This window comes from Hoplias malabaricus, chromosome 5, assembly GCF_029633855.1.
Source record: "Hoplias malabaricus isolate fHopMal1 chromosome 5, fHopMal1.hap1, whole genome shotgun sequence".
Classification (NCBI taxonomy): Eukaryota; Metazoa; Chordata; class Actinopteri; order Characiformes; family Erythrinidae; genus Hoplias; species Hoplias malabaricus.
In genome coordinates, this window is record NC_089804.1 from 12,558,087 (window position 1) to 12,609,915 (window position 51,829).

The 51,829-nt window shown below is 40.3% G+C and overlaps 3 protein-coding genes and 1 pseudogene across 3 annotated transcripts; all 4 read right to left on the reverse strand.

Moving 5' to 3' along the window:
• Window positions 1–1,655: 1,655 nt before the first annotated feature.
• On the reverse strand, window positions 1,656–20,786 carry ndnf (neuron-derived neurotrophic factor). The gene is made up of 4 exons (XM_066672077.1): window positions 20,426–20,786; window positions 10,205–10,396; window positions 7,181–7,305; window positions 1,656–3,820 (listed from the first exon to the last, which is right to left on the reverse strand). Exons 1-4 carry the CDS (start codon window positions 20,437–20,439, stop codon window positions 2,406–2,408), a joined length of 1,746 nt encoding a protein of 581 aa, XP_066528174.1. The 5' UTR covers window positions 20,440–20,786; the 3' UTR covers window positions 1,656–2,405.
• A 13,115-nt stretch (window positions 20,787–33,901) lies between these two features.
• LOC136697248 (chemokine XC receptor 1-like) lies at window positions 33,902–34,921 on the reverse strand. Its single transcript, XM_066672289.1, has one exon. It carries the CDS (start codon window positions 34,919–34,921, stop codon window positions 33,902–33,904), a length of 1,020 nt encoding a protein of 339 aa, XP_066528386.1.
• Window positions 34,922–37,338: 2,417 nt separating this feature from the next.
• LOC136697249 (chemokine XC receptor 1-like) lies at window positions 37,339–38,324 on the reverse strand (annotated as a pseudogene).
• Window positions 38,325–41,610: 3,286 nt separating this feature from the next.
• LOC136697764 (chemokine XC receptor 1-like) lies at window positions 41,611–43,453 on the reverse strand. The gene is made up of 2 exons (XM_066673012.1): window positions 43,326–43,453; window positions 41,611–43,110 (listed from the first exon to the last, which is right to left on the reverse strand). The coding sequence occupies exons 1-2, from the start codon at window positions 43,327–43,329 to the stop codon at window positions 42,092–42,094; spliced, it is 1,023 nt and encodes a 340-aa protein (XP_066529109.1). The 5' UTR covers window positions 43,330–43,453; the 3' UTR covers window positions 41,611–42,091.
• Between the last annotated feature and the right edge of the window lie 8,376 nt (window positions 43,454–51,829).

Below are 51,829 nucleotides of genomic sequence, written 5' to 3' on the forward strand. Positions count from 1 at the left end.
TTCTTTTTTCTCTGTTATCTGAGCCAACATTTTCATTGCATTTAACAGTATCCCAGATCCTGGTTGTTAACATGTGGGATTGAATGTCACTATTAATTTGAGAGCATGTATTTCCTTACACACGTGGATCTAATAGCTAATGCTAGGTCACCGTGAATCAGGTTGTTTGTTGTGTGAGGGACTGAGAATTAACTGAAGCCATGCTTGTAGCTTGTTTGAGGTTTACGTAGATATGTAGGGAAAGTTGTGTAGAAGTGTCAACAAGCCGGGTCTTGACAGTTACAGCCATCATGAGTTCAGCAATGACATCTGGACTTGGTCTTGTTTCAGCCTGGTCGAGTCTGATTACTTGCAGATATTGTGGATGAAGGATAGCAGTAAAACTTGGTGCATCAAGTCTAAGGCTGGGTCTTGTTATTAAAATTAACTGATTTTGATATCAAATACTTTCACTCAGATATTGTTTCCTGAATGATACATGTGAGCCTGACCCCTATAATCATGGGTTTGTGTGGTCAGAGGATCCAAGAAGCCTTAATTCACCTTTCTTTTGCTGGGTAGGATGGCCAAAACTGTTGCCCCAAACACTCAGCAAGACACTGACAAAACGTCAGTTAACACTGTAGCCCAAATACAAGCAACGTAAGTGACAAAGCAGAGCCGTGCAACCCATGTCAGTATTTCTACACCACAAGGACTGTGCATCAAGTCAGAACGTAAAACAACTGACCAGTCAGAAAACTTCTTGAAGCGTCACCCAGAAGGAGGGGGGTGTATCCTACAAATTCTGTTTATCACAGTGGCAAAGCAGCACAAAACATCAGAGAAACAAAAAAATTGGCTGCAGATCAAAAATGCCAGTATTGATCATTAACAGGAGCATTCTTGTTTATGTGATGTTCCCCATTTACGTCACTTGCAGTTAGGACATAACAGAACTGAGTAGTTAGTGTTGTTCTCCCAAAGTACTGAGCTGTCAATTTTTCAATTAATACTTATTTTGTCATTTAAAAGCAATATTTACTAGAAAAATTTTCATTAAAAAGAAAAAAAAACCTTATTTCCTCACCATTTGCTGCTCTCCAGTCTGTTTGCATTTCTCTATTCATGACCGAAAAGCTGCATTTTGGAGGGTGGTACTGACTTATATTCAGAAGAGCGCTAACTGCGCAAAGATCTAAAGTTCTACAAAACTAAACAACTCAAGAATCAAATGAGATTTTGTGGTAGTCCAAACAGTGAATAAAAACTTAGACATGTTAAACTTCAAGCACATACAAACATTAGTCATTTTTCCTCTTCATATATACAGGTTCCACATTAAAAAACACAGAGCTTCTCAATGTAAACAAACCAGAGAACAGCATTTCCCCACAATCATAGACGCCCCCTTTAAGTAATGGAAGTGAGGCAGTTAATCGCATGCTGTGAAAATGCGTATGGGACCACTTTTGAGGTTGTAGCTATGCTTGTGGATGGATGTAATGTTTAAATGTACCTTTCACATCTTTGTAAAATTGTATACCATAATCCAAATACAGCATACCGGTCATGGGTTACAGGACATGGCTGCTGATCCTTACCCACAGGCCACTTTATAAGCAAGTGATTATCCCTGCTGAGAAACACAACACCAGGAGCCACACCAGGGGGATTACTGGCCTCTATATTTAGGGTTTTATGTACATGAATATTGGCATAAGCACTTTGTACAAGTGACAGGCAGAGTAGACACAGAAAAAGAGCACATTTACAGAATCCCAGAGTGATTCACTCACAGAATGAGATAATACACAGACAAAAAGACAGGGGGTAGGGGGCTGAGATATACCTCAACAACTGCCCAACTTCATCAGAGAATTTTACAACATTTCTTTTACCATATTAGAAATAATTATAGCCAATAACAAAGAAAAAAATGTAACAGTTCAAATAACAAAACAAAAGACATTAAGAGGTATAAAATAATTTAAGAACTTTTTCTAAGCATGTCATGAGTACTCAGTCGGAGAGCAGATGGGTGAGACAGGAGCTATCTCTGTAAAGGGATCAGCGATGGGGGGAACGCTGCAGGGACTGACAAATTAACGCAGTTCTTCCAACAGAAACTAGTCCAATGACAGCTCCCGTTGCCTCTTCAGCAGGGGGCAGTGGTCTCGACCCATTAGCGGGACTCGTTATGAGAAATATACAGGATGCTATCTCTCTCTAAGAAGCAGTTCAGTCTCTGCCACACAGAGCTGACCATGTGCACCAAAGTAGTCAGTCTGCAATCAAAACAAACTTAGTAGAATATCACTTCCAGTTAAATAAACTTATTTTTTCTCTCATTATATATATAATATATTTACTTCTGTGCAGAGTCTGTTGTGTGTTTTATATTTTGCTTAATTATTTCATTTGTTTTAGCAGTACTTCCTCGTTTTCACCAGTTTGCTCTGGTACTTGACTGAATGGCCGCTGTGGCCCACAGCGTAAACATCCAGCAAGTAGCTCTTGCCTGGTTCAAGCCCACCAACAGTCTCTGTGGTGACAGCCTTCTGAGGGTTGGCGCTGTGGAAGTACTTGCAGAGCACCTTTTCGGACTTGCGGCGATTTTGGGGCCCAGCGCACTGGTTCTGTTCCCGGCGCCTCTGCTCTTCTCCGTAACTTTCATCAACTTGCCGCCGATACACGCAATACTTGTTCCTCTCTTGCGTGCCCAACCATGCCACGGTGACAGAGGTGCACGTGCGAAGCTTGTCAAAGGCCTTGATGCGCGTGTCCTCAGGCAAAGAAGGGAAAGGCTGTTTGGCGCCTTGGCGAGTGCTTGCCAGAACCTTAAGAGTAGAGGCACCTTTGCGGGATCCCCGGAGACGAATCAGGTACTTTGCCTTGGGTTTCCCACGGAGCTGGAACTGCCTTACACCCTCGACATTCTGTGAGAGGAGAAGCTTGCCATCACGACGTACTTGCAGCTGCACGGCATCCAGGCAGGCATGGATGTAGAGGGTCACCCGCTGATGAGAAGAAACTGGGGCAAAGCGCAAAAATTTGCTGCCCTTTCTCTTGATGAAGATGTCCGCCACTTTGCCATCCTTCAGCTCCACTGTCTTCTGCTCAGCCTCCTGCTTGGTGCGGGCGAAGGTGCCCACGTAGGCAGTGCTGGTGTTGGTAGCCGTGTTGACTGCGAACACATCAAAGTAATACTGTGTGTCCGGCTTTAGGTCCGAGATGGTGAAGATGTTCTTGTTTCCAATGCAAATCTTTCGGATGTCCTGGGAAACCCTGGGCTTGGGGACATAGGAGCGAGCCAGCTTTCCACCCAACGCTCGGTTGGTGGCCAGAGAGCGATCTTTGAGGAAGTCGTTCTCTGATGGGACAAAGCCAAAGTGGGCAAAGTCGAAGGGGCTAAAGTCCCGACCTGGCTTGGGTGCAGCCATGAAGATGTCATCCATTCCCATTTTAGCCTCTGCAGCACACAGGCTCTTAAAGTTGTGCTCCTTGTTGATGACCACGCAGTACTGCACAGGCTGACCCATTAAAGATCCTGTTGGGGTGGGCTTCCAGGCCAGGGTGACAGTGGTACGGCCGAGGGCTGTCACATCCACCCGTGGGTCATAGGGAAGCTCAGGGTAGGGTTGGTCAGATTCGGGAGTGGTGGTAGCATAGATTTTGAAGTTGCTGTCCTTCTCAGTGGATAGGATCTCCATCTGGTAGAGGCCGGATGGTGAACTAGTGGACACAAAGGACTCCACATCGTTCCCTTTGTAGGTGAAAAGCTCAGTGCCTTCATTGGCTGTCACTTGTTGCTTTTGCTGCTCCAAAGGCTCAGGTTCACCTGTAAACATAGACAAACACACACACAAATCAGGTTTTTTAATAATATCAGAATTGTATCAGTATCGGTAGATATTTACCCTTTTAAAAAATAATAAGTGTAGGACAGATTTTCTTATCAATATCTGATGCTTTGATGACAGAACTACACAGAAATTCTTAATGCTATTCCAGTAAATTGTAGTCCCACATTTATACATTTTCTAAATGTCCATATATCTACACCAGCAGATATGTGCATTAATAATTTTGAATATCTGCACTGACCCCACAATTCCCATATTGCTACATCACCGGAATGATAGTGAACCAGCATTTTGCACACAAACCCACATAAGGTTAAAATGGCTAAGAAGTGTAAACAATAATCATAGACTGCCATTTTTGACCCCACATTCTTTGTTTTTTGTCTTCTGCTTGTTTGTTTTCCTTCCCTCCTTCTTCAGACCCCAATTAGCATCAGTGCTAAACAACCTACAGCTTAGCATTCTCTGCATATTAGGACGCTGGTCCTGGTGAGGTCACTGTGACTGTGCTGGGCCATAGTGAACGATTAGCCACTGGAGACACTACCCGAAGTGTTTTCTCTCCAAACATAGCTCAAAATCACAGCCCAATGTTCACTTTGCCTACCCCACAAAACTCCTGCTCCACACAGAGGGGCCTTGTAACCTCCCTGGCCCTCAGTCCCCAATCGGGCCTTTCCTTTCAGCCCGGCGAGAAAGCATAATATTATGTTTGTCAACCAGAGAGAGGCCTCACCGCCGTACTAAATTAACACACGTCTTACTCAAAGACACCGCTCCCTCCGGAGGCATTCACAAATACGGCAAAAGATGCATGGATTATGTATGGACACCCAGTGCTTGTGTAGATTCATGTATATTTCTGTATGTTTACAGTATACAGTACACTGTGTGGAAAAAGTGTACAGATTTATATCACTATGTACACATGAATTCTTTCCAAAGCTGAGACACAGGCTGAGCCTTCCTGCTTAATCCTAGTTATGAGCTTCTTGCTCATGTCCATTTACGATAATATTTTATCAGTTTGTTAGTATCTAGAATTTTTGCAGTGCGCATTGTGTCTGTCAAAGAATCATAAATATTGTGAAAAGTAATGTGATATTTTTCAAGGACTTTAAAGAAAAGGTCTTGCCGATGTGAACATAGCCTTTTAAGTCTCGGGGCCTCGTGTGGGTGAGGATGATGATGAATGCCTCTTCCTCTGGACCGCTGACAGCAGTTGAGTCAGATGATCAAACAAACCAAGAGGGAATTATTACAGTTTGTGTAAAATCAGGACTCCTATGTAGGGGGATAAGGGGCCTGCTGTTTGTCAGTCTGACCAGTGGGAGCATTAAGGCCTGGGACACATTACTGTGCACCCAGACCCCCATCCTCTCTCTCTCTCTCTCTCTCTCTCTCTCGAAAATGGGATTTTATCTTTTACTGATGTTTTAAAGTAAATATTGTATATGATGCTTGAGTGATTGATAATAAAGGTTAGTTCATATTTCAATCTCTCTCTCTCACACACACACACACACACACACACAAAGCCACAGAGTCTCATGGCATTATGGAACGCCATAATTATTAAACGAACAGATATTGAGAGAATCGCCTGATCAATTACTGTTAAGGTTATGCAAATTGTTATGCCTTAAGAAGTTTGTGAGCGTTGCTGTTTGTCTAAGTTTGGCTGGTTTTCTGAACTAGACCTCTAAATCTGTCAGGTCCTAAAATATATAATTTTCTACATTTAAACATATACATACAGAATTGATAAAACCAGTACATAGAAGCATGCTACATCTCATGTGGTGGGCTGTGATGGTAGTAGTTTGAATGCTCTGCATCTCAAAGAGAGCAAAAATGTTGGAACCAAAAACTGGAGATAACTGAGCAAATGCACAAGCAGCAGTGATGGCCTTTCACAAGAGTGATAGGGGAAAAGGAATGGATGGAAGGTCATGACCCCTTTTCGTTTGATTTATGCTTTGATTGGACTATGCCTCACTTTCTCCGCATCTTGCTCTTTACCTCACTGCCTTCCAGACTTTGGACGTCAGATGCGGCTCATCAGCACGTCAAGTGTGGTCATAGTGGAATCACACACACACACACACACACAAACACTAACAACCAACTACTCTGGAAAAGGCCAGCCCATGCAAGACTCATTCCCACCACCTCTCAGACAACAAATATTTACCTAGAATCTGGGTTATTCACTTTGCATGTGTCTTCTCATTCGTCTAATCTTTCCTCTGTTTTTGTAAATCAATCTACAGCTATTTTTACACAACCGGCTCCAAGGCCGCAACTTGAGTAGATTCTCTTGGACCACTTTACTTGGTTGAAAAAACACATCACAGACTTGTTGGTGACTGTAGATTCAACTTATAAAAAGGGTCAGTGTAATGGACACAGATTTAAAGGATACTACAGGATTTTCCAGACTAATCTGCCACAGAAAAACAATGTCAAAAACTCTGGGGTTTTCCTTTAAAACCAGTCATAAATGAAAGGTCACAGGAATAAAGGAGAATCACTATTTACTATACACACTTTACAATAGTCTAACACTTGCCCTGTCACTTCTTAATCAGTCTGCTACACCCTTCATGTGCAGTACATCACTGGTGTAAATGTATCTAGGACACACTGCTCTTTATTAAAACTCATGAGGACATAACGTCTGATTCTAATCGTGTCTAATCCTCAGGAGAGGAATGGAGGGAGATACGCAGGTATGTATTAAGTCTTAAGCTTTATTGATTGATGAAACTAGAACCCCCCCCCCCTCCCCCACTGCCTTCCATTAAGCAGTTTTTCTTTTTAATGGCTAAGATTAATATCTGGGATCATATTAAACACACATTATCAACTAAGCCGTGAGGAATTATATGCAAATGTGAATTCAGGAATAAAGCTTAGGCTGTGGATGGGAACAATCTTGTTGTATGGGGCATTAAAGGGGAAGTGCACCAGTTGTATATATTTCCTTCATAATTTAGTGGTTTAAACCCCAGGGGTCACAAGGTCTACAACACAAATTCAGCCATTTTAGTTACTATTCAAAACTGCAAAAAACATTTTGATGATTCTGTTTAAATCCTAAGAACACCACATTTAAATTAGATTTTTTAATGGCATCAAAAATTAATCAGGAAACAAAGACCAGACAAACATTCGGAAAACCTGACTCTGATCCATCAACGCAGAATATAAGCAATATGTAAATTTGATTTATAAATGAACCAGAGGAGAGGGATTGTGTAACTCATGAATGAGACTTTATTCTGAATTTATCTACACTGGTTCAACAAAAAATAAATTAAAAAACAATTTACCTGATCCCTCTCCGCTGGCATCCTCTGGCAGCTCCTGCAGCGTTAGCCTCCACTCGAGAGGAGCATCACATGGCGTCACTGTCACGGACAGCGGCGTGTTGTCCTCCTCCACCACAAAATAGTACCTGCAAAAAAGTAGTAAATACATAAATAAAATAAAACAAACAAGCACTTTAGTATCATGTCTGCTGAGAGATGTTCTTCCAGTAAAATTTATTTCATTCATTATCTGTAACCCTTATCCAGTTCAGGGTCGCAGTGGGCCCAGAGCCTACCTGGATTCATTGGGCGTAAGGGGGAATACACCCTGGAGGGGGCGCCAGTCCTTCACAGGGCAACACACACACATTCAAACCTACAGACACTTTTGAGTCACCAATTCACCTACCAATGTGTGTTTTTAGACTGTGGGAGGAAACCAGAGCACCCGGAGCAAACCCACGCAGACACAGGGAGAACACACCACACTCCTCACAGACATTCACCCGGAGGAAACCAATGCAGACACAGGGAAAACACACTACACTCCTCACAGACTTTCACCCAGAGGAAACCCACGCAGACACAGGGAGAACACTCCTCACAGACATTCACCAGGAGGAAACCCACGCAGAACACACCACACTCCTAACACACAGTCACCCGGAGCAGGAATTGAACCCACAACCTCCAGGTCCCTGGAGCTGTGTGACTGCGACACCACCTGCTGCGCCACCGTGCCGCCCCTAAAATATCATCATCATCATCATCATTTTCTTCTCTGCTTCTCCATTTCAGGGTCGCGGTCCCCTAAAATATATTTGACTTTATTAAATATTACAAATAATAACAAATATTACTGTGTTTAAAAATGTCTTTAAGCTAATTAACAAATATGAAGTTTCATTGTGTGCATTATAAATCACATTCAATACTTTTCTGTTATGTTGTTTAATACATAAAGTCTCCAAAAACAGCGTTTTAGACTTTATTACCACTAAATAAATGTATATTAGAAGGAAAAAACTTTCTTGTCTATAAATGAATTTAATATTTAAAGTAATATTGAATTGATTTTTCAAACTTCCAGCATAATTCAATGGTTAATATGTAAACAGTAATATTGAGAGTGGTTTTAATTATTTACATACTCTGCTAGAACCTTACATTTGGAAAAGGTACTTCTCCTTGTACAGGGAGGCTACCCCAGTGCACACAGCCAATGTGGACCCACTAAATTAACTCAACATTTTCTCATTCCTCATCATAGACAGCTCACATAAGTTCACATAAATCACATGTGGGGTTTTTTAGAAACACTGTTTAATGAGGATTCACCTGCTGAATAGAGACTATGGTGTTTTACCAGAATTAAACACATGACAAAGCTGTGTATAGCACTCAATCACTACAGCTGCTGAAGTTTTATTATGTTGGCAGTCACACTCAGCACAGACTTGATATATCTCCAGATATAATGTCATACACTGGGTAAAACAGACTATTGCTGAAGATCTGTTTAAAAGAAAAGGTTATGCTGCATACTCAGAAGTGTAGGAGCACAGGTGTCTGTGGATAGTCAATAAAAGCGAACGTTTAGAAATTGTGACCACCATTTTTTGGAAAATTCAGCAAAATTACAATCTGACACTGAATTAAAGCTAGATTTAGTAGAAGATAAAGCTGAACTGGACTTCTCCATATCATAATCCAATCCAAAATTATATGCAGTTCACTCTGTATTGCTTCATTAAGAGTTTGTTCATTAAGAAACAAACATGTGGAACACTTTATTAAACAGGTTAACAAAAAAAAAAAAAAAAAAAAAAAAAAAAAACAGGTGAAAAAGTCAACCAAACCAAACAGACAGAACCACACCCACCCCCTCACTCAAACACACACACACACAGTGAAATACTAGAAAGAACAATGTGAGAGAGAGTGTGGGAATCGGGGTGTGAGGCCATATGTGGTCTGTATGTTTAAACTTATTAATTCAGAAAATATTTCACTGACCCGGTTCTAAATAACCTGGTCCCCTTTACCCTACATGAGTGTGTGTGTGTGTATGAGAAGAAGTAGAAGTATTGCATCTGCTTCTTAGACTACTTCTTCATCAAAAGAGATTCTACTTCAAATACACATACAAACACAAAAATACAGACACGCACACATTTCCCAGCATCTCATCCATAATGCATGGCTCCTTATGCCCTCATCAGCTCTAATAGATTCCATACTCTCCATTAGCACACTCCAAACCTACCCAGACCTCTACACACTAAGTGAACCTCTGCTTTCTATGTTGTGAAGCACACGATTTAGACATATATATAAAGCTTTGTGATGACGGAAGGCCATAAATAAATGCGTTGTCTCTAAAACAGTATAGGAGAAGAAAAGTTCCCTTGGCTTTAATGTACTTTGAACCAAAGTTCCACTCATTTTTCTAAATTTCTGCATAATTCAAGTGGTTAAGATGTACACAAAGTAATTGAGAGTGGTTTGGTGTGTAATGCTCCATTCTGGAGAAATGTACAGAATTGTTTAATGCCTCACAGAAGCTGCAAGACGACACAAATGTAAATGTACTGCCTGAGGCCTGAGATATAGTTATACCATAATCTTTTAATGAAGCTATATAAATAAACCACAGTCTTATGATGAAGTTATAGATGTTTCTTGGCAATTTATGACACAGAGGTGAATAAAGGATAAATAGCCATGGCCTAATGATTAGAGAAGCAGGTTTGAGACCAGAATGTAGCTGGTTCAATTCTCACAACCATCAGGAAAATTGGGGGTTGGGGGGAGTAAAGGAATAGTGCCGTCCTCCTCTCTCAGTCCACAGCTGAAAGAGCAAGGCACCTTACCCCTAACTGCTAACCGGATGCTGGGAATGGCTGCTCGCCACTCCTGGAGTGTGCTCACTGCCCCTAGTGCCTGTGTGTGTGTGTGTGTGTGTGTGTGTATGTTCACTGCCATGGATGGATGAAATGAGGTTGTAGGTTGTGCAAATGATAAATAAATGCATGTTTCGCATACCTCTTGGGGGTGTCCCTGAACAGGTATCCACTGATCTCTGCTCCATCAGGAATGACAGAGGAGTCATGGAACTGGGCCTTATCCCGGATCTGCATCTGAAACAGGCCTTCATCACGAGTGGGCAACTTCTGTCCCACCACAGTCATCCCCAACATCACCAGCACACCACACCAGCCAAACACCAGCCTCATCCTGAGAGAGAGAGAGAGAGAGAGAGAGAGAGTGTTGAAAGCACAGATTGTAAGAAAGGTAAATGTGTGTACAGCCTTGTTTAGGAGAAGGAAAATCGATTACCTTACTGCCTTGTTTTTGTCATGTTTACATTAACACAACTGTAAACTAAGAAATGCAAAAATTAAGGAATCACCATCTCACACACACACACACACACACACACACACACACACTAGCTATCACAGATATGAACACAGTGCTCTGCTTAACTACATTTCTTTCATCCAATTACACACTCTTAGCAAGAAAAATATTTCATTAAGAACTTTAATGTTACCTAACAATGTTGACAGCTAGCACTGGGCCTGAAATTGTACATAGGACAAGGGTGTGCACACACACACACACACACACACACACACACACACACACACACACACACAGATGTGAAGCACATGTGGCTGTTTGTATTTGTTCTGGAACGGTTCAGTCGCTCTAACTACTTCATTTGTCATGTCAGTTCCTTTTCTTTCTCCTGGCCAGTCCAGAGCCTGTTCGGCACACTTTAGTGTCTGGGGTGTGCTTAGACAGTGCAGAGATCTTATCACTGCTGTAATATAACATGTGCTTTTAGGCTCGGAAAATGTTTGTCACATTCACCGTTTAATAATTGTTCCAAAACTTCACAGTTTAATGGAAACCTCCAAAACCTTTTCAGTGTAATCCCATCTGCTGCATCGGCACCACACAGTCTTCATGTTTCCCACTTAGAGAAGAACAGAAAACACAGTGACTTTAAAAAATCACTTCTAACAAATGTCAACGGCAGTGAGTTTTGGGCCGTGTCACGTTCTGGCCCTAGGTGGAAAGACCAACTTTACCCACTACTCATGTCTTCCATAATTACATGATTCCTCTAGAGAACGTGAAGAGACATAAAGCCAGCCAGTGTTCCCAATAGCATCAGAGCTCAACACACTTGGAGGAGAATGCTAACTGCCTGACCCTTATGTTAGTTAAGAGATTTCATCACTGAATATTACTGAGCTGAATAATGGGAAAAAGAGAGTGCAAGGACATTTACGATGCCTCAGAGGCATCCCTATGGACTGACCTGACAGTTTCCCATTGATAGGGCCAGAGATCAGTCACATAACACACAGCATATTGTAATAATATAAGATATTTATGCCACATAAAGGATTAATGATGAGGCATCTTTTTGATAAACAGCAAAGCTTTGCAACATCAGATGGCTGATCTTAAATCAGTTATTAAGGACCTAGCGTGGCTGATTCTTCGAATACACGTGGTCTGAAGTGAGACTGGCCCTTCTAAGCAGCCCCCTGTTGACCCGTGACTACATTATTCCCACCAGCCCATCAGTCTCTGGCCATTACCCAGCATGCAGCGGTGCACTATGTCACGCCTGTTTCACTCCTGGAGTGGAGGTCAGATCATATCCTGTCTATTGATTGGGCCTCATTGATCGAAGCTGATGGGAAGGCCCAATCCCTGCTGATATAATCAGGCTAATGATGGCAGATTAGTCCGATACTTAACTGCCATTTTACTGCAGGAGAGGGAGAGGGAGAGAGAGAGAGAGAGAGAGAGAGAGAGAGAGAGAGAGAGAGAGAGAGTGTGCAGGTGTCCTTTTAATGACCCCTCTTCCACCCTCCTTCCCCCTTCTCTTTTTTTCTCTCCCTTTTCTAGTCCTTCTTCACTGATGCTTTGTCTTGCTCAGTGTAGCTCATTTTATCATTCTCTGTCCTTCTGTTGTTGTTATGCCACCTACATCCTATTTCACATTAAATGTTTGCAGGCATTGTTTATCCACTTTGTATCTTCATTTTGAAACTAAACTGCAACAAATGTTCTATTGTCTGATTACAATCCTTTGAGATCAATACATACCCTAACATCCAGCACCCCACACTGGTTTCTGGTTGAAGCCACATCCACATTGGATTTGTGAGAAAAAAAGGCAGCACAGTATTTTTAAAAATATTGCTTAGAAACTAGTACTGAAGTCAAAACAGTCGGGTATTGATATCAGAATTAAAACTGCAATAGAATTAGTATCTGGACTTGGCACTGAAGTCGAGTGTTGGTAGAGTTATCTAAACTAAAAAGTACAAAAGGGAATGTAGCCCCAGTGTTGATGCTCAGTCTGCTGTTCCTCTGACAGTATCACACTCTCACACTGCAGGGTTTGGCCCTGGGAGCCGTAAAAACTGAGGTATCTCTGAAGTTCTAGTTCTAAAACATAAAATCCACATAGACACAAGACCATGAAAACACAGTGTTCCGGCAGGTTCCATGGACGCAGTGATTTCCCACAGCGGACAGCACTCCCCTGCTAAAATAAAACTTCAAAACAGCCCCATCTGGAACAAATAACACTTAATGTTTAATTACAGCTGGGGCGAATGTCTGATCATAATTTGAGAGTGGATAATTTGAAGGCAGCACTGGCCACAATCGTGTCAACTTTGTTTTGCTGCTGTTTTTTATTTATTTGGTTATTTGCATGTTCTATTGTATATTTATCTTAAATTTTCCTACGACAGGAACTTTCTTCAGAACTTGTGGGGCTTGTAAAAAAAAAATTATGTGCGCATCTGAGTGCACATTATGATGTTGGTTGGAGGATTGAGAGGGGATCATTCTAAACAGCTTAAACTCTTTGAGCATAATGGACCGCAGTTGTTTTGGTGACCATATTCAAACTGCCCTTAATCACCGACATAAAAGCCAAATGGGGGGAAAAAAAGTCAATTTCTGTGCTATTTTACTCATTTCTGCACATTTGTTCAAACCATAACTCTCCTTTAAATCCTCTCTGTGATCTTGACACTCATCAAAGAAAACAAATGCATGGATCAATGCATACAATTACTCTGCACCAGCTGCTTCAGACCCAGGCGAGCACTGGGACAAAATGACTGATTGGTTTTGGTTCCAAACGATGTGACTTTCCTCCCATTTAGACACATTCTTCTAAAAATAGACTTCACCATAAGAATACAATTAAAAGTATTTTTCCCTTTAAAGCATCTATGTGCATGAGGTTTACACAAACAGAGCAATGAGCTAACAACCAGTCATCAATCAGAGCAATGAATTGTGTTCAGGAGTGAAAAAAAACACAGCAGTAAAGTGTGAAAAGTGTTAATCATTGGTAGTGAAGGAAATCAATCAACTTAGATCAATAACGGCTTTAATTAGTCAGTCAGAGGATCGCCTGAGCGAGTCTAAATGGTGATAATATGCAGTAAACCATGTCTACTTAGCAGAATCCATTCAGTCAGAGCAATGAGGGCCAGGTCACTGTAGCCTATTGTATTAGACATTTTCACAGTAAACACACACACTCTACCACACACAGATGACTAGCACATGTATGTTAAATGCACAGAAGCAGCACCGACGGTGTGGAAACACACAACCACTCCAGAGCGCCTTCCACATGTCAATCACTCCACAGTAGTCCTGCCCACAAACAGCAGAAAGTGGTCATTATTAAACTGTGTGAGACTTTTCTTACTGACTGTTCTGACAGTACACAGCTCAGAATATGCGCAATGCGTGCCATTTGAATTACATTAGTTCCATATATATTATGTATATTTAAATACCTATATGTAATTATAACACGTCCTTCCTGTAAAAATGTAAGTAATAACAGTCCCAATTATATGACACAGTACTATTTATTCATTTATTTTATTTCCATCCAATATTCCTATTATGTTCACATCAGTCTGTTTTCAGGAGGGACTGAAAAGATTAAATTAAATTAGCTATAAGCCAATCCACCTGAATAAGGAAATGGAAAGTCAAAGGAAACAAAATGGGAGTCTCAAAAAATGATTAAAGAATTATGAAAAAAAAAATGGGACTGCTAACAGCTGTACAAGGCCTGGCAGATCACCACAACTGTCTCCATCAGATAAAAAACGTTCATCTTTGACACAAAGGAGCAATTCAATCTCGACTCTCATTTCAGATCTGAACAAATTCTCATCCTTCCTTTGAAAGAACACAACAAAACACTGTGAGTCTGAAAGGATGTGGATCAATCAGGAAGCCCTTACTGAGAAAAGGAAAAACCACACGAAATCAATAACGTCTGGACACCAAACATGGGCATCTGAGACGTAGAATAAGGTTATATGAACGGATAAATCTAAATCTGATTTGGAAAGAAAACAACTTTTCTGAATGAACGTTGGAGGTGCATGTGAATATCGCAGGAAAAGTAAAAATAAAGTAAAGTAAAAACTGCTATTGTATTTAATATTGTGTTTAGTCACTATCACTTTCCTGTAGTTTTCTGTATTGTTCTTGACTTGTACTTGAAAGCCGCGACCGTAAATTCAATGAATAAAGCTGCCGTCTCTCATTTTTATGCAGTACTCTGTACATGGAAGTGTCTGTGTAAAAACTGTAACCTCAGGGAACAAAGTGGGGAAAGGCTTTTACTTTTTAAAAAAAAAAAACATATTAGCATGAAGCTTTTGTTGCGCACACTTTACACAGTCTGAATCATTGGGTCTGAATCATATAGGTCCCCTTGGAGTCATTTTGTTCCTTTTATAAGCAGTTATACAGCTGTGCAAATGGAGACAAATATCTGATAACAAAAAACCACAATGCAATTACACTTATTAAACATTAAAATTGTTCTTCTATTGGCCGGGTCTCTCCAGGGCTATGTGGCATGACCCTTTTCTGTCCAGATGGAGGACATTAAACAGCAAGAAGGGGCAATTTACAATAAAATCAACACTACTACAGCTGCATTTTTAAACTGAACTCTGAGGCTGACAGTGGTAAAGTTTACAGAGGCTGGAGACTGACTTAAATACAAAACACTTAATGTGACATTGTTCCTCAAAGCCCATCAGTCAAAATTTTAAAGCTGGTGAAGGTAAGCAAATATTCATTTGACTTGGGCACACTTTTTTGCACACACCTGTATGAACAGAGAATTGAACTGTGGGCTCACATATCCATCCTTGAACAGGTAAAAAAAAGGATTTCCACACGGAAAACCTTGCGATATCTCAAGAGCAAATTGTGAGAATTATTCTTTATACTGTCCACTTGCGGAGGACATGGTGGACTGTTACAGCACTCAAATGGCAAATGGAGTCTGTATTCACACGGAGGCTCTAGAGTCCAAGATTAGCTCTCAGCATGGATGTACAAGGCTCCATCACACTCTCTTCAGAAAGAGATGCTTCACAGCTTGAGAGCCCTGGACTTCAGCTCTATTTAACCGCCAAACCAAAGCGGCCCTTCTTTGCCTGGGCAGCCAAATGACACACACACACACACATTAGCAAGGGCTAGTGCTAAGCTCCAGAAACAGCACTGGAAGGTGTGGCTGCCAGGCTCTCACTCTTTGGGAAGCTCAGAGAACCATGTTTGCTGAACTCTAAAATTAGAAAATGTTTGGCAAAGTTAGTCGCCTGACCATTTACACAGAGAATGCCATTAGCGTTTACGTCTTAAACAACACAGGTGCTATAAACCATGTCTGGTCATAGTGTGAGAGCTGTAGAGCATCTTCATCAAGGGTCACCAATCTTACCCTCACAGAGCCAGTTTGGCTTCAAGTGTTCATTCCAACTGAGAATGAGCCCACCTCGTATAACTAAGCAATTACTGAGGGCTGGGCCCATCTGATGAAACAAGTAGAACCAGCTGTGCTTATGCTTGATTGAAATGAAAATGTGTGGTCATTCCAGTTGTTTTTGGATATATTTCTGACCCCTGATCTATGCCTATACTTGTCTGGTTTCAAAACCTGAAAATCTGAAAGGCTACCAATCTGCATAGGTAAGTGTTTTCACTGCATCAGATTTAATGCATCAGCTTAATGTCAAATAACAAAACTCTCAAGTGTGCCGTTCTCCAAGACTGTTTTTTTAAAATATGCTCTCTGAAAAAAAAGTAGGTAGAGGTACATGTTTGGTCACTAAATGCACCTTTAAAATAGGGTGACCAGACGTCCTCTTTTACCCGGACATATCTTCTTTTTTAGACTTAAAAAAATGTCCGGGCCGAATTTCACAAGAGTCCGGGATTTTGTTTTTCTAGAGCTTACATAGAACTTGAAGAAGCGCTTCGTTCACAAACTAGTCCCGCCCTCCCCTACTCCGATTGGTTCGCTTGAGTGAGAAGGGGGCGTGGTGAAGTAGCCTAAAATCTTCGGATTGGACGGTCTGACTGTAGAGCTACCGTTATTGGTCGATAACCTTCTCTGTAAACATTTAATTGGTCAGTCTGCACGTCAGTAGTCCTTGTTTACGTCAGAGGCAAAGCTCATGTACCTACCCTCATCTCGAGCAGCTATGCCGAAATGTAAATGTAAGTTCTCGGATGAATTAAAAAAGGAATTCCCATGTTTTGTGTAGCAAATAAAGGTGTAAAGGACCTAAAAGCACACATAGGTTCAGCTAAGCATACAACGAGGGGCAAGAGTTCATCATCATTATTTTTAAGATTTTTATAGAGCTGTGTAAAATAAATGAACATAATATAAGCCCAGGAGATGATGAAATGGGAAGTATGAAATCAATACAATATTAAAATCTTTATTTATAATTCAAAAAGTACAATTATGTTCCCCAACTAAAGGTACAGAATATGTACCTTTGAAAGAACCACCACAGTGACAGTTTTTCTGACAGTGTACCTATCAGCCAAGGCCGATCCTAGAGGATCAGCCCTACAGGTATATTAATACAAGGTTACAGTAAAATTAATAAAATACAGATAGTACAGTAGTCCATTGTCACCTAAACATTCATGGCTTATAAAAGTACAATAATAAAACCATCAAAAATTTAAGCAAATATATTCCACTACCAATAGCTTGTTATAAGCATGCATCTTTACTTCCTGTAGTACGTTAAAATCTCCCTCAATGAACACATAAATCTTTCTAAATATGAACAGTAGAGAGCTTTATAGAGCAAAGTTTCTAACTTTCCAAAACAAGTTTTCATAATGTAGTCAGTTTTCTACCTTGCTGCAGCCTTACTTAGCATTGCACCCCAAATATTCCAGGGCCGCCTGTCAAGGCCAGAAGGGCATTTTTAACCATTACCCTACAAGCATGTCTCTTGTGGTTTGGCGGGATAAGAGGGCGATCTCTCTGAGGTTCACTTCTTAAGTGCTGTCAAACCAAAGAAGAAGATCACAAAGATCAGTCAACGAACCAGCCAACATGGGAAAGTCGGCTGCTTCACCACAATGCACAACACACACACACACACACACAGATGTACACACTCACACATCACCATATCAAGTCTGAGGCATGGTGGGAAAGCAGTCAATCACAGCCTTTTCTGTGTTACTGGCCCCGCTAGCACAGAGGAGCCGTTCAGAAAGCGTGTGAGGAGTGTGTGAGCCGAAAAACTCTGAGCTGTTTGTGTGTGTGCCCCCGAAGGGACCCGCTGGGAAAGAACATTCCAGAGGGAATATTCAACCGCATTTAGGGCTCAACAGGTATGGAAATGAGGCATCTGTGGGTTATAAAAAAAGACTAGTGAAAGAAAGCAAGTGGGAAATCCTTGTTTCTGTACATACAGGACATGACATGGAGTCCTGACCGTCAAGGGCACCCAACGCGACCCCAGCACTGTATAACCCACAGCGGCCTGTCACAGTCGCCGGACACACAGGCGGACCACTGCAACAGTGGCGGAATTCTTTCAGCGCCTCCGTTTTCATATGCAAATGGGGGGTTTAGATACGCTATGTGACACAGACCTTCCCCATTTTCACACTTTTGTTCCACTTTTCATTCTCTCTTCTGAAGAGAAAGGGTACGGGGAAGCAGTATGGCTTGGCCTTGCTGTTAAATACAGTTATTCAAATTCTCTTTTGCACTGTCTGCCTTTTAATAAGAAAGAAGGAGGAAAATATCGCTCCTGCTAAGTTGACAGATCAGGTAGCCAACAGTAGCCTACAACTCATGATTCTCACTTCTGCTATCCCCATGGCTGACATTTGGCTAATAACAAATGACACATTAGCCATTCTTCACAAGGTATTTCCGCTGCAATTCAAAGAGAAACTCGCAGAAATGTGCTCCAATTGAGCCAAATTCTCCACAGATGGGATTTAAACCACGGCTTCACACAGAGAATGAGTTCTTTTTATTTGCACAAAGAGAAAAAAGGGGGGCTATAATCAAGATAAAAGCCTTTCCACCACAAGCCACTTCTTTTCTGCTAACTAGACTGAGTCAGACCATTCTGGTGAATGGCATCTCAGCAAAATCCCAGCACTCAGGCAGCACCTACAGCATTGAAGTAGCACACAGTGTTGACATAGCACCTGCACAGTTGAATAAACACAAACACACTTTGATTTTAAGACCATAGCATTCAAATAAATGCCACAGGATTATTATTGGGGTATCGAATTTGTGTTTGCATAATGAAAGTTTTATGAAAGTTCTTGTCTGAAGTGGGAAACAATAATTCTGTCCTTGTCCTAAATCGCTGCTTTTCTGTCATTTTGCTGTTCTCAAAATCTGACCACGAGCCTGACCTATCGGAAACTAACCACTGTGATCAGTCTGCTGGGGTCAGCACTCCACAGGGTTATGTCAGAGGTTTTTAAAATGATATATTCGTCCTTATTTCGCCTAAATTATATGATATATTCATAAAGACAAATGAGTGAAATGAGTTTGGAGGAAAAAGGTATGTATTTAGGCGGTCATTTCTGAGTGTTTTTACTATCCTGGTCTAATCTGACAGCATCCAATAATATTGTATGTAATAAGCAGTACCAGTGAGTGGCTCATACAATGTTCGGTTAAGTCCAGCTGGACCAAAATGACCACATAGAGCGTTAATACAGCCCTGAGGGAGAATTTGTTTAGATTAGCATAGTTAGGGACGACATTAGCATTGCCCCAGTGTCCAAGTTTGTTAAATATGTGAAAACCTTTTTGTGTGGTCTGTATGTGGAGCGACGCCTGTTTAAAAGCTACAACATTGCTTATTAAACACGTGTAAACACGATGTGAGAGAAAGTTTATTCCGTTTGAAGGAGAAAACGGCTGTGCTGTGATGAACTGGTCGCGCGCTCGAGCGCGAGGCAGCCTCACGCTGAAACGCGGCCAGGCTCGAGAGGTTCAATGGGAAGAGCGTGCGAGCTCCAACGTGTTTCAGACCTTTTAACTTTTCCCCAAGTTGTAAACCGCAAAAGAAAGAAGCAGAGGAAGAAGGGGGAAAAAACCTTCCCTCGCACTCTGGCACGAGTTTCAAAGAGAGTCGTTTCTGCTGAGAATGAGAGAGAGAGAGAGAGAGAGAGAGAGAGTCTGTTTTCTTCCCTCATCCCTTCTTCACTGCCCACGTTTTTTAAAATCACTTTACGAGCTTTTAAACCACAGGGCTGCGGAAATGCAAAAGCAGGTGGAGGTTATTTCCGAGCCTCTAACTAGGGAAACTGAGAGAAATCATTTTATCACACTCCTCACAACTTTAAAGTTAGAAACATTGTGGGTCCATTACGTTCTCGGAGCCTTCGCGAAAAGAACTTTCAGTCTGACAATACACACAGAGATGAAAATGAAAAAAACGTTTTGTTTTGTCCACGTGCGCCCTTACATTGGGTCTTTAGGGGTCCTTCAGACAGTGCAGTGGGTTTATACTGAACACTCAGTGATTCTTCTGAGTGCATAAATAGTGTTTTGCCTGGTTAAATGATGGGAAAGCTGGTCCTTTAAAAAAGTCCCCAAAAACGGGTTCCTTAAATCCAAAAACCTATACAAAACCCCTTTGATGTTTTGGACCTCATATTTTCAATGAAAGTATAGAAAAAAAGTACAAACATCTATTTTGAATAAACGTATGACAATTACGTGTTATTGCAGACATAGTTTCGGAGAGATGTGCATCCACTGTGTAACTGTGCCCGTGTTCATCAGAGCAACTTCTGAGGCGCTCCTCCTCCTCACATTAAATGTACTAACTCTTTAAAACCAGTGCAACTTGAGCAAACTAAATCCTTTACCTCGTTCGGCTCATGAGCGTCTCCGTTCTGTCCCAGAAAAAAAAAAGAAGAGCGCAGGGTTCAAAGTGCCTCCTCGGTGAAAAGTTCGGTGTGGTTGTGTCTCTCGGCTGCGCTCGGTTCTCGGGAGTCAAAACAGAAAAGAAAATCAAAGGAGAGCGGTCTGAAGAGGCGCAGTCCGTTTAAACAGCGGCGGAGTTTGGCCCCTTCCTCGCGGCGGTGCGTCTTTCTGTGTTTTGTCTCGTGGACTCGAGCTCGCGGTTAATATCCTGCGCTGGAGCAGAGCGCGCGCATGTGTGTATCAGTGTGTGTGTGTTTGTGGGTGTTTGAGTCTCCGCTCTGTCGCGCGCTGCTCACTCCCAAAAGCGCGTGAAGGGCAGCGTGCGTGCAGCTATAGCGCGCGCTCCTCTCTCCTACCCCCTGCTATTGAAGCACGCGGAACACGCCCCGCCCACTTCAACTGTACCAAACAAAACAACAAAAAAAGTTCTACAACTTTTTACAACGGATTGAAAGCGGAGATCAAGAACTAACCATCGCCGCAGGTAGTTTTTTTAATGGAAATAGTTCTAGAACAATTAATATAGGTTAGCAACAACGTTCTAGAACTCTTCTTGAATGGATACAAGTTCAAGGAATGTTTATGAATGAAAGATTCGGCGTCTAAAGAGAACTCTGTGAATTCATGCGTTCACAAAATCAAAAACAGCTTTTTTTGGCGAATGGTAAAAACGTAAGGAACAAAGAGCGACGCTATTTTGTTTAATAAAAAGCGTGAGAGGAAAAAACTAAAAATATTTATAAATAAAATTGTGTTTTACAACACATTCTTGACAAGAAAGAAAAATATATTATAGAACTATATTTACAAGAGAAACCAGAAAATTGTGAATTATTTTTAGTTATGAATTAAATAAAAATATTAAATATTTCTTGACTGGGATAAAATAAAGAATTCCAGTAGGGAGTTAGAGAACCCTGTGATGACTGATGAAAAATTTTACCAGTGCCTAATAAGTTTTAGTTTCTGAGAGATGTTTGATGACCCAGGAATTCCAGTGCCAAGGGAAATGTGAACTTGAGGAGATTTTAATTCCTGCCTCAATCATTGTACAATAACGGTAACGACAGTTCTGTGCATCCACTGTTAACTTGATGCTGGTTGAACATAGTTGAGGTCACTAGATTGTCTTCATTCTTGAACTTGAAATGTCGTGATAAGCTGCAGTCTAGAGGAACCATACCCTTAATTAGTCAGTGTTGCTATGTACACTTTATTAAAGGGTGTTATTTTAGGAAGGGGGATCCCCACCACAAAGTGCTCCTGCAAGGCAGTGTTTACTCTGAGGGAAGAGCTGAGGGAAAATTTCCCTCTAGCCGCAGGTAGCTAGCGCTCTTCAAAGGCTGAGAGTCTCAGGCCGAGTACAGCTGTCTGTTGCCTTGCTCTCCAGTGAGTCAGTGTCTTAGGAAACAGCTTTACACAGAGAAGAGTTTGAGACATGTTTTGAGTGTAGAGGAAAAAACATTTCTGGTCAGTGATACCAAATGTTTTGATACTCACGATAAGTCTGAGAGGTTGCTTTGGGGAATGAAAATATCCATTGCTAACATTGGTGTACAAATTAAATTGAGTCCATGACGTTCTCTCTCTCTCTTTCTCTCTCTCTCTCTCTCTCTCTCTGAACCCAAACTCAAGCCAAGCCAATCTCTTAGACGAGACCATCACTTAATTTACAAGGGCTCCATTAGATAGGGTTCAATTTGGAAATTAAAGGAAAAATTAAAACATGAAAAACGTTGTGCAGGTTCACTGCTGGCAAACTGTTTTAATATTGTCTACGGGGCATCAACAAAAGCTAATAGAGATTCAGATAGGTGCCTACATTTACCTTTAAGAGTAAAAAATTAACGAATACAACTTTCCCTCAGAACAGTCTGCCAGCCATGACACGTTCAGAAGTTTGATTTCACAATTTACCAACGGAGCTACAAGGATAACAGAAAACAAGTAGAGCGGCAGAGTACCAACATTAACTGTGATGTTCTCTTAAGTTGTTGGTTATCACATCAATGAAGAGAATCGATAACACGTCTCTGGGTTTCAGAGAAATCTTAATATTTAAGGCTTTTGTGCTGTTCCAGAGCCACACAGCTATATTTGATGAGCTAGCTGAGATGTTTGAAATTGCTGAACCATTCTTTTAAAAATGGCGGAGGGAGGTTCTTTGAGCAACAGTCCACTGATTTTGACTCAAGCTTGGGGCAATAAAGCAGTTCTAGACCAGAAGCAACTTGAAGAAACTGTGTTGAGTTGGACAGTAAATAAGCTGTGGAAAATCTTTTCAGGAAAACGTTTAAGTGGAAATAAACTGCCATTTTTAATTTTGAGCTAATTAGAGAGAGAGAGAGAGAGAGAGAGAGAGAGAGAGAGAGAGAGAGAGATTCCCACGTCTTCGTGGCTTTGTCTTCCTCTCTTTTGTCTGTTTTCTTTATATTTGTTCCTCTGCTTTAACCCACAGCTGTGAGAGGCTGTTCCTCTGCTACACTGGGGGCTTGTGTTGGTCGTTAGTGTTTCCTCTTGTTCACCGTGTTTACCTCAGGTCACCCTCTGTAGGTAAATATCAGCTTCAGGTCTCACACAGAAGTGTGAAGTCTTCGCCAACAGACACACCGCATTGTGTGTATCCCTGTCGTAACCCAGGGAAAGTCAATGTTTATCGACGATAAGAGCTTTCAGACCAAATCCTGCTCTGGACGGGAGGTATTTATGCCTGTATTTATGACAGGCGGATGCCTATAGCGTCTAACAGATTTTATAGTAGCAGGTCATGGGCCGTGAATTATATTCCCCGGAGAACTGAAAGAGGGTCAAGTGCGAATCCTTTAGTATTGACTTTTTATTTCCCCCAGAGTAGGTGGTGGGATTTGGTTTTTAAGTTTTTGTTTGTTGGTGTATTCTCCGTCCTGTTGCGCTTCATTATTTGGAGTACACACAGCGCCATCTAGTGGCAGAGCGAGCTTTTTGTTCAACCAACACCTGCAGAAACCGTATCCATTTATGAGTACATGTTCAAGCCTAGAGCTATATATAAATATATATAAAATCACAGACATACACATACATTAACGATAATGTTAACAGTTTTAATCCAGTGCACTTTTAATAAAATGTACAAAAAATGGTTCTTCAGCATTTGCTAGCTCTTCTGTCTGTTTGCACACTGGAAAAAAACTGCAGTGTTTTTACACATCAGTGGTTCTGTACATTGGAATGAAACTACGGGGCTCTGTCAGAACTGAGCAGGACGAAAACAGCATCTGGAGGCATCTAGATGGTGGAGAGACCTCCAAACTTTGAAAAACAAGGAAAAAGATGAAGATGTTGCTCCATAGGTGGGTAATACTGACTTATTTTTGCTTTTTCAGATGTTTCACTCAAAGTGGAACTGACTCCAACCGCTAACTGCTTTAATATGAACTCATACTGAAACTGCTACAAAAACAAACAGCTGGAGTTACAGTGAATAAAACTTACAGACAAGTTCAACTTCAAATACGAACAAGCAACAGTCAGCTTCTTAATCAGTCAAAATATCGTTTCACTTTAAAAGATGTGGAGTTTCTGGGTAAAAGAAACCAGAATGGGAGTTTGTTTTGCTGCAAGAATCATCTACTTTACATTGAAGTTAACATAATGTATCTTTATTATCTACAATTTATCAATATTTATATCTACATACGGGCGGCACGGTGTTGCAGCAGGTAGTGTCGCAGTCACACAGCTCCAGGGACCTGGAGGTTGTGGGTTCGATTCCCGCTCCGGTTTCCTCCCACAGTCCAAAAACACACGTTGGTAGGTGGATTGGTGACTCCAAAGTGTCCGTAGGTGTGAGTGAATGTGTGTGTGTGTGTTGCCCTGTGAAGGACTGGCGCCCCCTCCAGGGTGTGTTCCTGCCTTGTGCCCAATGATTCCAGGTAGACTCTGGACCCACCAAGACCCTGAACTGAATAAGCGGTTATAGATAATGAATGAATATCTACATACACTAGACCTCTAAATAGAGCAATAACAGACATCTCAGGACTGGAATTTGGTTTAAACCTCTGTTCATTATTACACATAACTAAATGTGAAATGAGGTCAGGGATGACACAAGCAAGTCTAACTGATATTGTTTAACAATTCAACATAGTGTGGGGAAATATAATGATTATTGTGTTTAGTTTACACAGCGCTAAACTGTCTATAAACATACACGTGTGTTTGCCTGAGCTATTACTTTCTTATTTTGCTACACTGTAACATAAGTGTGTAGTTATTGTGCAGTGACTTTAAGAGGAATCAGACTGTTTAAGTCCTGTATTGGAGACCTGTTATGAACTTATTTTAACTCATGGCCCTTCTGTTTTCAGGCAGAGTTGGGTCCAGCGTAAAGCTGATGTTGTGTGGAGGATTGTTGCCTAATTGGAGCACAGTGGAGCTAAGGCGTGTGGACTGTTATCTTATCATAGTGTAATGGAATGTGGAAGAAGCTCCTCACAGCACTTGAGTGGTAACAGACACAGCGGAGATCGCTTCTGAAAGAGAGTGTTACCAGACCCAAACACTTAAACACACACGCACACAAAAAATGCACATATCTTCATACATACACACACAAGCATTTAGTCTCTCTCTCTCTTTTAGATTCAAACAGCTTTATTTGCATGACTTTTATTAGAACAATATTGCCAAAGCATTACAACGAGAAACAATAGCAAGAAAAATAGAAAGGAAATGTAAAAGCAGAAAATAATAACAAAATAAGTGACAACAGTAGTGAAAAGAATTGTTTGACAACATTTAAAACAGCATATGAAAAAAAAAATTAAATATATATATATATATATATATATATATATTATTATTATTATTATTATTATTTATTTATTTTTTTGGGTTTATAACGTATATGTTGTAGGGTGGCACAGTGGAGCAGCAGGTAGTGCCGCAGTCACACAGCTCCTGGGGCCTGGAGGTTGTGGGGTCGATTCCCGCTCCGGGTGACTGTCTGTGAGGAGTGTGGTGTGTTCTCCCTGTGTTCGCGTGGGTTTCCTCCGGGTGCTCCAGTTTCCTCCCACAGTCCAAAAACACACGTTGGTAGGTGGATTGGCGACTCGAAAGTGTCCGTAGGTGTGAGTGTGTGAGTGAATGTGTGAGTGTGTGTGTCTGTGTTGCCCTGTGAAGGACTGGTGCCCCCTCCAGGGTGTATTCCTACCTTGCACCCAATGATTCCAGGTAGGCTCTGGACCCACCGCGACCCTGAACTGGATAAGGATTACAGATAATGACTGAATGAATGTATATATTGTAAGTAATCAAGGTTGGGATATGGTGAGGTGGGTGTTACCCACTGTCTCTCAGGTGGTGACAGTCTCTCTCTCTCTCTGATACACACAAACATATGTACAATCTTGTAACTGTGAAGTGTGGGGACATTACAGGATCTTCCATTATTACTGTGAGCTTAACCCTAAAGTCCAACCCTACTCAAAATTAAAACATGTCTTTAACATGTAATGATTTACCCTGTGGGGACCAGCTGAGTCCCCACAATGTGAGTGTGTAAACAGGTGTGCTGTGATATATTCCTGGTACACAGACACACACACCATCCTGCTCTGTCCTAATCATCAGCTCTTTAACTGTGTGGACAGTTACAGGATGCTCTGCAGCTAAGTGTCCTGTCCTGGTAATCATTAACTCACTGAACCCCATCACCACAGCAACCATGGCTTCTGCATTTAGGCTGCACCATGTTTATGGTTTCCTCTTCCTGCTCTTACTGATTTAATGACCTTGGACCTTCAGCCTCCTTGAACTATCCATTGGACTTAACGCAGCAGTGGTAAGGGATTTACTATTTGAACCTCCACAAATGTGAAAAGTGGACTCTAAAAGCTTATGTCATGAAGAAATGACAGTTTGATGTTGGACACCATTCCTGATCCAGTTCACTGCTCATTTATGTTGGTGGTGTCCAGTATCAGCGACACCACCTGGAAATATCCAGACTACAGCAGCTCTGTGGTCTGTGATGAAGGACTAGAAAATGGTTAACACAAACATCTGGAACAGCACTAAAATAAAATAAACTGGACTGGACTGAAGTGTTTCCAATAAAGTGGCCAGTGAGTTCATATTGGCAGATAACCTTCATATGGATGTTTATGAAGCAGTGATGAATAACATGTGTTTGCAGATGGTTTCCATAATGTGTTTTTTGTTTATGCTGAATGAACCAAGGCCCTTGAGCATGGAGAAAGCCTTCTAACTCACATACACAAACACACACACACAAAGAAAGAGAGATAACATCAGTGCTCTGTGTGTTGACATGAGCGGTTAGCTACTCCCAGAATTAGCCACTCACACAGAGGCTCCCTCTCTCAGGAGGAAGAAGAGAAGACACGGCAGAAGCCTCAGCGGAGCTCAGATGAAAGGCCGGAGCTGAATGGTATGCCAGAGTCTGACTTCATTTCATTATCCAATAAGAGCAGAGTTTAGTAAAGTGCAATTTCAGCTCATTATCCAATCAGACTGCTGCACGCCAGAGATGAGCAAAGACTGCAGGCTACAACATCAACATACACATATCTCACAGCAGTCTAATTCCATTAACAACACACATACACACAACTGTGTGTGTGTGTGTGTGTGTGTGTGAGAGAGAGAGAGAGAGAGAGAGAGAGAGAGAGGGAAGTATTCTTGTATTCTTGTTACAAAGAGCATCAAATTAAGTCGTATCTGTAGACAATAAAAAAAGAAAAATGAAGGATGGAAAAAAAACTAATAAGAATGGAAAACAAATACAAAAAGGGAAAATGAAGCTATAGATGAGAAATAGAGGAAAGGAAAATAAACAGACAAAAGAAAACTGATAAGGATCATAGGAAGATTTACTTTGAGAGAGTTTCCCGTGTGTGTCATTGACTGAATTTACAGTGTGTGTGTGTGTGTGTGTGTGTGTGTGTGTGTCAATAAAATGAAAACTCACCCACAAGAATAAACTCTTGTCAGATGCGGTCAACAATACAATCAGTGTGTCTCTAATCAGAGGCATTTTTCTTCATTGTGTAAAAGAAAGTCACAATAAGAAACACAGAGCAGACTGGATCTGATAAAAAACAGAAATGTGCTGGAGCCAAAAGAAGACTTTCAGCTACGTTTGGTATCATCTATTAATCTTTTCCCTGATCTTACCATTCTGTTTATTTCACATTCATTACATGTGCAAAAAATAACATAAAACACTGATAACGCAGTAAGAAAATTCAAATATGTGCATAGGGTCAGAACTGTTGTTAACATTCATTCATTCATTCATTGTCTGTAACCCTTATCCAATTCAGGGTCGCGGTGGGTCCAGAGCCTACCTAGAATCATTGGGCACAAGGCGGGAATACACCCTGGAGGGGGCGCCAGTCCTTCACAGGGCAACACACACATTCACTCACACCTACGGATACCTTTGAGTTGCCAATCCACCTACCAACGTGTGTTTTTGGACTGTTGGAGGGAACCGGAGCACCTGGAGGAAACCCACACAGACACGGGGAGAACACACCACACTCCTAACACACAGTCACCCAGAGCGGGACTCGAACCCACAACCTCCAGGCCCCTGGAGCTGTGTGACTGCGACACCACCTGCTGCACCACCCTAAACAGCATTAAACAGCATTAAGAGTATTCATGCCAACCTTCTGAAATTCCCAAGGAAGTTTTTATGGAAATATTAGTGTATGTGGGATATCCAACCAAATCCTCAAAACAATCTTCCATTATATAGAGTAAAGACTTTCCACACGAATAAAGGCTGTTATTGCTGTACATTGGTAACAAACACACAGATAATACCCAATATTTCTGTCATAACTGTGGAGAACGGTAAGATACATCAAGTATCACAGGCTTATGCTGTGGTTGTCAAGGGAAGAGTTGAATCACTGTAACACAGTTTCTCCCTAAAGTTCAACCGTCCAAGAAACAGCCCTAAAGCCTCAGGTTTGTATGTAAACCAAATTATACACAGTGTCACAGTTTGGTGTGTACATAGCAATTGCAAAAGTAATGTACGCAGGAGCAGTTAGTCTTTCTAACATAGTCCAGAGAATTGACTAACTTTGTAAAGGCAAAGGTCTTCATAACAGAATAGTGACTTTACTAAGAGGAAACATGTAAACTAAGCCTAGGTTGCCCTCTAGTGGTTTAAAAGGAAACAGACTGTATCAGCCTCAGGGGCGTGTCTTTCAGCAATAATCAGATAATTCACCAACATCTAATTATATGTCATTTAAAAATGCTAAAACATTATTAGCACTGTATTAATTGTTGAGGAGTCTGTGTATTTTCTGTTTACTGGGAGTTGTATATTTATACTTGCTGAAAAATAATGTATTAATTAAATAGTTTTTAAAAAGACATCCTCAGCTTAGTGAAGTTATATTCGTTGCCTTATTTAAGGTAGAACAACGTCAGCCTTGTAAATTGTTCAGTTGTGGGAAAATACATTTAAACCAAATAGAGAATCAGATATTTCTTTGACATTATGTCCCATCAGGCAAATAACGTTGTACACATTTGTTTTGAAAATACCCCCCAGTCATCATCTACACTCCTAAAAAGTAATCTCTCTTCATGAATGACATATTTAAACGTTATTTCCAAAAAACAAAAGGCCCCCAAAATGGTTTAGATGTCAATCTACAATTTCATGTTCATTCAGTATGTGTGAGGTCTATGAATATGTCATTAGTCACCACCTCTATCTCCTCTTACCCATCTGCTGCTCTCCTGCACAACAGAAGCCCTGTCCCAGATTGGTTATGTAGTTTTATTGTATAAAAAAACATGGCTGTCCACCTGTTTGAGACTGACTCACCCCTCATGAACCTTCTAGTACAGCACATGTCAACCACAGGCTTCCCACAGCCCCACAGTCCTTATCCCACAGTCCAGAAACTAGTTGGTAAGATTGGCAGAGTGAAATTCCATCATATTTGCGGAAATAATTGCGTAAATTTTGGACTGGTGCACAGGTAGGTTCTGGAGCTACCATATCCCTGAACAATAGGGAGGGGGGTGGACGACAACTGACGTGCAGACTGACCAATTAAATGTTTACAGAGGATATCGACCAATAACGGTAGCTCTACAGTCAGACCGTCCAATCAGAAGATTTTAGGCTACTTCACGACGCCCACTTCTCACTCAAGCGAACCAATCGGAGTAGGGGAGGGCGGGACTAGTGAATGAAACGCTTCCCGAAATTCTATGTAAGTTCTAGAAAAACAAAATCCCAGAGGTTTGTGAAATTCAGGCCGGACATTTTTTTAAGTCTAAAAATGAAGACATGTCCGGGTAAAAGAGGACGTCTGGTCACCCTATGCAAGTTACTTAGCTACGACTCATAACTCTTTCAGCTCCCTCTACTGTGTAAATTAAGTCTCTTGCATGGCCACTCTCTCACTCATGCTCGCTCTTTTTCTCCTTCTTGCTCTCTCTGTCTTAGTGTCCATACACTTTCTTGTATCTAAGAAACCACCCATTATGCCTTTCTCGCGAGAGCCCTTCTCCCCATGATTCAAAACTTGCTAAGTCCAGTAAACCAGCAGAGGACCCGGCGTAACGGCCACAGACTCCATTCTTCCTGTTACAGCTCTGTGGAACAGCAAAATCATTTAGAAGCTGTAATTCCAAGGTTGAAATAGTTAATGGCCTAATTTAAAGTTTGAAATGACTTAACACCATGATTGTAGACTGACTAAAAATAAAAGTCACCAGCAGAGGGAGACACAGCACTCACTCAACATAACGACGTCACAAATATTTTCTCTTTAGATCTACTTTATTTTAAAAAAACTTTCTTCTTTTCATTGCTCTGAACTATTCATAATATATTTAATAATTGTTTTCAGAGTATGGTTCCAAAGTCTCTATACATGGTGAGAGCAGAAGAATAAAGTAAATGTATTTAGTGATGAGGAGCCGACTCTCAAAAAATCTATTCGACTCCATACAAGCAGTCAAAACTCTTAGAGTCGATTCTCTCTCAGCAGTGTTCGTTGAACTGGAGTCATTAACACATTTGTATCATATCACAACGATAAGAACCGACTCTAAACAGAAAATAAACCCCGCTTAAAAGTTTAATTTGGAGTCTATGTAGCTGGTTAAGGGAGCTCTGTGAACACTGAGAGCAACGGATAGAGTCAAAGTGTGTGTGTTTGTGTGTGTTTCGCCTGAGAAAATAAAGCCACAGAAAATAAGCGAGAGAAAAGGCTTAATAAAAATGACAGGGTAATTTACCGCAGGGGTGAAGGGGATATAAGGTGAGTTCACCCATACAAGCTGTAACTGCCGCTGATTACAACAATCTGGGACTGAAGATTGGAGGTGTGGGAGATATAACTGACTATTTTTTATTGTTTAAAATAAATAAAACGCCAAATGATAAAGAAACTCTTCTTATATTTAGTTTGTCAGGCTTCTGTCTAATTGTCTACTTATCCTCCTAATTTTTATTTATTTATTTATTTTTAATTCTAATGATATGTGTAGTAGATTATTATTATGACTGCTTGGAAAAAGATTCTTTACTTGGAGCAGTGATATATACAGAGACATCTCTTTGGCTTGAGAACAGATTATTCTGATCTACATAGTGTATGAGGTTACACTTTCTCTAAGAATGTAGGACAGCAGTGAATTTGGAGTTTCAGGCCAGTGATGTTGTATATCCCTCATCCCTCTCACCTGCACATCAATAATGAAGATAAACAAAGGTTCGAATTGTGATGACCAAAGATTTCTTGAATTTCAGTGGTTCCATTTTAGAACTTCTCCTTGTAAGATAATAAAGTGATACACTGGTGTTTTGCAACATTATGAAATGTTTAAAGGCAGTGACCTGATTATAAATTGTGTGCATGCATGCGTTTGTGTGTGTGTGTGTGTGTGTGTGCACTAAAACAACCATACATAATTCAAAATGAGAAGCTTAAGTTACTCACTGTATTATTCAGAGAGGGGGGAGCTTTTTCCTTTGCTTATAGCAACAGAGGAACTATATCTAAAGTAAATCTGATCCATGAACCTTCTTCAGTTTAACAATGAAAAAGTTCATAAAATTAACAATAGCAACCTGTTTCACCTCCCCTCCAAGCTTGTCATCAAGGGAAGGCTTTTACCAACAAGAGTGTGTTCTCATAGTCCAAAATTCACAGAAGTGTATATAGTAAAATATTAGATGTTATGAAATTGTTATGTATGATTATATACAGTAAAGTGTTACCAAGTCAATTGGTGTGGAATTGTTAATTGAAAGAAACCAGGGGACACATTTTCTACAGCTGTATACACTACAGCTATATTCCACTGTGTACCATGACTCTGCAAAATGTATACTTTCAAATGTGAGAAAATAAAACAATTTTGTGATCCTGGTTAATCAAGTTGACTTGTCAAATAAATCTTGCCACTCTATTTTTCTTCTCAAGTTTATATCCTACACAATTTACATTTTTACATAGGTCATCATTTTCAAGCTACAACTACCAAATTTGGCCAATAGAACATTTTGGTAACAATCTCACCAAAGTAGTAGTTATCTGAAAATTGTGATTCCAGAGAAATGCACTGGAAACTGTAATCTACCTACATGCCCCTACAGGTCACATTTTTTAAACAACAACCAACAAATGTGGCTCAAACCTAGAACCAACATCTAAGCAGCAACCCATAGTATCAGCACAGACACAACTCATCATCCAGCACCTAAACCTTAGCAATCACCTACAACACCTTAGCAACTGACAAGCAGCACCTTATCAAGAACCCAAGAACTTTTTAGAAGTCATCAGTACATGAGCAATTTTTCCAGGGATATATTACTGCATACACAGCAAATGGATATCCTTTAGAAACTGCTGATACATCTCTGCTCATTTCTGCTGAATATAATGCGGCTGTGGATTTTGTTTTTGTAGAAACGCTAGTGATTGCTGTTACTGTAAATGCAGTTCTCTGTGGTTGGGGATATTGGTGAATATTTCAAAGCTACAAAATTATTAATGAGTCATATGATTCATTCAGAATGTTTCAGATAACACTGGAGAAGTATAAAGCCAGCATCTCATTGTTATCATTTATTAAGGAATATGACGACCCTGTCTTTCTTTGTTCCTCAGTGCTCCAAATGGAAACTGCAGCACCTCCAGTCTGCAGGCGGTCCGGGACGAGGTCTTTATCAGTATTTTTGATGAAGTTCTCTCTGAAATGGTAGAGGTGAGTGATACATAAATCAATCAAAACTGGATCTGTTTTTTTCTGATTTTAAGACCGAGCTAGTCCCTTTTTAGTACAGAACTAAACCAAGCCTGTTCAGAGTCACTGGCAGAATCGCAGTAGGGCAATATAAAAATTTATTCAAATGGCTGGTGTAGATATATCAGTCAAGTGGCATGGACTTCATTCTTGTTCATAGTTTGTTCTGTGATTCTATTTCAGGATGAAAGAGGAAGCAGTGTTCACACTCGCAATGAGAGACACTGGCTGGGTTCCATCAAGATTCCATTTAGCACAATTTATATGCAGTCATGGGGATATTTTAGCATGAGTCATATTGTGTAAAATAAAAACTGAGGAATAGAGAGAATTCAACTTCATATTTGGCCACTAGATTTTGAAATGTAGGCCAAATTTCAAAGTTTTCATGTGCAGTGTTAGACTTAACTTAAGCCCAGTATATGAAACAACAGTTCTGTGAATTAAAAATGTTGAATTTTTTTAATAGTCTAGGATTACTATGCATTTAATCTCCTATTTATTTACCAGGGGACTACAGGTCTTGGGGTTGTGAGTTCATTCTCTGCCCCGAGTCACTGTCTGTGAGGAGCTTGGTGCGTTCTCGCAGTGTCTGCGTGGGTTTCCTCTGGGTACATCAGTTTCATCCCACAGTCCAAAATCACAGGCTGGTAGGTGGATTGGTTGTGGGAAACTGCCCGTCGGTGAGAGTGTGTTAGTGACTATGTGATACCCGGAGTTGACCTGGTACCTGTCCAAAATGTGTTCCTAAGTGTCTCCTAGAGATTCAGGGTGGGTTTTTGGAACCAGAGCGACCCCGAAGCAGCCACAGAAAATGTAATGAGTTTTATTTAAATTGTGCACTGACAGGTTCAAATCTACAGTTTGTGGTCTAAAAAATAGCAAAGCAAATAAATATATGAAACACCTTTTTATCACACAACATTGATAATAATATATCTGAGAAAACAGACATTTCTAAAGTGCAACTGATACAGAGTAATACACACAAACCTTTTTGTGTTCATTGAATTCAAAACAAACCAGCGTGATAATGGCAGTTTAAATTCTTAGTTACAATTTCAAAACCTAAACTTATTCGTCTATTGTACAAAGCATAAAAAAATTATATATTAAGAAAATATTTTTTTAGCATTTACTCTGACCATACTGTATCTAAACTGGGTCTGACAGTTGTGTAATCTTGGTGGGGTCCGTGAACCTTTTTCATGAAAAATATAAATCTGTAGAAATGTCTTCACATGATTTCTGAATTTTACACCAACAAAAACATAAAACACTGGGTTAAGACAGCAGTGGAAGAAAGCGAGAAATTTGAAGACGTAAAGTGCATAATCAAGATGATCACTGACATTACACTCTGTAAAAGGCTCAATCCCATAATAAACTAATGACTGTAGAAATATGACAATGTTATAAGGAGCCCAGCCAACAAAGAACACAGCCACAATGCAGAAGATGAGCTTTATAGTCCTGTGTTTCTTTTGTGTTCGGGACTTGAGGACAGTCTGAACTATTCGTATGTAGCAAAAAGCCATGACCAAAACTGCAACCACAAAAAAACAGTTTTGTTCAAATGTAATAGCAATGACGGTCATTGTGCTGTTAATCTCACAGTGAAGACTGTTGCTGTCATCTGGGTCAGACACGACAGAGCTTTGCACTGAGGCTGGTATTGCTGCTGCAGCACTCACCACCCAAGCCAAGATGGGAACAACTGCAAACTTCTGTCCTGTCTCCCAGTCCGACAGAGGGTAGACCACCGCTACATAGCGCTGAATAGTCAACAACATCAGGAAAACACTGCTACTGTAAAATCCAGTAAAGAAGACAAAGTGGACACCTTTGCACATTGCGTCTCCAAATGTCCAGCCCCAGGTGTAGTAACAGGCCCAAAATGGAAGTCCAAGAGTGAACATCAGGTCAGACACAGCCAAGTTGAGGATGAATAGGTTGATCGATGATTTCAGGGACTTGTAGAGGGCAAGGATCACCAGAACCATTACGTTACCAATGAGACTGAGAATGATCACGATGGTAAAGAATATGGGAATTGCAATAGATCCAACTCTTACTACAGTTTCCTTGTGACATATTTCATCAGTTTCATCCTCGTCATAAGTATCATACATCGGTACACGTTTATTTTCTGCATCTGTATTGTGTTCTGAAAAGAAAAGAAAAAACAGATTAGTGCTGAATCTCGTCTCAATACAGTTCTTCACTTAACAACACATGAAGTAAGGAAGTTATTTCTGTGTGAGAAGGTCTTCATTACAGCAATTCAGTGAATTTATAAAGTCCAGTCATTTAAATCATTACTGGCTTTAAATCTAAGATAAATCAAAAGCTATGATTCAGAGTTAAAAAGGCAGAACTTACCCATATCTTTGTGCTCAAATAATTCTATAAAATGATTTTCTCCAAAGTGAAAACCTGAAAAAATTAATGTGGTTTCTTTAGGTTTAAACCAAACTTTTATCTTTTTAAAATGTCAAGATATTAGAACAGTTTGAGCTCTCGTTTGAACTGAGAGGAACAATTCAGGAGTGGGTGGCTTAAAGTCAAACTACTTCCCATTCTCTATATTCCTCATTAAGAGAAACTGAACCAGCTTTTTTATTTTTGTTTAGTGTGCAGTAGTTGTTCTACATTTTCAGAATTACATGAATGATTTGTCTCTCAGTGACTGCAGGCTGCTCAGGACTGGATGCATGGTTTGAGAACCTGCCCCTTTACCCTATTTACCCTCAGTGTATTTAGGTGTTGTCTTGGTTAGTGAGTGTAATTTGCTGTATTTTAGGTGATAGTTCCTCAACTCTGTTCTATCCTGGCAGTACAGGTGGATAGGCTTTATTCAATATCACTGTCACAAACCAAATATTAAAGCTCTGACATTCTCTTTAAGAAAGTGTCACCTGCATGAAGTGGGCATGTTGATTACAGCCAAACGATGTAGTTCTCACAGACAGTTTTAAAGGAAAAGAAGAAAGCAATTACTGGCAACGAATGAATGAATTTACACAGAACAATCATAACACAAACACAGTGCATCACCACACCACACGCCACAAGCAGCCATGGTCTAATGGTTAGAGGACCGGGCTTGGTACCGGAAGGTACCCAAAGATTGGTGGGAGCATCCACGTCAAAGCAATGAACCCACAACTGCTACCCGGGCATTGGTGATGGCTGCCCCCCCACTCTGGGTGCGTGTTCACAGCACCTAGTGCACTAGTGTGTGCATGTGGTACAAAGCTCAGTACATGAAACAACAGTTCTGTGATTTAAGAATGTTGATTTTTTTAATAATCCAGGATTAGTATGCTTAGTATTGTTTTATCTCCTATTCATTTACCAGGGGACCACAGGTCTTGGGGTTGTGGGTTCAATCTCTGCCCTGAGTCACTGTCTGTGAGGAGTTTGGTGCGTTCTTCCAGTGTCTGCATGGGTTTCCTCTGGGTACATCAGTTTCATCCCACAGTCCAAAATCACAGGCTGGTAGGTGGATTGGTTGTGGGAAACTGCCCGTCGGTGAGAGTGTGTTAGTGACTATGTGATACCCGGTGATGACCTGGTACCTGTCCAAAATGTATTCCTAACTGTCTCCTAGAGATTCTGGGTGGCTTTTTGGAACCAGAGCGACCCTGAAGCAGCCACAGAAAATGTAATGAGTTTTATTTACGTTGTGCACTGACAGGTTCAAATCTACAGTTTGTGGTCTAAAAAATAGCAAAGCAAATAAAAAAATATATCACACCTTATATATAAACACAATATAAACACCTTTTTATCACATAACATTGATAATAATTTATCTGAGAAAACATTTCTAAAGTGCAACTGATACAGAGTAATACACACAAACCTTTTTATGTTCATTGAATTCAAAACAAACCAGCAGCTCAACAGTGTACTTTTATTGCTTCATCAACTAGAGACGTATAACACTGGAGCAGGGGAAATTAATTCACTGAAGATATAAAGCTCTAGCCCTCACCTTTGTGATGAATAAGAGTGAAGGTATTTATCAAAGCTCTTCTAATCATTCAAAATCTGACCCTGAACTCACTAATGCTCTTGTGGATGAATGCAGTCAAGTTCTCACAGCAGTGTTCCAACAGTGCCAAATTCTCTGGATGTAATTATCTGTGTGTTCTGATTTTTTATGGTCTGCAATGTCAGTTTTACAAAGTAAAGATACCCACAAAAATTTACAGTGTTTACAGCTACACAATAAACATATTCCTCATAATTATTACTTTAATTTAAAGTATTATCTTATTATTTTCACAAGTTTACATTTTTACCATTTTCTGTTAATCAATTATTCATGCACAAAAAGGATTCATTTCCAAAAAACAGCCAACATTATGGTTTCACAAGTTCCCCAGCCTTCATATGGTCAAGATTTTAGGAGCGTGATAATGGCAGTATAAAATTCTTAGTTACAATTTCAAAACCTAAACTTATTCGTCTATTGTACAAAGCATAAAAATTATATATTAAGAAAATATTTTTTAACATTTACTCTGTGACCATACTGTATCTAAACTGGGTCTGACAGTTGTGTAATCTTGGTGGGGTCTGTGAACCTTTTTTCATGAAAAATATAAATCTGTAGAAATGTCTTCACATGATTTCTGAATTTTACACCAACAAAAACATAAAACACTGGGTTAAGACAGCAGTGGGAGAAAGCGAGAAATTTGAAGACGTAAAATGCGTAATCAAGATGATCACTGACATTACACTCTGTAAAAGTCTGTATCCCATAATAAACTAATGACTGTAGAAATATGACAATGTTATAAGGAGCCCAACCAACAAAGAACACAGCCACAATGCAGAAGATGAGCTTTATAGTCCTGTGTTTCTTTTGTGTTCGGGACTTGAGGACAGTCTGAACTATTCGTATGTAGCAAAAAGCCATGACCAAAACTGCAACCACAAAAAACAGTTTTGTTCAAATGTAACAGCAATGACGGTTGTTGTGCTGTTAAACTCACAGTGGAGACTTTTGGTGTCGTCTGGGTCAGACATGACAGAGCTTTGCACTGAGGCTGGTATTGCTGCTGCAGCTCTCACCACCCAAGCCAAGATAGGAACAACTGCTACCTTTGGTTCTGTCTCTGTCAAACCTCTGTAGAACAGGGGGTGGACCACTGCTACATAGCGCTGAATAGTCAACAACATCAGGAAAACACTGCTACTGTAAAGTCCAAGAAAGAAAATAAAGTGGACACCTTTGCACACTGCGTCTCCAAATATCCAGCCCCAGATGTAGTAACAGGCCCTAAATGGAAGTCCAAGAGTGAACATCAGGTCAGACACAACCAAGTTGAGGATGAAGAGGTTGATCGATGATTTCAGGGACTCGTAGAGAGCAAGGATCACCAGAACCATTACGTTACCAATGAGACTGAGAATGATCACGATGGTAAAGAATATGGGAATTGCAATAGATCCAACCCTTGCTACATATTCCTTACGACATATTTCATCAGTTTCATCCTCGTCATAAGTATCATACATCGGTACACGTTTATTTTCTGCATCTGTACTGTGTTCTGAAAAGAAAAGAAAAAACAGATTAGTGCTGAATCTCGTCTCAATACAGTTCTTCACTTAACAACACATGAAGTAAGGAAGTTATTTCTCTGTGAGAAGGTCTTCATTACAGCAAGTCAGTGAATTTATAAAGTCCAGTCATTTAAATCATTACTGGCTTTAAATCTAAGATAAATCAAAAGCTATGATTCAGAGTTAAAAAGGCAGAACTTACCCATATCTTTTGTGCCCAAATAATTCTATAAAATGATTTTCTCCAAAGTGAAAACCTGAAAAAATTAATGTGGTTTCTTTAGGTTTGAACCAAACTTTTATCTTTTTAAAATGTCAAGATATTAGAACAGTTTGAGCTCTCGTTTGAACTGAGAGGAACAATTCAGGAGAGGGTGTTTCTTATAGTCAACTCACACCCCACCACCACCTCTGTTCCTCATTAAGTGAGAACTGAACCAGCTTTTTAAAATTTGTTTAGTGAGCAGTAGTTGTTCTACATTTTCAGAATTACATGAATGATTTGTCTCTCAGTGACTGCAGGCTGCTCAGGACTGGATGCATGGTTTGAGCACCTGCCCCTTTACCCTATTTACCCTCAGTGTATTTAGGTGTTGTCTTGGTTAGTGAGTGTAATTGCTGTATTTTATGTGACAGTTCTTCAACTCTGTTCTATCCTGGCAGTACAGGTGGATAGGCTTTATTCAATATCACTGTCACAAACAAAGCTCAACTTCATAATGTGGTCATGTTGATTACAGCCAAACAATGTAGTTCTCACAGACAGTTTTAAAGGAAAAGAAGAAAGCAATTACTGGCAACGAATGAATGAATTTACACAGAACAACCGTAACATAATGACCACTGCCTTGTTTCTACACTCACGGATAAATCGCTGAATTCCACTGACCTCACAGGAGGCCGTTATATTTTTATAATTACAGAGTACAGTCCATTTGTTGTTAAACACACACTTTGTTGGCTTGTAGATGTAAAGTCAGAGATAGTGGCTCATCTGTTGCTGCACGGTTTGTGCTGGTCGTCCTCTAGTCCTTCATCAGTGAACTCAGGACACTGTCGGCTGGATAGTTTAGATTGGTGAACTATTCTCAGTCCTGTAGTGGCACTTAGGGGTTAAAGTACTCCAGCAGCACTCATACCACACACACTAACACACCACAAATGTGTGAGTGTCACTGCAGTGCTGAGAATGATCCACCACCAAAAAAACATACCTTCTCAGTTGTGGTCCTGTCCTGACCATTGAAGAACAGGATGAAAGGGGACAAACAGTGTATACAGAGCAACAGATGGACTCCAGTCTGTAATATATATATGAGATGGTCACCATACCCCTGCAATCTGGACCGTGGAATGTCGAATAATCCAACAGAGGAGGACCTTAGAGTACGAGTAGGTTTGTAAGGGGTAAGTAAATCAGAGAGACAAGAAGGAGCAGCGTTGTATAAGGCTTTGTAGGTGAACAGAAGGATTTTGAATTTAATGTAGCTCTTTACAGGAAGCCAGTGGAGAGGTTACAGGATAGGTGTGATGTGTTGATGTGTGTGAGAATGCGAGCTGCAGAGTTCTGCACCATTTGAAGTTTAAGTATTTGGTGATCATAATGTTATAGTTCATTCAATCATTGTCTGTAACCACTTATCCAGTTCTGGGTCACAGCGGGTCCAGAGCCTACCTGAAATCATTGAGTGCAAGGCAGGAACGAACCTTCACAGGGCGACACACACATACACACACACACACACATTCACTCACACCTATGGACACTTTTTGAGTCACCAATCCACCTACCAACGTGTGTTTTTGGACTGTGGGAGGAAACCGCAGCACCCGGAGGAAACCCACACGGACACAGGGAGAACACACTGAACTCCTCACCGTGATCTGCAGCGAGACTTGAACCCACAACCTCCAGGTCCCTGTAGCTGTGTTACTGTGACACGACCTGCTGCGCCACCATGTCGCCCAATGTTATAGCTTATCTGTTTAAAAAAATATATATATATGGTTACAGGCTGACTGTCATCGCATCATCCAGGTAGATGTTGTATATATAGCAACTGACATGCAACATCTTAACCACCAGGACTATCATATCAGCTTAAAAGCAGCCCCATAATAACAACCTTAGATACCAGAGAAACACTTTAACAGCTACCTGGAATACCATAGCAACTGCCAGGTATCACCCTAGTAACCCCCTTGGATACCATAACAACACCCATGTAGCATATTAGAAACCACCAGGAACTCCTTAGAAAATATCCACACATTATAACCCAAACATCAAACCACTCATGCCACACCCCACAATACACTAGACCACACCACACCAAACAATTTGCACTCCAAACACACACACACTGCATCACCACACCACACGCCACAAGCAGCCATTGTCTAATGGTTAGAGGATGGCTGCCCCCCCACTCTGGGTCCGTGTTCACAGCACCTAGTGCACTAGTGTGTGCATGTGGTACAAAGCCCAGTACATGAAACAACAGTTCTGTGATTTAAGAATGTTGATTTTTTTAATAGTCTAGAATTATTATGCATTCAATATCCTATTTATTTACCAGGGGACCACAGGTCTTGGGGTTGTGGGTTCAATCTCTGCCCTGAGTCACTGTCTGTGAGGAGCTTGGTGCGTTCTCCAAGTGTCTGCGTGGGTTTCCTCTGGGTACATCAGTTTCATCCCACAGTCCAAAATCACAGGCTGGTAGGTGGATTGGTTGTGGGAAACTGCCCGTCGGTGAGAGTGTGTTAGTGACTATGTGATACCCGGTGATGACCTGGTACCTGTCCAAAATGTATTCCTAACTGTCTCCTAGAGATTCTGGGTGGCTTTTTGGAACCAGAGCGACCCTGAAGCAGCCACAGAAAATGTAATGAGTTTTATTTAAATTGTGCACTGACAGGTTCAAATCTACAGTTTGTGGTCTAAAAAATAGCAAATCAAATAAATATATGAAACACCTTTTTATCACACAACATTGATAATAATTTATCTGAGAAAACAGACATTTCTAAAGTGCAACTGATACAGAGTAATACAAACAAACCTTTCTGTGTTCATTGAATTCAAAACAAACCAGCAGCTCAAGAACAGTGTACATTTATTGCTTCATCAACTAGAGACGTATAACACTGGAGCAGGGGAAATTAATTCACTGAAGATACAAAGCTCTAGCCCTCACCTTTGTGATGAATAAGAGTGAAGGTATTTATCAAAGCTCTTCTAATCATTCAAAATCTGACCCTGAACTCACTAATGCTCTTGAGGATGAATGCAGTCAAGTTCTCACAGCAGTGTTCCAACAGTGCCAAATTCTCTGTGTGTTCTGATTTGTTATGGTCTGCAATGTCAGTTTTACAGAGTAAAGATGAACACAGTGTTTACAGCTACACAATAAACATATTCCTCATAATTATTACTTTAATTTAAAGTATTATTTTATTATTTTCACAGGTTTCCATTTTTACCATTTTCTGTTAATCAATTATTCATGCACAAAAGGATTCATTTCCAAAAAACAGCCAACATTATGGTTTCACAAGTTCCCCAGCCTTCATATGGTCAAGATTTTAGGAGCGTGATAATGGCAGTATAAAATTCTTAGTTACAATTTCAAAACCTAAACTTATTCGTCTATTGTACAAAGCATAAAATTATATATTAATAAAATATTTTTTTAACATTTACTCTGACCATACTGTATCTAAACTGGGTCTGACAGTTGTGTAATCTTGGTGGGGTCCGTGAAGCTTTTTTCATGAAAAAAATAAATCTGTAGAAATGTTTTCACATGATTTCTGAATTTTACACCAACAAAAACATAAAACACTGGGTTAAGACAGCAGTGGGAGAAAGCGAGAAATTTGAAGACGTAAAATGCGTAATCAAGATGATCACTGACATTACACTCTGTAAAAGGCTCAATCCCAAAATAAACTAATGACTGTAGAAATATGACAATGTTATAAGGAGCCCAGCCAACAAAGAACACAGCCACAATGCAGAAGATGAGTTTTATAGTCCTGTGTTTCTTTTTTGTTCGGCACTTGAGGACAGTCTGAACTATTCGTATGTAGCAAAAAGCCATGACCAAAACTACAACCACAAAAAAAAAGTTTTGTTCAAATGTAACAGCAATGATGGTTGTTGGGCTGTTAATCTCACAGTGAAGACTGTTGGGGTCGTCTGGGTCAGACACGACAGAGCTTTGCACTGAGGCTGGTATTGCTGCTGCAGCACTCACCACCCAAGCCAAGATAGGAACAACTGCTACCTTTGGTTCTGTCTCTGTCAAACCTCTGTAGAACAGGGGGTGGACCACTGCTACATAGCGCTGAATAGTCAACAACATCAGGAAAACACTGCTACTGTAAAATCCAGCAAAGAAGATAAATTGGACACCTTTGCACACTGCGTCTCCAAATATCCAGCCCCAGATGTAGTAACAGGCCCTAAATGGAAGTCCAAGAGTGAACATCAGGTCAGACACAGCCAAGTTGAGGATGAAGAGGTTGATCGATGATTTCAGAGACTCGTAGAGAGCAAGGATCACCAGAACCATTACGTTACCAATGAGACTGAGAATGATCACGATGGTAAAGAATATGGGAATTGCAATAGATCCAACCCTTGCTACATATTCCTTATGACATATTTCATCAGCTTCCTCGTCATAAGTATCATACATCGGTAAAGGTTTATTTTCTGCATCTGTACTGTTTTCTGGAAAGCAAAGAAAAAACAGATTAGTGCTGAATCTCGTCTCAATACAGTTCTTCACTTAACAACACATGAAGTAAGGAAGTTATTTCTGTGTGAGAAGGTCTTCATTACAGCAATTCAGTGAATTTATAAAGTCCAGTCATTTGAATAATTGCTGGCTTTAAATCTAAGATAAATCAAAAGCTATGATTCAGAATTAAAAAAGCAGAACTTACCCATATCTTTGTGCTCAAATAATTCTATAAAATGATTTTCTCCAAAGTGAAAACCTGAAAAAAATTAATGTGGTTTCTTTTGGTTTAAACCAAACTTTTATCTTTTTAAAATGTCAAGATATTAGAACAGTTTGAGCTCTCGTTTGAACTGAGAGGAACAATTCAGGAGAGGGTGGTTCTTACAGTCAAACTCTCACCCCACCACCATCTCTGTTCCTCATTAGGTGAGAACTGAACCAGCTTTTTAAAATTTGTTTAGTGTGCAGTAGTTGTTCTAAACTTTCATAATTGTGTGAACTGGTTTGTCTCTCAGTGACTGCAGGCTGCTCAGGACTGGATGCATGGTTTGAGAACCTGCCCCTTTACCCTATTTACCCTCAGCGTATTTAGGTGTTGTCTTGGTTAGTGAGTGTAATTTGCTGTATTTTATGTGACAGTTCCTCAACTCTGTTCTATCCTGACAGTACAGGTGGATAGGCTTTATTCAATATCACTTTCAAAGCTCTGACATTCTCTTTAAGGAAGTGTCACCTGCATAATGTGGTCATGTTGATTACAGCCAAACAATGTAGTACTCAGACAGTTTTAAAGGAACAGGAGAAAGTGATTACTGGCAATGAATGAACAGTTTGTGCTGGTCGTCCTCTAGTCCTTCATCAGTGAACTCAGGACGCTGTCGGCTGGATAGTTTAGATTGGTGGACTATTCTCAGTCCTGTAGTGGCACTTAGGGGTTAAAGTACTCCAGCAGCACTCATACCACACACACTAACACACCACAAATGTGTGAGTGTCACTGCAGTGCTGAGAATGATCCACCACCAAAATAACATACCTTCACAGTAGTGGTCCTGTCCTGACCATTGAAGATCAGGGTGAAAGGGGACAAACAGTGTATACAGAGCAACAGATGGACTCCAGTCTGTAATATATATATGATATGGTCACCATACCCCTGCAATCTGGACCGTGGAATGTCGAATAATCCAACAGAGGAGGACCTTAGAGTACGAGTAGGTTTGTAAGGGGTAAGTAAATCAGAGAGACAAGAAGGAGCAGTGTTGTATAAGGCTTTGTAGGTGAACACAAGGATTTTGAATTGAATGCAGCTTTTTATGGGAAGCCAGTGGAGAGGTTACAGGACAGGTGTGCTGTGTTGATGTGTGTGAGAATGTGAGCTGTGGAGTTCTGCACCATTTGAAGTTTAAATAATTGGTGATCATAATGTTATAGTTCATTCAATCATTGTCTGTAACCACTTATCCAGTTCAGGGTCACGGCAGGCCCAGAGCCTACCTGAAATCATTGAGTGCAAGGCAGGAACAAACCTTCACAGGGCGACACACACACACACACACACTCACACGGACACTTTTTGAGTCACCAATCCACCTACCAACGTGTGTTTTTGGACTGTGGGAGAAAACCGCAGCACACGGAGGAAACCCACACGGACACAGGGAGAACACACTGAACTCCTCACAGTCACCCGCAGCGGGACTTGAACCCACAACCTCCAGGTCCCTGAAGCTGTGTTATTGTGACACTATCTGCTGCGCCACCATGTCGCCCAATGTTATAGTTTATCTGTTTAAATATATATATATATGGTTACAGGCTGATTGTCATCGCATCATCCAGGTAGATGTTGTATATATAGCAACTGACATGCAACATCTTAACCACCAGGACTATCATATCACCTTAAAAGCAGCCCCATAGTAACAACCTTAGATACAAGAGCAACACTTTAACAGCTACCTGGAATACCATAGCAACTGCCAGGTATCACCCTAGTAACCCCCTTGGATACCATAACAACACCCATGTAGCATATAGGAAACCACAAGGAACAACTTATCAACCACTTAGCAACTCCCTAGAAACCATCCACGCATTACAACCCACACACCAAACCACTCATGCCACACCCCATAACACACTAGACCACACCACACCAAACACTTTGCACTCCACACACACACACACTGCATCACCACACCACACGCCACAAGCAGCCATGGTCTAATGGTTAGAGGACAGATTGGTGGGAACATCCACATCAAAGCACTGAACCCACAACTGCTTCCCGGGCACCAGTGATGGCTGCCCCCCCTTTCAGGTGCGTGTTCACAGCACCTAGTGCACTATGGTGTGTGTGTGGGTGTGTTCACATATTTTGTTGTACGTTGTACTATAACAAATAATCGCACATTATATTTTTTATATACGAAACCAAAAACAGCCCTCATATTACACACATTGCACACACTAAACAAACACACCACACACGTTTTGACAAGTCAACTTAAAGTTTATTCATTAATCTTTCCCTTTCAAGAAATGTAATTGTCACATATGAGTAGAACAACTGAAAAACATGTAGTTTAGGGGCTGTTTTATCTTCGTATCCTGTATATTCCCTTGGATTAAAAGAAGCATTTGTTTTGCCATAAAACATAGCCTCAGGCACCAGGCAATGAATCCATGAGCATTTCAAGTAATTGCTTTCTGTGGGAGCTTTTAGAGATATTAAGGCCTGGTTCCTGTCACCACTACTGTGAACAGTTCTGACTTGGCAAGTGTCTCCAGAACTGAGTATTTCCCACCAAACCACTCTCAGTGACGTTGATTGAACCTTAACCATTTAAATGGGCACAAATTTGAAAAGGTGTTCTCTGATGTACACAGTACTGTACACGCTAATATATTTTGTGAATATCCAGTCTCACAGACACACCATGGGAACACACACACTTTAATTACACCTTAATGTCTGTCCAGAAGTGACCTCTGGGTTACAGCTGGAGGTCAAAGGTTAATAATGACAGGTGTCTCTCTCTGCTCCATGCGCTGATGAGCAGGTGCAAAGAGCTTTGCATAGTGGGTAACAATTTTTTTCAATCACACAAACACAGAGATAAACAATAAACTGTGGACAAACTGGTCTCTTGTCTTGGCAGCGTGCCACTGCTGAGGACAGCTGAGCTCAGAAGAGAACAGGCCTCATTAAATCTACATAATTTATGCCATTCTGGACTCGTCTGAAACAAAAACTCAGCGAGTCAGTTTCCTGGATGGAGATAAAAGCATGGGCCTGAGTGAAATTACACTAGCAGAAGCAGAACTGTGTAAAATACCTTTAAGATTCTGTCTTAAGGTGGATTCAGGCTGGAAATGTAGAAATAGCTTTGTGAGACCTTTGCTGTGAGAATAACAGCAGCTTACAGAAGTAAGGGCTTCTAACAGCTCCACATCCTTTCAGACCCACACCATGTGAGCTATATACTCACAGTGGATGAATGTACACACTCCTGTAATTTTGTTAAAATCTGAAGCAAAAGTGGAGATTGATATTCCCCTTTGAGAATATCATCTCCTCTGAGATGTAAGTTTTATAGGGTAAAACTAGGTCTCACAAATTCTAATTTCTCAGTAGATATTTTGTGAATAATTTACGTCTTTCTTTCCTGTTTACTATTTAAGTGGAATACATTTTGCTGCTGTAGCTTATTCTGTTGTAAGTGATATAACAATAATATATAATCATTACATCATTTTATTTTGTTTATGCCGGTCTTGTTTAAATTTGTCATTCATGAGGAAAAGTACAGAACCCTACACACACCACATGGTGAAGATGGTGGATTGGTCTAATAGGTCTAGCCTTACAAGTTTTCAGGAAAAAGAGAAAAGAACATTTCTAAATCAATTAAGTGTTCCCCTCCACATAATGTCCCAGCATTTCTTGACACGAATGTCATGCTGTTGTAATCTAACACTCCAACAGACGTACAGCCAAGAGCGGAAAAACTCAGAGCTGAAACAGACCTCCTCAAACTTGAAAGAGAAACCGCCCTTTAACTGCAGGATTATTATCCCATTACTAATCTACTTACTTATTATATAGTACCACTGTTTATTAGTTATGAACTTTAGACTGTAGTCAAACAATGAAAGACTTCAAACACCAGTAATAGGTCTCCAGAGGGTCAAGCTTTTAATTCGCAGGAGCAGACTGATGTGAATTATAATTTACAATATACGGTTAGAACTGTAAATTTACAGTCGAGAGAGCATGGTCTATTAAAACAAAGCATATCCAATTTGGGCAGTTATGTGTTATGAATCAATGACAAATATGTGAGGGTGATTATGATGACAATAACTGTAGTGATAATGCTGAAGATTTTGATGACAATGATAATAAATATAATGACCTTGTTGACCATGATGATATTGGCACACTGTCAGAAAATCTGTCACTGTGGTGGTACTTTTGCTGTCACTATGGTGATAACCTCAAGGGTAAATTATATGGTATCTTTATTAAGGGAACATTATTGTAACTTATTCTATTAGAATTGTAGATTTTAAAACTGCATTGATTTCATACGCCCCATTTCATCTGTTATTGTTGTTTTTTAGTTCTATAAATGAAAGATTACAAATATTCACCTCTCCTTTTAGAAAAGAGAATTAAATGTACCTTTAGGAAACAAAACTAAAATTTAAAACCATTGTTTTGAAGCTTTATTTACACTGTGTGTACTTTTGACCAAAAATGTACCTCTACCATACATTTTTTGTTGATGATGAAGTAGATTATGATGGTGGTGGTCATAAGAGTTATATGGTCATAGTGATGATGATTATGACAGTGGTGATGATAATGTTAGTGATGATAACAATGATGACAATCACAGTGATGATGTTAATGACAACAATGATGGTGATAATAATCATAGGTGGAGTCAGTGGTGCATTAAAGGTAAACAAAGTTTGATATTATGAATATTAGTAATGAAACAATATGGCAATTAACAGTGGTAATCAAATAGGAAGGTATGTGCTTTATCTCCACTTCTCCACCATGGCACCTGGTGTCAGTGATACCATGGCAACCAAAGGTCAGCTCGAGTTCAGTAATGCTCGCAGGCGATGAGCGATGAGCGGCTAGGGCAGCAAAAGGCGAAAAGTCACTGCCGGTGCAAACGCATGGTTAAACTGCTGCATGAGAGATTTTCTGTCTTTCAGTGAAATTGGGCTCTCTCTGACTGAAGGGTTGATTATGTCAGTTGACCTCTGACCTCCATTCCTCTCCCTTCCCCTCCATTCTCTTCAGCAGTCCTCATCTCGTTAACACCAAACACTCTCCCTCTCTCTTACTCACACACACACACAAACACACACACACATGCTTCTTTCCCTCCCTATCAATCAATTATTCTCCCTCCCTTCTTCCCACCCTGACATTTCCACACAAGACGCCATAAAATCCTTATTTATACTCACTAAACCATGCCAGTCTACTGAGCATGAACCACTCTAATGCATTCTGACAGTACCTCTCTGTGTGTGTGTGTGTGTGTGTGTGTGTGTGTGTGTGTGTGATACTTAATGGAGCATGCTGCTGTAATATAATCTGTAGAGAGGCAGGTGCATATAGCCTAATATGATTATAACCTCACCTCAGCATATATGTGTGAGAGTGAGTGTATGTATGCTTATATAGATCTGCTTGTGCAAGGTACATCTCTGTGTACTTTATCTGTCTCTATACTAATTTGTGTGTGTGTGTGTGTGTGTGTGTTTGTTTTAGGAGAGAGATCCTAGCTGACCTAAATATAGAACTGGTAAAAGAGATGATACACACTGCATTAAAATTACAGCCACTGTGTGTGTGTGTGTGTATTTACCTCAAAGAATAAAACCATTTATTTAGCAACTTAGATTAAGATGTGTGTGTGTGTGTGTGTGTGTGTGTGTGTGTGTGTGTGTGTCGCTGTGTGTAATTATTATAAGTATAATTATACATATACAGTATAGATTAAAAGTAAGAAATACTTGTATCAACATTTTAATTTTATAGCTTTTTCCACACACAGTTGTAAAATACCATCTGCACTTCATGTTGTTTTAAAATGTCACAACAATGGAGCAAAGTGTCTTAAATGTCATTAAATGTAGTTGTGTTCCATTTACCTAATCTCTGTTTGTGTGTGTGTGTGTGTGTGTGTGTGTATGTATGCTCATCTTAATACTGAGGTGTCATATACAGTTTGTCCAAGATGTCAGGGCAGCTGGGACACTGAAAAAGACATAGACACCCCCATCTCACACACACACACACACACACACACACACACACACACACACATTTCCCCTTCTCTAAGAAGTGTATACATTGAAGGGGGTGGGGGGGTGCACCAGCTGGCAGCCTGCCCCATTATAACAACCCCCGCGCACACACACACACACACACACACACACCACAACCCCACCCAGAAGCTACGCAGACTAATCACAGCCTATGATTGCTCAGCACTGTCCTGTGCTGCCACACCTGCCTACTGATGGGTGGGACTGTTCCATCTGGGAAACAACTGTGTGTGTGTATGAGGAAATGCAGACATATGTCTTAATACCTTGGTATTAAGATGGTAATGTTAAGAAACACTGCCACACGCTGTCCAGTCATGCATTGTTTAATTTCATTAACCTATAATTTCGATATATTATAAAGGTATAGTAAAAAAATCCCATAGAATTGTGTGGAGTTTCAGAAATTACACTTCACATTAAGTAATGTATGAAATTATATTAGGCTTGGATGTATATATTCAGGCATAGGTTTTACTTTGGTGTTGTTTTCAACATCTTTGCTTTAATCCAGTAGATATCTGATCTCTGTGAATCTAAACACGTTTCAGTTGCAGTGATTCCCGATGTCAATAACAAACAAACACATTCTCCCATTTGTATTGACTGAAAAGAGGATAATTCTCAGAAGGCAGATGGTCGTTTGGTTATATTACAGCACATTTCTACTCACTAACTGAATCATTCAAAACTCTCTCTGCGTCTATCTCCACCCCCAACCAGACACACACACAAAACACACAATGGGAGGGCCAGCTGGTCTTTAGTTGTAGGTAAAAATGCTGCTATCTCATCTCTATAGGATGACAATGCTTAAATTAGATTGTATGTGTGTGTGTTTGTGAGTTCTTTTCTTCTCATCATGTTACATTCACTTCTCATACACATCTAAATGACCAATCTAATGGTCCAATATGTGTTTCGAATATCCAGATGACTGATGCACTCTCCCCTTGAGTTTTATGTAATTCAACTAACAATTATATGAATAACAGTTAATCATGATATTATTATTATTCATCTATATTGATTAAATTGTATGCTTATTATTCAGTTATCAATCTTTACATTTCTTCTTTATTATTCCCCTAGGGGTTTATGCGCTAAAAACAGCTGTTATTTATTTTCATATCATCATTTCCCCACACCTCATTATTCCTTAAAAAAAAGACAATTTGCCTTTAACAATCGTACATGTAAATGATGTCTTCTGATTGGCTGCCATTTTGTGTGTCTCACCTGTTGGGTCTCAACTGTAAATGTGTTCAGGTTGAAACTCTAATTATACCTTCAGCATATGACTGAGGAACCAAAGTGGGATCCTCCTATAAGTAATACTGAGCAATAGTAGTCATAGAAAGCACTGATTTTTCTGACTATTTATTGAGTTTTAATTTCCATCAGGGTCCATTTCTTACAGGCTGCAAAGAGTCACTGTGGGTTCTTAGTAAATTATTATTTCTGGTTCTTCTGTATGCTGCAGAACCATGTTATTGTCAATGTTGTGTCAGCCATCTTTAATTAGGGGTCTCCTTTGTACAGGCCTCATGTCATGCTTTTTGCTGGGCTTTCTAAAGAGGAACACTAACAATGAAATCCCTTTTTACCATAACACTGTCCTATATCTCTTATAGCCACTGCATTAAGTATGGTCAGTATGGGAATTATCTGCATATTGTGCTTTATTTTTTCTTGAATAATATTTGATCATCCTTTTTTCCTGAGGGCCTAATTCCATTCAAACCAGTTTCATTTTACCTTGTGCCATGCTGTGTGTCTTTTGATTTGCAAATTCTGATGGGTTTTTGATTCATCTCATCACTGGACTGGGGGTGTTATGTCTCTGTCAGTGTTAGGTTTAGATTAATGACTTGCCCAATCAGGGTGACCAAGCAAAGGTGCTTATTGCTTTGTAATTTGATCAGAGACACAAAGGCGCAGTTTGGTTTAAAAAAAACAAAACAAAACACTAATTTGCATCCATCATTTGGACACAGGGCTCCAGTTGGTGCAATTCACTTGAATAATTCTCATATTAATAATAAGTGTAAATAGTACTAGCAATAGTAATAAGCTCAGTTTTCAGAAGGGGTTTTTAGTTCTGCCTCACCAGCAGCTATTAAAGCATCTGAGGTGCTTAGCATTAATGCTAAAACAAAAGCTTTGATTACCTGGGAGGGGCAAACCAGGCCAGCTGTCAAACAGGGTCAGCTTCTTTTAAATCAAAGTTGGACACAGAGAACAAAAAGGGTGTGTTAATGTTGAGTGTAAAGCTGCTGTTTAAGCATTCATACACATTCATGTCCTCCACACCCAGCTGCAGTTTAATCTGCTATTTTTAGC

Bases quoted from the DNA above. Each gene is read 5' to 3' on its own strand.
- ndnf (XM_066672077.1), bottom strand. The intron at 7,306-10,204 runs GTATGCGAAACA...ACTTTTTTGCAG, and splicing joins TTCAGGGACACCCCCAAGAG to GTACTATTTTGTGGTGGAGG. The intron at 3,821-7,180 runs GTAAATTGTTTT...CTATGTTTACAG, and splicing joins TGCCAGCGGAGAGGGATCAG to GTGAACCTGAGCCTTTGGAG.
- LOC136697248 (XM_066672289.1), bottom strand. From the start codon at position 34,921: ATGTATGATACTTATGACGAGGATGAAACTGATGAAATATGTCACAAG.